This window comes from Scyliorhinus canicula, chromosome 13 (genome assembly GCF_902713615.1).
Source record: "Scyliorhinus canicula chromosome 13, sScyCan1.1, whole genome shotgun sequence".
Taxonomy (NCBI): Eukaryota; Metazoa; Chordata; class Chondrichthyes; order Carcharhiniformes; family Scyliorhinidae; genus Scyliorhinus; species Scyliorhinus canicula.
This window is the reverse complement of record NC_052158.1, coordinates 38607396-38669733: the sequence shown is the minus strand read 5'-3', so window position 1 is coordinate 38669733 and position 62338 is coordinate 38607396. Positions and strand designations below refer to the sequence as shown.

The 62338-nt window shown below is 50.0% G+C and overlaps 2 protein-coding genes across 2 annotated transcripts in view; both read right to left on the bottom strand.

Annotated features, from left to right (window-relative positions):
- Window positions 1–10125: 10125 nt before the first annotated feature.
- Window positions 10126–29920, bottom strand: LOC119976774 (zinc-binding protein A33-like). Its single transcript, XM_038817531.1, has 6 exons — window positions 29396–29920; window positions 23916–24011; window positions 23602–23835; window positions 21080–21102; window positions 20610–20764; window positions 10126–11096 (listed from the first exon to the last, which is right to left on the bottom strand). The coding sequence occupies exons 1-6, from the start codon at window positions 29807–29809 to the stop codon at window positions 10561–10563; spliced, it is 1458 nt and encodes a 485-aa protein (XP_038673459.1). The 5' UTR covers window positions 29810–29920; the 3' UTR covers window positions 10126–10560.
- A 20098-nt stretch (window positions 29921–50018) lies between these two features.
- LOC119975419 (zinc-binding protein A33-like) overlaps window positions 50019–62338 on the bottom strand; it is a 36127-nt gene continuing 23807 nt past the window's right edge. The window contains exon 6 of the mRNA XM_038815050.1: window positions 50019–50675. Within this exon, the coding sequence (XP_038670978.1) occupies window positions 50131–50675 (545 nt within the window). The 3' untranslated portion in view covers window positions 50019–50130. The remainder of the gene's footprint in view (window positions 50676–62338) is intronic.

Sequence of the window (62338 nt, the reverse complement as noted above, 5' to 3'; positions counted from 1 at the left end):
GGGTCCTCAGTGCCGTTTGTCCACTGCCTGAGTAACCTGGAAAGAAACGGGTACGAATGTGTTGACCATGACTTGCAGCCTCTATTTCGCCGAATAGAGGGGCACCTAAAAAAGAAACCAAGGGAGCCAAGATGCTCCAACTGAGGACATGAGCTGGTCTTCAGATATTCTAGACGATACGGTGAGCTGCTCACCAGGCTGTCACAAGTGTTACAACTTTGGAAAAGATCTCCAATCAAACCGAAGTTCTCAAAAGTATCTGCGGACAAACTAACGTGCATGTGAGGTGGTCACAATCTTTTCAGCTGAAAAGAAGATGTCCATCCTCCAGCTGAACAATGTACAATCCTGAGACAAACAAACATAAAACGAAGACAAACATACGTGCAGGTTCCATCAGAAAGGACATCGTTTCCCTTAAACGATTCCTATCTTACATCATCTGGACACCTCACTTTGATTCTGCCTCTGTGAACAGGGTCACAAAGGGGTTGCCGTGTCGGGAGTCAGACACCGTGTCGTCCTGCTCTCCCGGATCCCACACCCTTGTGTGGATCAGGCATGCTATTTTGGAGTTGTGTGACCGGGGGTCACTCTCGTCATTGCGGACAAGTCTGTAGGAATTGTCCCTGTGCCATTGTGTAGTGTCGAGTGTGTTGTCGGGGTAGTCGGGGTCGGGTGGTGGTTCTGGATATTTGAGGTAGGTGACTTCCATGGGGTCACTGGAGTCGGGGTCGTAGTTGGTGCAGTGTGGGCTGTATGGCTGTGTGCTGTCGCTGTCTTCAGAGTCAGTGTCTGTCCTACTGTCTCTGCTGTGGCAGCTTGTGGGCGTGTCGGGGCGTGGTCTGTAGTGGTCTGTGGGCGGAGTCGTGGGCGAGTCCGTTGATGAACTGGTCTGTGAGGGGGATGGTGGAAAAGTGTCTCTGGTGGGCGGGGTGAAGTGTTCTGCCGCGTCTAGCAGGACATGGTGAGCATGGTTGGCCTGTGTTCCATAAGCCTTTAACTGGTTTATATGGAACCACGCGGTCTTCCCATTAGGATACTTTATTCTGTAAACGGAGGGGCTAATTTTGTCCGAAATTGAGTAGGGACCGGAATATTTTGGAGCCAAAAAACTGCTGGGGTTATAAACAGATAACATTACCTGTTGCCCAACCTGGAATTCTGTGGTGTGGACGGTCTTATTGAAACAGGCAGTCCGTTGCTGTCGGCGTTTCCCTAGCTGGACTGCGGCTGCGAGCTGTGCAGACCTCACAGTCTCAACTAGATCTTTAACTGCCTTTTCATGTGTGAGGGCCGTCACTTCGGGGCTTGTCATGTCCAGTCCTAAAAGGAATTCTGTACCTTTCATAGGGCGTCCGGTCATGAGTGTGTGTGGTGTGTATCCTGTCGATGTGGAGACAGTGTTCCTTATGAACATAAGTGCAAATGGGAGCACTGAATCCCATGTTGAATTATTCTCTTGGACCATTTTCCTGAGGGTAGTTTTTAGGGTCCGATTCATGCGCTCCACAATCCCGCTGGACTGTGGATGATACGCAATGTGGAAGTTCTGTTTGATTCCGAATATTGTCAGGACGTTCCTCATGACCCGTCCTGTAAAGTGAGATCCCTGGTCCGAATCGATACTTCGGGGTAAACCCCATCTCGTGAAGATGTGGTGGGTCAGGATCTTTGCAGCTGTCTTAGCTGTGTTTGTTCGCGAGGGAAATGCCTCTACCCATTTGGTAAATGTATCTATCACCACCAGAACGTATTTATAGCCATTCCTGCAAGGGGGCAATGGACCTATAAAGTCGATCTGGAGGTTTGTCCAAGGGCCGTTAACTGGGCGAGTATGCCGAAGTTGTGCTTTCTTAGAATACCGCTCCGGGTTATTCTGAGCACAAATCAGGCAATTCTCTATGTAGTGCGTTACATCATTCCTGAGATTAGGCCACCAACAGAGTTGCCTGAGGTGCCTCGTTGTTGCATCAATTCCCTGATGCCCGTGTCCGTCATGGAACAAGGCAATCATCTGATTCCTGTCCTGCTGTGGGACCACATAAAGTTGGTCCTTAATGATCACACCCTCATGTGTGGTCAGTGTGTGTTTAAAGTGCTCGTACGCAGGCACAAAGTTTCCCTTGAAAACCTCCCTGAGGTCTCCGTCCTGTTTCTGTGCTGCCACGAGATCTTTAATATCAGTCTGTGAGACTTGGACTGCGCTCACAGGGGCGCTAGCTGGTGCGCTAGCTGGGGGGGTCCATAAGTGTCCTCTCCTGGAACCTGCCTTAGCCAACGCGTCGGCTTTTACATTCCCAGGGGGTGATGACCTATGGTGGCTGCGAACTTTTATAATGCCGAAGGTCCTGTCCTTCGCTTTCTCTAGGATATGCTGGAGTAAGGGGGCTGATGGAAGGGGTTTTCCGTCTGCGGAGACAAAACCTCGTGTCCTCCACAGGGGCAGAAAATCTGTTAGGCTATTGCAGACATATAAGCTGTCTGAATATATGTCTGCTGGGCTGGGGAAAGAATCGGGGTGGTCCACTATGTACGCTATGGCTGCTAGCTCTGCTGCCTGCGCGCCTAAGTGACCTGGTAACTTAAGAGCTATCTCTTCGAGAGCGCGCCCCTGCGCGTCCTCTACATAGATACCGCATCCTGTGATACGCTCACCATTTAAAACTGTGGAGGAACCGTCTACATAAATCCTCAAGGGTCCACACGTGTCTGTGGGCTGGGGGCTTTGTTTCGGGTTCCCTATCTTCCTGGGGGGTGTTTTGGCTAAAAAGGGTCCTGTGTTATGCAGGGGAGCTACAATTTCACAGTCATGGGGCTGTCCGGGGTATTGGAGGTTGTCTGCTAAGTATGTGTGTGTGCGTGTCCGTTTTACTGTAATGTCCCGTCCTTGTAAAAGTAGGGTCCACCTAGCTGCCCTAATCTGGCTAACTGAACCGTCCTTCAGTCGACCGTCTAGTAGTAGCTGTGTGGGTGTATGTTCGGTCAGAATAGTAATGGGGTTGAGTCCGGTGATGTATGAGAAATACTGCACTGCCCAGAAGACAGCAAGGAGGTGCCTCTCACAGGCTGAAAATCCTTGTTCTACCGGGTCTAACAGTCGGGAGGCATAAGCCACTGGTCTTAGCTGCTCGTGCCGTTCTTGAAGCAACACGGCCGAGAGGTTCAGATCGGTGCACGCTACCTCTATTGCGTACGGTGAAAGTTGGTCGGGGACTAGCAGCGCGGGTGCTGCACTAAGGGCTCGTTTCAACTCTTCCACAGCGCCGGTATGCTGCGGAAGCCATTCCCAGGGGGCTCCTTTCTTAAGGAGGTCTGAAAGTGGGGCGGCTTTTGTCGCGAATCCGTCGATGTGGTTCCGACAATAGCCAACCAGTCCTAAAAACGACCGGAGGGCTGAAACATTCTGGGGAAGGGGCAATTTGACGATCGAATCAATTCTTTTGAATTCGATCTCGCGTTTGCCGTGCGTGATGACTGTTCCCAAATACATCACTTTACTTTCCAATATTTGGGCCTTTTTCGGGTTAACTTTACAGCCAATTTCAGTTAAGAGTTCCAGGAGTTCGGCCAGAAGCGAAATGTGCTCTGCCTTTGTGTCTGTCTGCAGTAGTAGGTCGTCTACATACTGTACCAGACAATCGGGTCGGGAAAATTTTTCTAATCCACTTGCCAGCTGTCGGTGGAAAATGGAGGGTGAATTGTGGAATCCTTGTGGGAGGCATGTCCACGTGTACTGCTGCGTTTTAAAAGTGAATGCGAATTTGTATTGGCACGCTTTTGCCAATGGTATTGACCAGAATCCATTACTGATGTCCAATACCGTGAAGTACTTGGCGTTGAGACCCTGCTTGAGCATGGTCTCGGGACTAGTAGCTACCGTTGGGGCTACTGCGGGGGTTACTTTGTTGAGTTCCCGATAATCGATGGTCAGCCGCCATGATCCATCGGGCTTCCTCACTGGCCAAATAGGGGCATTGTTGGTGGAGGCTACCGTTCTCAGTACACCTTGGTCCAACAAGCTGCCTATAACTTTTTCTATTTCCACCTCTGCTTCAAGGGGAAATCTATACTGCTTTTGCGGTCGGGGGTCCTGTCCGGTAACATGAACTTGTCCAGTCATTCTGCCACAGTCATGACGGTGACTTGCAAATGCTGTCCTGTGTTTGTTTAGTAGGGCCTTAATTTGTCTGTCGGTGTGGAGTGTAGTCAGGTCGAATGAGTACTCTCCCACTGCGCTAATCCGATTAGCGTAGTCTCCTACTGTGAGGGTGGCTGGGGCTCTGTCTGATCTCGCCATTCGCCAGACACACTGGTTCACTGGGTCGAACGACAAGCTATGAGCGTTCATAAAATCTATCCCCAGGATGTGTTCTGCTGTCCGGGGAAGATTTACTAAAACTACGGGGTGCCTTGTGCTAATGGTCCCTAGCTGAATTGCTATGGGTGCTGTAATGTGTCCCTGCTGCGAGTGTCCGGTGAACCCGCTAAGTGTGATGGTGGAGGTGGTCGGCCACGTGTCTATGTGTGCCGTGGTTGTGGAGTTAATGGTGGTGCGGGATCCTCCTGTGTCCCACAGTAACTCTATGGGCTTCCCTTTGACTTTTGCTGTGACTACGGGCCTCCCTGATGAGTCCCATAGTGTGTCACAGACCCAAGTGGGGGAGCCCGAACACCGTCAGTTCGTCTCGTCCACATTGGTGGGTCCTGACTGTACTGCTACATTGTGGATGGGTTTTGCTTTGTTGCGGTTCAGAGTGCCTGTCTGCTGGCCTCTCTGAGATCGCTGGGGTGCATTACACTCTTTTGCCCAATGCCCTAACTGTCCACAGTTATAGCATTCCTGTCCTTTCTGTTGAGGGCTGCTCTTGCCTTCATTTACCCATGCGGGCTTCTGGTGCTCTCTGACTGCTTGGATATCTGCAGCAGCCTGAGCCTCTTCTGGGAATGTAACTTTTCCTTTTGCCTGAAGCGATTGCTCCCAAGCGCGGGACAATCTTTTCAGGACCCATTTTTCGTTATGGGCCTCTTCTGAGGGGTCGTAACTATTGCAAGCGCTCTGTCCTGCTTCTGTTGCGTGTGAGATAATTGTGCGCGTCCACTTAACCATGTTTTCGCGGGTTAAATGCGCTCTATCTAGCTGTCCGAAAACTGCGCTGAAATGAATCCACAGCCTCCCTGCGAATGCTGTGGGGTGTTCGGATCTCTTCTGCCTGCACTTATTCAATCCTTCTACGGGGTCACCTCTATTGTACCCGATGGCATCTAAAATGGCAGTGTGCATCTCCTCTAGGCTGCCTCCTGCCACGTTTTGTGGGTCGGGGAGGGCTGCCACTACACTCTGGTCTAAGCTCAGCACGGTGAGCTTAACCTGCTCTCTCTCATCCAGGCCGTACATGGTAGCCTGCTGTTTTACTTTAGCGAAAAACTGGTGGGGGTCTGCGGTGGGGAGGAACGGAGTGATCTTTTCACAAGCGTCCCTTAGCTGGGTTACTGTTAAAGGGGTGGTGTAGGTTATGTCTGGGGCGCCTTCTGATTCGGCTTTCCTCTGTGTGGTTACGGGATTCATGGGTGCGGTTATGATCTGAGCTGTGGGGGGTTGGGGTGCCTGTCGTTTCTGCTGAGCTGCTGGCGCACATGTTCCCTGAACATAACGCTGCGCTGTCTCGCTTAATTCCTGCCAATCTGGGGCGTTTTCCCCATCTAACTGTGCTCCAAAGGTGCTTTGGAAGCCATTCTGCACCGAAAGCAGAGATTGCAGTTCCGCAATCTGTTTCCTGCATTTCGCGTGGTCAACTGTGCTTTGTCTTTGTTCGGTCGTTGCAGCATGGAGTGCTCTCAAAGCTGCTTTGAGATCGGAACATTGCCTCTGCAATGCCTCCACCTGCTTTTCCGATTCCTGTCTTATCAGAACGGCACGTTGCACGTCCTGATAGGCTTTCTCATACTGGGTCTGGGAACTGCTCAGATGAGCTAGACAAGACTGGTGAGCCCTCTTGGCATCATCCACCTCTCTATCCTTCTCTGCCAACTTCCCTTTTAATTCCAGGTTTTCTTTCTCGACGTCCCTGACATCGACCTTACTCATTCGGTTCCTTTCCTCTAAATCTGCCCGGAGCGTCCTGATGACCTCCTCTGCGCCTCGCAACTGTGCCAAGCAGGACACAATCGCCATCGGCTTGCGTGCTTTACCTAAACTCTTTTTGTGTATTTGAGAGAGGTTCTCCCACCAAGTATGACCTATACTTCCGGGACCTGTCTCCTCATTTGCACAAAACTCTTTCCAAAGGGGCCATCCCTTTCCCTGCAGATATTTGCGGAGTTCCAGCTCCCACGTGGGACACTGGCCTACTCTGCTACTGCTGCTGGTCGCTGCGACCACAAACTTTGCTGGATCCATCAGACGTTCCATTGCCTGCATGGCCATTTCCTCTGACTCTCTTTTTATAATTTGGAACAGGGGGTTGTTGGGGTTGTGTTTCGTAAAAAGGGTACGGCTTACGCTATTTTCCGATCACAAAACTACCGAAAGTTTGTCGCAACAAAAAGCTTCCAGTTTTACCTTACAGCCCTGTTAGTACGCATGCACTAAAACACACTTCCGAATTTCGCTTATTATTTTGAACACCTTGAATACTTGTGATCTCTTTCTTTCTCTGCAATTTGGAGTTCTAATTCAAATTTCAGGGTCCTGGACACTGTGGTGTTTCCACTTACAACAGGGTCCCGGCGGAGTCGCCACTAAATGTTGCATGTTTTACTATGGGCGTAAAACGCGTTTATTGGAGTGTATTAACACGCCTCCGAGTTCGACGTGTGCTTAACACTGCTAGGCTCTGTTCTATGTAATTATTTAGCTCTGGAGTCGCCAGTTGCCGTATAGGCAACGTCACAAGTATTCCAAGGTCAAGTTCAAAGTAATAAAGACGATACACCGATTAGTAAAGTTCAAACGATCAATATTTATTATACAGTTATAATAAATACTCATGCACACTAAGAGACTAAGCTATAACTAAACTTAAGCAAACAGAATACTTATCTAACAGGAACAGGCAAGGTCAGAGAACGAGGCCTTCGTCCTGGTTTTGTCTGCAGCCTTCAGCAAGCGTTCTGGTACTTGGGAGTCTAGTGGGCTTGGATCGCGTAGCGAGCGTTGAACTTACGGTTTCGGCGGCTGGTGCTCAACGGCTGGAGTCAGGATGCGAGATGTCAGTCAGAGCCGGAGCACGGGTTTAACAGACCGGACAACACGAGGTCCCTATCTTTTATAGGGGTTCCATTGTCCTTCCCTCTTCTCGGGCGGGCTCTACCTATTGGATCAATTTCTTATCGATACTGGATTAATTCCCCAATGCGAGGGGGTCTCCGTGATGGAGGGGGCGTTTCTTATGTCCTTTTGTTTGGAGGTTTCTGGTGCCTCGATGTCTGGGTCTTGATTAGAATGTGTCCATTCAGAACCAAATGTATCTATTGTGTGGGTGTTCAAGTCTGATGGCCTCATTAGCATGCAAAGCGTTTTGCCATTTGCACCTAGCTAAGGTCTTTTCACCTGAGCCCAAACTGGTTTCTGCTGCTGCAGAATGCAAACTGCTCTTTGCAGACTGCTGTTCTGGCTAAACTGTCTGTTTCCCAGCAGTCTTCCATTTTAGTTTGGCTCAGTGTCCATTTTGCGTGGCCAGCATGGCTACACTGCGTACTAGCTTTCGTCCATAAGTACTGACAAGTCCCTTTGTTTTGCAGCTTTCTGCAGGTTTTCTCCATTTAAATAATACTCTGTTTCTGTTCTCCCTTCCAAAATGAACAACTTCACATGAGCAAGATCTACTCTCCACTATGAATGTGTTTAGCTGAACCGGACCTGACTGCTGATATGGCAGTCATAAACGTTAAAAATGTCGAATTAGAGTGATCTAAATATTGATCTCAGAGATTACAAAAGATGGAGCTGTGATTATTTGTTTGGGCGTTTATTCTGCTGTTGGATTGTTTTTGGAAGGAAGAATTTTTGATACACTGTCATGGAAACAAATGGGGGACTGCAGGCAGCATTCTCACGCCGAGGATTCCAGATGTTCTGCCATGCAGTTTTGGTGAGGGCCGGGGGGGGGGGGGGGGGGGGGGGGCATTCAAATGATCAATGGAAGAGTTAAAGAGCAGGTGACCTTTGGCGTAATCACTCGAAATAGCCCAGGAGCCCACAAGGGCTGTTCCTTGCCTTGCCCAACACCAGCTCATGCAATTGGAGCTTGGCATGGCCACCACCCTGTCCAGGGTATAATACAAACAATGGTGGGATGAGACCCTTAAGTGACATACAGTTGGTCTCTCAGGACCTCAGCAGCCTCCTGCCACCTCCCCGTGCTAATTTCAAACAGGGTCTCACGGTAGCATGGTGGTTAGCATCAATGCTTCACAGCTCCAGGGTCCCAGGTTCGATTCCCGGCTGGGTCACTGTCTGTGTGGAGTCTGCACGTCCTCCCCGTGTGTGCGTGGGTTTCCTCCGGGTGCTCCGGTTTCCTCCCACAGTCCAAAGATGTGCGGGTTAGGTGGATTGGCCATGCTAAATTGCCCGTAGTGTAAGGTTAATGGGGGGATTGTTGGGTTACGGGTATACGGGTTACGTGGGTTTAAGTAGGGTGATCATTCCTCGGCACAACATCGAGGGCCAAAGGGCCTGTTCTGTGCTGTACTGTTCTATGTTCTATGTTCTATGTTCTAGGGTGGGGTCACAAAATAGGTCACTCAGTGGATTTTATATATTGCCCACCCCCACCTTCAAATCCAAAGACAGGAAAGTGTAAACTTGAGCCCATTAACCCTGCGTCTCGCTCTCTCCACTGGTGCTGTCAGGCCTGCTGAATGTTTGCCACATTTTCTGATTCTATTTTTGCTTTGATAAGGCAGAGTTTCCAAGAGGTCAGGAAATCCCAGCCTCTGAGATGTGAGCCCAGGTTGTGTCCAAGTGTTATTCCATGTGGAATGTCAGAGTCGTGACATTATCCCATCAACTCAATTACCCTGTCCATTATCCTGCAGTCTCCCAAACCCCTACCCTCCACCTGGACCGAAGCATGACGTGCACTCAGACACTGCTGCACCATGCAGCCTTAAACTGCCAGATAGTGCCACATTCCTCAAGCAACCTCCGGAGGGAAACATGCAATAACCTGATAGCTCCTCTCTACTTAGAGCTGGAAAACATGTTCATGTACGAGTTGAGATGTGAAAAAAAGCTTCTTTTCACAGCGAGTGGTTGGAGTCTGGAAAGGACTGCCCGGAAGTGTGGTGGAGGCAGGTTCAATCGAGGCATTCAAGACGGAAGGAGAATGGGAAAATTGTGCGGTGGCACATGGAAAATGCAGGGGAATGGCATCAAGTCATAATACTCATTTGGAGAGCTGGTGCAGATATGATGGGCCAAATAGTCTCCTTCTACACCATGACAATTCTGTGAAAACTGCCTATGACCAATGGCGAACTACGGATATCTCAGGAGAAAGCTTAAAGAAGCAGAGACACAATTGCCTTAAAGGCCTACAAATACCTCCAGGTCAAAAATGCTGAAGAACTGTACACCCTTTGTACACATTTGGAGGTTCACCTGGCACCTCTCTGAATGATTGACCATGACCTAGCCCTATGTCATAACCTCTGACACCAGACATCTCACCCTCTGGTTGGGCATACTCCTCACTGCCTCTGGGACTCAATCCAACATCTGCTCCCTAATTGCTGTTTTATTCAGCATATTTGGGTTGAAACTTTCCATTTAACTTGATGATCCTTTTGACGAAAAAGAAACTCCAGACATAGAATTTGGCTTTGTAAACATTGAATATTTATTATATAGCAGAAACATGCCACATGAGGATTAAACAATAACTACAAATTGATGAATGATTTTGAATTATTTTGAAGAAAATAAGAAAAGCGGTGGACTTCTAAAATCCGTTCCCTTACCTGAAAATTCTGGGCCATCCCTGAATATTCCCTATATAAAGGATTTTACTCTGTTCATGGTTTGCTCAGACTTGCTGAAGCCTCCTAACTATCTCAATGTCCCAGACTGTGATGTTATTGATCCTCAGCTCACACTTATTTGATATATTTTTACCATTACTATCCCCCGCCTGTGTGTGAACAGTGTGATGTTGCTCTGGGATCCTGTTCCTCCAGTTTCCTGATAGCGAGTGTCACTGCTAGGATCTAAAACATGGGCCCTGGATTCAGAGCAACAGGGCCTCTCTCCCAGGGGAAATATCAAAGAGCTCCAGATCGGACAGTTGATGCATGGGCACGGAATTCCACATTGGAATATCTTCATCGTGTATGGCAGTGTACATTATGTCCATGATCTCAAGCCAAGAGCAAGAGGGAAATTACAATTAAGCAGCCCAAAATTCTTCTTCCCTTCTCCCACAGGCACCTCTCACCATCCCCTGCCCCCGCCAAGCCCACTCACCTATTGCCAAGCCCCTTCGCCAGTACTGCCTCCAGGTGTCTCTCACAATTACTGTGTGAGAGGTGAAATATTCTCTCCGTACTTTGAAGCAGCAGTTAATGCCACACCATCAGAGCAGCCCTGTTTTCATGCTTAACAAACTTTCCAGGTGAGAAGAAAGGGAAGAGTTTCTCAGTGAAGGTGTCAGTGAAAGTGTGGAGAATGGACATGTCATCGCCATTGTAAAAGATCACCTGTCCTCCCTCATAGTCCAGGTAAACTCCAATGGTCCTGGGCTCAACACTGAGAGTCAGGGAGACTGATGGGCTTTCAGTGACGACATAGCCGCAATCAACCCTCAGACACAAAGCCCAGTAACCATTTACAGACCCCAGTTCTATCTTTCCCTTCCGATTGGCTGACTCATTGGTCACGCCCACAACCCATGCAGTCTTGTCCCTGACCTCCACCTCCCAAAAGTGTTTCCCTGATGTGAATCCCTGCGACGCAAGTACAAATGGAGCCTTGTCAAACCCCTTTGTGTTATTACCAGACATTTTAATTTTGCTAGTGGCGCACACAGTGGTCTGCTCTTTGTTGATCCTGAGGCTATAATGTGCTGAGTTTGGATCCAGTGTAAGGCAGGCTGGAACTGTGGGAAAGAAAAAATGCATCATAAATATTTTACACAGGGGAAGGTGAACCTTTACAACTGAATTCACCCCATAATTTCTACATCAACAAATAGTGCAGACTAGGTATAAGAACGTAAGATATAGGAGCAGAATTAGGCTATTTGGCCTGTAATGTTTGTTTCGCTATTCAATCATGAGATGTTTCTTATCCCCATTCTCCTACCTTCTTTCCATAACCACTGATTCCCTTATGGTATGGTATATAATTGTTATATTCCCAGACTCCAGTGTGTACAGCGAACAGATATTACAGACTGGGTACGGTGTACAGTTAGATATATTCCCAGGCCCCAGTGTGTACAGTGAACAGATATTACAGACTGGGTACGGTGTACAGTTAGATATATTCCCAGACCCCAGTGTGTACAGTGAACAGATATTACAGACTGGGTACAGTGTACAGTTAGATATATTCCCAGACCCCAGTGTGTACAGTGAACAGATATTACAGACTGGGTACGGTGTACAGTTAGATATATTCCCAGGCTCCAGTGTGTACAGTGAACAGATATTACAGACTGGGTACGGTGTACAGTTAGATATATTCCCAGACTCCAGTGTGTACAGTGAACAGATATTACAGACTGGGTACGGTGTACAGTTAGATATATTCCCAGACTCCAGTGTGTACAGTGAACAGATATTACAGACTGGTGTATGGACAGATATACTCAGTATCACAGAATCACACAACAATACATCTGAAGTCTTCCCCAAGGCAGCAGTTGCTGAAAGTTCAGTGTGAGGCCTGTGAAGATTTGTGAGTGTATTAGTGAGGTTGGGTCTTCTGATCTAACACTGTGGAGGTGTCCATCCAGGACATGAGTACTGTGATCACCCACTCTTCAGAGTGCCAAGCTTCCTCCATGGACAGATTGACGACTGTCGGAGCCCTTATCACCTCATAGTCCTCACAAGGAATCTGGGCCAGTGAAGAGGTGTGGAATCTGAGTTCCTGAGGATGTGTGAGCTGTGACTGTCCAGGATACCTGGTACAATGCTGCCCGAGCCACTGATTAGGGTTGCACACGCCAGCACATTGATCGAATGGAAGCCCTTTTCCTTTATAACAGTGAATGGCTGTACAGCAACATTCTGAATAGCTACGCGTTCAGTCAATGGTTCCCTGCACCCAGGGAAAGCTACAATTGCTGCAAATCCTCGGGTTCTATCCATTTGACTTTGGCTATCCTGTGTTAAGGAGATGTAATTTCCAGCCCTTCGAAAGCATTACATCTATACACACCTTAGTGGAACGATGTACAACGGGCTGTGTCATCCCACTGAAATCTACACAGGCTGCCTGAAATAAGCCTATTGTGAAGAGGTTCAGTGTGACAGTGACCTCCAATACAACAGACATTGAGCAGTCCGCAACGCAGTTGGATGAGATGCCCCACCCCCGCTGCGAGCGTCTCACAGCGTGTTGTCACAGAGGATGTTGAAAGCTTGAGTCTTCCTCTGCTATGCATAAGAACATACTGGTTTATGATACTAACATGTGGCTGGTTTAACACAGTGAGCTAAACAGCTGGCTTGTAATGCAGAACAAGGCAGCAGCGCAGGTTCAATTCCTGTGCTGGCCTCCCTGAACAGGCGCCGGAATGTGGCGACTAGGGGCCTTTCACAGTAACTTCATTGAAGCCTATTTGTGACATTAAGCAATTATTATTATTATACATCTGCTGTGGGTGTCTGAGTGCTGCTTGACCCTTGGGCTCTGGCGCTGCTCTGTCCCCTTCACACAGTAGCGCTGCACTCTGAGTCTCTTTTGCTGCCTTCCTTTGTCTCCCCTTCCTCCTCCTCATCCCCTTCGCCTACTGAGAGCAGAATGTCTGCTTGTTTCAGAGACTGCAGACCCCTGGATATGACGAGGACCAGAACGCTCTGCATCATAGGAAAGGCCTCCGGTGCAAATAACATCAAAATGGATGGATTTCCCTTACGCGGGAGCACACCCAGTGGTCACTAATGTATTAACAGCAAAGCTGAAACTTTCAAACCTGCCCAAACATGTTTTACCACAGAAGAGACAAATTCTCCGCATGGCGCAGTTCTCACACTGAAGGCAAGTAGTTGCTGTCAATTAAGTAGCTAACAGCTGAATTACATGTTAAATTCACGTTTAAATTTATCATTCATAGAATTTAAAGTGCAGAAGGAGGCCATTCGGCCCATAGTGTCTGCACCAGCTCTTGGAAAGAGCACCCTACCCAAGGTCAACACCTCCACCCTATCTCCATAACCCAGTAACCTCACCCAACACTATCGGCAATTTTGGACACTAAGGGCAATTTATCATGGCCAATCCACCTAACCTGCACATCTTTGGACTGTGGGAGGAAACCGGAGCACCCGGACGAAACCCACGCAGACACGGGAGAACGTGCAGACTCCGCACAGACAGTGACCCAAGCCTAAATCGAACCTGGGACCCTGGAACTGTGAAGCAATTGTGCTATCCACAATGCTACCATGCTGCCCACGCAATAATGCAGGTGTGTTTCCGACTGGTAGCCCTGCAATATAACGTTTTATTGCAAACTAGCATGGGGGGCATGGTGACACTGGTGTCTCACAGTGCCGGGGACCCGGGTTCAATTCTGACATTCGCTGAATGTATTTGTGGAGTTTGCATGTTCTCCCCTTGTCTGCGTGGATTTCTTCCGAGGGCTCCGATTTCCTCCCACAGTCCAAAAATGTGCAGGTTAGGTGGATTGGCTATGATAAATTCTCTTAGTGTCTATGATTCTGTAGCATTGGAAGCTCAGCCCGTCCAAACACGTGGTGCATTACATTCAGCCCTGCGGGAATCAGTGTTCCTTATGAACGCATTATTCTTCCTGATGTCCTTTAACCCTCTTGCTTGACACATGCACGCCTGAGCGGCATTGCAAATCAGTGGGGTGGGCAAGAAGTCACCGACACCGCCTTTCCCGCTGAAGGTCGAGGTGCCACTCGCTCAGTGGATGCCAAGAGCATCAGTCTGGCTTTCCTTCCAGGCAGGGAGATCTATGCTGATAACGAAATAGCGCAGAGCTGAAAATGTGTGGCCCCAGAGTTCAGCAAAACCTCCCTGCAGGTTCACCTGCAAGCTGACCAGGGAAGGCAGTGATCTTGTTTTCCAGAACTGGAAAGCAACAATGTGCTAACATCCATGCTACCAGGACAGATTGAATATCTATCTACGTACCAGGACAGATGAACAGAGGTCACAGCAGAATTTAGAGGCCGTCTGCACTATGATTTTGTAATTCATATTGCACTATGATTTTGTAATTGATATTTGCACACTAATGTATATTGTTACTGTTTACAATGCCAAAAAATACCTCAATAAAATTGTTTGTTAAAAAAAGAATTTAGAGGCCGTGGTGCCCATTACTCCTCTGCATGCAGTGCAGGAAATCTGACTCTGAATGCACGAGCTTCTCTCTAGCAGGGAATATGTAACTCTCAGAGTTGATGAGGGGGAGCCAAGATGTGGTTTATTTGGACTTTCAGAAGGCTTTCAACTAAGTCCCGCATAAGAGATTAGCATGTATAATTTAAGCATGTGGGATCAGGGGGAGTCTATTGAGATGGAGAGAAAACTGGCTGGTGTGAAACAAAGAGTCGGAATAAATGGGTCTTTTTCCAAGTGGCAGGCGGTGACTAGTGGGGTACTGCAGGGATCGGTATAAGGACCCCAGCTATTCACAATATATGGTAATGATTTAGATGAGGGAACAAAATATGGACCGGAGAATCCCATCCTGTATATTTTCAAGACGCAGTTAGATATCGCTCTTGGAGTGAAGGCGATCAAAGGATATGAGGAGGAGACGGGATCAGGGGTGTTGAACTTGATGATCAGCGATGATCATAATGAATGGCAGAGCAGGCTCGAAGGGCCGAATGGTCTCCTCCTGCTCTTATTTTCTATGTTTTCTGTTTCATTTGGAGGGTGCACTTAATCCTGGTGTTTGGCACCGGGTCGGAGAATCCCTGGGGAGGCGCGTTGGCAGTGGCCCCCCACCCCCGGCGATTTCCCGGGCCCTGATGGGCCGAGTGGCCGACGAGTTTGGCCGAGTCCCGCCGGCTTGGATTACTCACCTCCCACATGGCGGGACCTGGCAGGTGAGTGTGCGGGGATCGTCCTGGACGGGGGTGGGGGGATCTCACCCCGGGTGGGAGGGGTCCCCATGGTGGCCTGGCCCGCGATCGGGTGGGCTGGTTCCGTGCGGCCTACTTTACTTAGCGCCGGGCCCCTGTTAGGCTCCGCCATATTGCTCGGGGGCCGGTGCGCATCTGTGGAATTACGCCGGCTGTTCCGCGCATGTGTGAACTCACACGGGCCGTTCCGCGCCGGCTGGAGCTGCGGGGACCACTGCGGCGCCAACCTAGCCCCTTAGGAAGGGGAGAATTCCTCACCTTTGGGGGGCCATTGACACCGGAGTGGTTGGCGCCGGTTTTCACACCGGCGTGGGGACATAGCCGCATTATTAGAGAATCCCACCCATGATCTTTTAAAGGGTGTGCAATTCATTTAAATGTGTACAAACGAGCTCCCCGTCTCCGTGCGGGATGCTGGGCCTGCCATTAAAGTTCCAAAAACTTCATCCTGCGATCGGCAAATTGATTTTTTTTTTCTCCTCCTGCTTCATTTTGCTCTCTCCCTGCCCCCTTCCCCACATGTTAAATTTCACCGCCCACGGTAGGCGTGGAAGATTTCACTCAAAGTATTGCCCTGACTGCAATTGCTGAGGTTACTGGAGGAAGCGAATATAGTGGGGTTTCCCAGAACTTGGCAGCAGTCCCACTGCTCGTTCTGATGGACTCTAATGGCCAAGACTCGGATGTACAGGACACAGTTTCAAAATGTGGATGACACAAACTTGGAAGCTTTGTGCACTGTCAGGAGGATAGTGATAGATTTAGGTATAGGACTGGGTGAATAATTCGCTGCTGAAATTTAGTGCACATATGAACATGGGAACAAGGAGGAGGAGCAGAGCATTTAGCCACTCGAGCCTGCTCTGCCACCTAATGCAATCATGGTTTTTTTTTAATTTAGAGTACCGAATTTGTTTTGCCAATTAAGGGGCATATTAGCCTGGCCAATCCACCTGCACTGCACATCTTTGGGTTGTGGGGATGAAACCCACACAGACACGAGGAGAATGTGCAAATTTCACATGGACAGTGACCTAGGGCCGGAATTGAACCTGGGACCTCGGCGCCATAGGCAGCAGTGCTAACCACTGTGCGACAGTGCCGCCGTTAATGAGATCACGGTTGATCTGATAGTCACCTCAAATTTGCATCGACCTTATCACCTGAGACCCTATCACCCCCTTGCTTCCCAAGAATCTTTCTAGCTCTGCCCTAAAAATATTCACAGGCTCTGCTTCAAACACCTTGGACAGGATTCTCCTGCCGCCGCTGGCTGCTGAGTTTTCCGGCGCCAGGGATTTGGCGGGGGCGGGAATCGCGCACACCGGTCGGCAGCCGCTTGTAGTGGCCCTCCTGGCGATTCTCTGGCCCGTGTTGGGCCGAGTAGCCACCCGTTTCCAGCGTATGTTACGACAGGTACTTACCGGGAAGGACCTTGCTCCACGGGCGGCCTCTGGGGTCCTTGGGGGGGGGCGCGGGGGAATCTGGCCCCGGGGGTGCCCCCATGATGGCCTGGCCCACGATCGGAGCCCACCAATCCGCGGGCGGACCTGTGCTGTGGGGGCACTCTAACCCTCCACGCCGGCTGGTGTAATGGTCCGCGATGGCCGGCGTGGAGATTAACCCCCCTGAGCATGCGCTGGAATGACGCCAGTACAAGCTGGCGCTCCCGCGCATGTGTCAACTCGCGCTTGCCGGCGGAGGCTCTCCGGCGCTGGTTGGCGTGGCGCCAAGCCCCTTCCGCACCGGTCGGCACGGCACAAACCACTCCGGTGCCGGCCTTGCCCCTGAAGGTGCGGAGGATTCCGACACCTTCGGGGCAGCCCAACGCCAGAGTGGTTCACGCCACTCCTTCGCGCCGGAGTTGCCCGCCCCACCGCTTCCCAAAGAATCCCGCCCCTTATCTGAGTGACAACAATTTGCCTCATATCTATTTTAAATGGCGATCCCTTCATTTCTAGTGACTACCAACCCCCCCCCCCCCCCCACCCCCACCCCCCGCCACCCCCGGTTGCAGTTCTGGGAAGAAGAATTAAGAGAGGCAAGAAAACCTAAGGATACAATTCTGAAGGGTATGCCAAAACGAAGAGACCGAGGGATTTATTACACAAATCACTCAAGCTGCCATGTGATTGCACTAGAGAGGGTGCAAAGGAGATTCACCAGTGTGTTGCCTGGGATGGAGCTTTTCAGCCATGAAGAGAGGCTGCTTAGGCTGGAGAAGGCCGAGGGGGACCTGGCTGAGGTGCACATAATTATGAGGGGCATAGATCGGGTAGCTAGCAAGAAACATTTCCCTGCATCAAGAACCAAGGAGAATAGTAACAGGCAGATGATTCAAAGGGGGTTTGAGGAAAAACATTTGCACCCAAAGGGTGGTAGAGGCGGCAATCCTCACAGCATTTAAGAAGTATTTAGATGAACATTTGAAATACTACGGACCAAGTGCTGGAAAATGGGATTAGAATAGGTCAGTATTTGATGGCCGGCAGAGACATGATGGGCTGAAGGGTCTCTTTCTATGTTGTAAAACTCTATGACTCTATGGTAGAGCAGGTTGAGAATATAATTACTAAAGTATTTTGGATCCTGAGCTGTATAAATAGAGACATAGGGCTATCAAGGTGGATAGCTCGAGTTGGGAAGCTGCCTCAATTTAAAGGGCACCGTCACGTGCAATCTTTGCTCTGGGGTGACCGGTTCGAGCCAGGCACCCAAGGATGTGACAGCCATTGGGTTGGGTGAGTGCCAGGCTAGTTAGAAGATCTGCCACCATTTTCCTGGATCTCATCCCAGTTGTGCTAAATGCTGGTAGGCACTCTATCCCTTACCCCTCACGTGCTTCATCCTCTCTCACCCTTACTGAATTCCCCACTGCCATGTCCACGTGCTTTTATCCATGCTCATGATACCCCTTTGATGATCCTTCACATCCCCCTTCTGTGCCTCTTCCATGCCCACTCACTCAGTAATGCACTATGTTTTAAACTCACTGAATTGCAGAGGGGGTCAAAGTGGGGGGTGGCTAGGAGATAACTATTGCCGCTACTCCCCTTCTGAATTGGACCCTGCCAACTTAAGAGTGCATGGTGTACTCTTGCTATCTGCACCTACCTATGGCAGTGAAAATTGCCAATGCCTGCAATGGGCCTGGGAATCCTGAACTTGAGTCATAGCCTCCATTTTGAAAGGTGTCTCTGAAACTGGAGCGATTCTGGCGGGGTTTTCTGATGTGATGCCTGAGGTGTTCAGGGTGAAGGTTGTCCCGAGTCCAGAAGTGTCGACTTTTGGAGTGTCGGACGACCCGGGAGCCCCGGGAGCGAGAGAGGCCGAAGTTTTGGCCTTTGCCTCTCTGGTAGCCCGGAGACGGATTCTGTTGGAATGGAGGGACCCAGGGCTGCCGAAACCAAGGGTGTGGTTGAGCGAGCTCACAGAATTTCTCAGGCTCAAAAAAAAATCAAGTTTGCCTTGATAGGGACTGTGGAGGGGTTTGCTCTGAGATGGAAATCGTTTATTGTCTACTTCAAGGATAGTTAAGACGTCAGCAGGGGAAGGGGGGAGGGTGGAATTCTGTGGTTAAAAAAGGAAGCAGGGTAGGTGGAGGGTAACTGCAGAGAGGATAGGGTGGTGGAGTGTTAGTTATTTATTTGTTATGTGAATTCCTGTTTGTTCTCTATTTGGTTGGGGTTGTGTTTGATGTATATATATATAAGTTCCTTAATAAAAACATAAAAAGGAAAGAAAGGTGACTGAAGTAGGCCCTACTCCACAAAGAAAACCTGGGAAGTAGAATTCAAAGACGAGGAAGGTACAATAAATCCTTCCGGAACACAATTCCAAAAGCATACAAAACATTTGCACGACATACAGGCTCAATTGGAGTATTGTGTCCACAATCGGACATCAGGAAGAACCACTTTAGGAAGGACACGATCGTTTTAGGGCTGGGTGCGTGAGAAGGTTTCTGAGAGTGAGCTGAGGGACGGACGATTTTGATTACTTGGATAGACTGGAGAGGCCGGGGTGGAGTTCCTCAGGGAAGAGGAAACCAAAGAGGAGTTTTAATAGAGATTGTTAAATCATAAATGAATTGAGACTAGAGTAATCAAAGAGAAACGGTTCCGTTGCTGTTAGAGTCGAAAATCAGTGATCACTGATCCAAACTGATCCAAAGAGTCATCAGTGGTATGAGGAACACCAGGCGGGATTCTCTCAGGCCTCGCCGGGTCAGAGAATCGGCAGGCCGGACGCGAATCGTGCAACACTGGTCCGCCGATTCTCCAGTGAGTGGAGAATCGGCGCCATTGGCGTCAGCACGGTCGGTGCGGTGCCGTTTGTGGGGCCGCTCTACGTGGTCTCCCCCCCTCCCCCCCCCCCCCCCCCCCCCCCCCCGGCGATTCTCCGCCCGGGATGGGCCAAGTGCCCGCAAAAACAATCCGAGTCTTGCAGGCGGCGTCTACATATGGTCTTACCCGGCGGGACCTCGGCGTGCATCCTTTCGGGGGCGGCCTGGGGGGGGCCGAACCGGGCGGGGGGGGCCTCCGCTATGGCCTGGCCCACGACCGGGGCCTACTGATCGGCGGGCCGGCCTCTCGGGTTGGAGGCTTCTTTTGCTCCGACCTGGCCCCTGTAGCCCTATGCCATGTTGCGTCGGGGCCAGGAGGCTACCGTGCATGCACGCATTCGCAGCACGCATGCGCAGACCCGCGGCGCCCATTTGACGCCGGTACCAGCAGCTGGAGCGGCATGGGTTGCCCCAGAGCCGTGCTGGCCCCCTGTAGGGCTCAGAATCGCTTCTCCTTGGAGCCTGTTGACGCCATTGTAAAACGCGACAGCATTTACGAAGGTATCAACACTTAGTCTCAGGATCAGAGAATCACGCCCACCATTTTTTAATGCAGTAAGTGGTTAGGGTCAGGAATGTACTGCCTGAGAGTTTGTTGGATTCCTTTGTGGTTTCAGAAGAGAATTGGATAAATATTTGAAGAGAAGAAAATATTGCAGGGTGACTTGCTAGACATGGAGGAATAGATGGAGGGCGGGGGGTGGAGAAGGAGGGGGGTTCGACGGGTATTTGTGGGATGGTGTGGGCGTGGTGTTGGGTTGGGGGTGGTGGTGCTGGCAGTGGAAGGGTTGTTCTTTCAGAGAGCTGGCACAGACATGCTGGGCTGAATGGCCTCACTGTGCAGAACCCATTCTTTGATTCCCTCTGGGATTCTAGAACTTGGACACAGCTACAGGCAGCAGCTTCAGGAGAGGGGTAAGAGAGCAAGATACTGTGCAGAAAATGTCTACAAAGCTGTTGGGTTTCTTACCTGGAGAGACAATCTGCTTCATTCCCTTCCACACTGTGTAGAGAAAAGGACCTTGAAATCCTGTGTATTTCTGTCTGGCAACCATTTGTATCATCTCATCTTCAGCTTTCTCCGCATCTTTCGCTTCATCCCCATCCTTCGCTTCATCCGCGTTCCTGTTTGAATGGGATTGGTGTTACCACTCTCTGCTCGATACAGACTGTGAACACAATATAAAACAGGCAGCACAGCGGTGCAGTGGTTAGCACTGCTGCTTCACGGTGCTGAGGAGTCGGTTTGAATCCCGGTCCTGGGTCACTGTCCGTTTGCACATTCTCCCCATGTCTGTATGGGTCCACCCCCACAGCCCAAAAAGATGTGCAGGGTAGGTGATTTTGCCACTCTAACTTGCCCTTTAATTGCAAAAAACTATTGGGGACTCGAAATTTATTTTTTTGCAAACCATGTGAGAGTTTAGATCAGACACTCACCTTTCTCTCAATCTTTTCAGTTCCTGCAGGATAGAGAATCAGAAACATTTTAATAAATATAAACAATGTGCTATTTTGATTCTAATTTTCAAAGATGTAGGGCGAAATTCTCCCAAAACGGGAGAAATCGTAAAACTGCCGTAAAACCCGCCCGGTTCTGGTCTCCCGTCGGGGCTAGCAGCCCGACGTCGGAGGCTCCGACAAGTCGGGCTTAACGAAAATCATTAAGCCCGCTTGCCGGAGTTAGCGCCGGCTGACGCGTCATATGACGTCAGCCGCGCATGCGCAGGTGGGAAGACTCCACACGCGCATGCGCGGGTGACGTCATCGCGTTTTTGCGCGAAACCCGCGCATGCGCGGGCCGGGTTGCCCCTCAGCCGCCCCGCGTATTGATACTGCGGGGCGGCGGAAGGATAAATAGTGCGCGGGCATCGGGCCCGCTGCCCGCGATCGGTGCCCACCGATCGCGGGCCCATGGCACCCTTGGCACGGCCGTGGTACTGCCGTGCCATGGTTATTTTTTGCGAGTTTGTCACGACGTTTTTACGAACGGCAGGACCAGGTGTGTTTGCCGTTCGTAAAAAGGTCGTAAAGGGCTGGGACTTCGGCCCTTCTAACAGCTGAGAATCGCTGCCGGCCGTAAAAAAACGGCGGCAGCGATTCGGGTCGGGATTTCGGCGGGGGGGGGGGGGGGAGAATAGCGGGAGGGCGTCAAAAAAGTCGGGAAGGCCCTCCCCCTATTCTCCCACCCGTCGTGGGGGGGGGGAGAATTTTGCCCGTTAAGTCAGTGATTCTGGTAAAATGTGAAGGAATCCAGGCGGCATGGTCGCACAGTGGTTAGCACTGCTGCCTCACAGCACCAGGGACCCAATCCCCATTCTGACCTTGGGTGACTGTCTGTGTGGAGTTTGCACATTCTCCCCATGTCTACCTGGGTTTCCTCTGGGCGCTCCGGTTTCCTCACACAGTCCAAAGATGAGGGGTGGGATTCCTCGACGCTCTGCGATGGAATCGCACCCGGCGCGGAGGCGGTGAATAGCCGTTCGCGCCAGAAATCCAGCGCGACAGCCCTTACGCAATTCTCCGTGGACCCGGCAGTCCCGCGTGCGCGGCGATTCTCCGCGGTCGACCGGCTGAACCCCCCGCCAGTGTGGTTTACATGTGGTACCACCCGGCGGGAGCTGGGACCCGCTGGCCGTGGTGGCGGTCCTGGTGGAGGGCGGGAGGTATCTGACTCTTAGGGGGGGGCCTCAGCAGTGTCTAGGCCCACGATCGGGGGCCACTGATTGGCGGGCCATCGCGATCTGGGAGGGACCTACCTTCCTCCACCCGCGCCGAGATGGGCCGCCGTGCGCATGTGCTGACCTGCATGCGGCCGCACGGTCTGGCTAACAGGGCCCCGTCCGCAGCCAGAACTGCCGGACACACGCCGGGGCTCTGCTAGGGCCCTGGAAAACAGAGAATCACCCCGCACCTACAAGGAAAAAGTCTGGAGTGATTGTCGCTCATTTTCCAGTGGGGGAATCCCGCCCATGCAGTATTCGTGGATTGGCCATGCTAAACTACCCCTTACTGTACAAAGATGTGCAGGTTGGTTGGGGTGAAGAGGATAGGCGGAGGGCGTGAGCTTTGGTAGGGTGCTCTTTCAGAAAGTCAGTGCAGATCTGATGGGCCGACTGGCATCCTGCTGCACTGGAGGAATTCTGTGGGTTCCACTGATGCGATAGCACATAAATTACCACCCCCCTCCCCCACCAAAATCATGGATATTGCTGCAAAACACTTTGAAGGTTCACTGATCAGTTCTTCTTATTTCTTATCTTTATTTTGCTATTAACATCAATCTTTCTCAACATTGACATCTTGTCCCCGCCTCCACATTTCCTGACCTTATTCATTAATTTATTGTGTGGTACCTTTTATTCTAGTTCCAGTCATACTGCAGCCAGTGTGAGAACATAAGGACATATGAACTAGGAGCAGGAGTAGGCCATCTGGCCCCTCGAGCCTGCTCCGCCATTCAATGAGATCATGGCTGATCTTTTGTGGACTCAACTCCACTTTCCGGCCCGAACACCATAACCCTTAATCCCTTTATTCTTCAAAAAAAAACACTATCTTTATCTTAAAAACATTTAATGAAGGAGTCTCAACTGCTTCACTGGGCAAGGAATTCCATAGATTCACAACCCTTTGGGTGAAGAAGTTCCTCCTAAACTCAGTCCTAAATCTACTTCCCCTTATTTTGAGGCTATGCCCCTAGTTCTGCTTTCACCCGCCAGTGGAAACAACCTGCCCGCCTCTATCCTATCTATTCCCGTCATAATTTTATGTTTCTATAAGGCCCCCCCGCATGAGGTGCTGACAGTGCAGGTGTCTCCTCAAACACACTGAGTTCAATCCTGACTGCTCCTTATTAATGCTGCACATTGTGCATTGTTGTGACAGGCTTTGAGCCCGATATTATAAAATGCTGTCTGCGATGACACCAACAGCTTTGGGATCTGGTTGTAAAAGGTCACCTTGAGAAAAGTGATGCTGTCTTGCTCCTTGAAGTCTGAATGAAGGTTGGATGTGTTCTCCTTCAGTGACGTCTGACCCCCTTCTATTTTGTTAATGTTCTCCTTCATCAGCTGCAGATCTTCCTCCTTCTGTTTGTTCAGCTCTTCGATTAAACATTTCTCTGCTTTCTCAAGGTGTTGATGGCATTTGGCAAATTCTGCGGAGATGTCTTTTCCCAGGGATCCAGTGAGTTCCTGTGACAGTGAGAGAGATCATTTAAACAGCGGGTTGTTAAAGGGTTTCAGTGTTTAAAGGGAACTGAAGTAATCCTCACCTCCAGCTCTGAAATCTCCCGTTCCTGCTGCTGTTTTAATTCACTTTTGCTTTGGTTTTTATTCTCCATGGAATCCAAGGATGATTTCAGTTGATCCTAAAAATGGAATGAGATCACAGCAAGGTTCATTGTAATGTCTGCTGTTATATCAAAAACTGTGGGGATAGGTCTGTTAACCAGATGCTGGTTTTATGGGGGAGGCAGTATTGCCACTGGACTAGTAATCCAGGGGCCCAGGGTTATTTTTTGTGTACCTGAGTTCAACTCGCACCACAGATGGTGCCATTTGAATTCTATACAAATCTGGGATTAAAAGTCTAATGAATATCCGACCCCCCCCCCCCCCCCCCCCCCGCCCCGCCGGACCGGAGAATCGCTGGGCGGCAGGGTGAATCCCGCCCCCATCGGCTGCCAAATTCTCCAGAGCCGGGATTTAGACGGGGGTTGGGAATCGCGCCCCGCTGGTCTGCGGCTGCTGGTGACCAGGTGTGGTTGTCGCTGTTGTGAAAAACGGCGGCCCGCGTTTCTCCGAGCGGCGTGTTGCAAAACCGGACATGCCATTTTCGGAGGGGGGGGGGGGGGGGGAATAGCGGTAGGTGCGGGAGCGGACCTCCCGCTATTCTCCCACCCATCGTGGTTGCGGAGAATCGCGCCCTATGGGTCTGACTGAATGGTCTTGCCGCACCACCGTGTCAGGTGCGATGAAGCTGTTAAATCTCGTGGGATTTGCGATGCTCGGTCGCTTTGAGAGATCTAACGAGACCTCATGAGATGTCACAATCTGGATCTCGCCCTCACTGGGTGTCATCCTGATTTGCATATTTAAGTGAACAGTTAGCTTCACTTAAATATGTCTGCACCGCATTATCCCATTGCCTGGGATCAAACTGCCGCACCTGGGAGACCTTGGCTTGGTACTGTTTAACACTGGTCCATGCACACATTGACAAGCGAGATCCCATACCTGGTGTTGGAGCCCCCCTGGGTAGTTAGGATCTAGACAGGGTAGTGCCCTGGATCCTTCAATGCCACCCAAGCACTGTGGCTATTCCAGGCTGGCACCATGACAGTGCCAGCCATGCATCCTGGAAGCACTACCCTGGCAGACTGGCAGTGCCACCCTGGAATCTGCCAGGGTGCCCAGGTACCACTGCCAGGATATTAGGGGAACGTCCAAAGGTCTGGGCCGGCAGTGCCAAGGTGCCGAGTTGCCATGTTGCCAATGCTGGGGATTTGGCCAGGGAGTGCCCTGCCCTTGTGAGGTGAAGAGCTGCTTAAGGGCACTCTAATCAGTAGGTTGGGGTTTTGGAGAGTCTGGAGGGCGTGGTGGCCGAGAGATCAGGGCGGCATTTAAAATTACACTCGATCTCTCCCAACAGTGACAAAGTGACGTAAGTGCGGCCTCAGTGAGGTGTTCCCCGCAGAAGCTACAAAAGAAACAAAGTTCCATTGGAGGCTCCAAGTAACACCCCGCTTTGTGCACAAAATGGGACTTTTTTTTCCTATTAAATAGCACACTATGGCTCTTCGACAAAAAGCAGGAATCAGGGCAGCACGGTGGAGCAGTGGGTTAGCACTGCTGCCTCACAGCGCCGAGGTCACACGTACGACCCCGGCTCTGGGTCACTGTGTGGAGTTTGCACATTCTCCCCGTGTTGGGGCAGCACGGTAGCATGGTGGTTAGCATAAATGCTTCACAGCTCCAGGATCCCAGGTTCGATTCCTGGCTGGGTCACTGTCTGTGCGGAGTCTGCACGTCCTCCCCGTGTCTGTGTGGGTTTCCTCCGGGTGCTCCGGTTTCCTCCCACAGTCCAAAGATGTGCGGATTAGGTGGATTGGCCATGCTAAATTGCCCGTAGTGTCCTAAATAAGAGTGAGGGGGGGATACGTGGGTTTGAGTAGGGTGATCATGGCTCGGCACAACATCGAGGGCCGAAGGGCCTGTTCTGTGCTGTACTGTTCTATGTCCTATGTTCTATGTTCTATGTCTGCATGTGTTTCACCCCCACAACGCAAAGGTTTGCAGGGTAGGTAGATTGGCCACGCTAAATTGCCCCTTAATTGGAAAAAATGAATTGGGTACTCTTAAATTTATTTTAAAAAAATGAGGAAACAAGGCCAGTATTCCCAATATCTATGGTAGGGAAAATGTTAGGTATTATTAAAAATGTTATTTGAGTTCTTTGAAGAAATAATATGTGCTGTGGGAAAGGGGATGTACTGTACTTAGATTTCCAGAAGGCCTTTGATAAAGTGACACATCAAAGGTTATGATGGAAAATAAAAGCTCATGGTCTGGGGTAATATAATTGTTTGGATAGAAGATTGGACAGCTAACAGGAAGTGTAGAGTAGGTATAAATGGGTCTTCTTCAGGGAGGCATGATGTAATGAGTGGTGCCACAGGGATCAGTCCTGGGGCCTCAACTGTTTTCAATTTATATATGAGTTGGATGAAGGGATCAAATGTAAGAATGATACATTTTCTGATGACACAAAGATTGGTAGTAAAGTAAATTGTGAAGAGGATATCAAAGGAGGCTACAAAGATTCATAGGTAGGTTAAATAAGTGGGCAAACATTTGGCAACATGGAAAGCATGAAATTGTCCAGTTAGGCATGAAGAATTAAAAAATATATTGTCTACTGGTGAGAGGTTGCAAACCTTTGAGAATCAGAGATCTGTATATCCTCGCGCATGAATCACAAGAGGTTACTGTACAGGTAATTAGGAAAGCTATCAGAATGTTCTAATTTATTGTGAGGGTTTAATAAGGACATGGGGAGCGCACACTGAGTAATATATGAATAAAGTTTTATTTACACAAACGATATATACATTACGATAGATCTCTAGCAGGTTCCTCTCTCTCATCAGTGTCTTACTGCCCGACCTTATATACATTGGGTAATTGAGATAGCCTGCCCCTAGTGGGTGAGCTTATACTCTGCAAGAAGCACTGGGATGACAAGTATCCGGGCGGGATATTACAGAGGGAAATTGAATACAAGAACAGGAAGGTTATGCTTCAGTTATACAAGGCACTAGTGAGGCCACATCTGGAGTACTGTGTACAGCACTGGCCACCTTATTTAAGGAAGGATGTTAATGCATTGGAAGCAGTTTATAGAAGGTTTACCAGAATAATACATTGAATGGACTGGGTACCTTATGAGGACAGTTTGGACAGGCTACGTTTGTTTGTAGGAATCAGAGTCAGCTTTTTTGAAAAGTTTAAGATCCTGAGGGGTATTGACAGGGTGAAAGTGGACAGGATTTTTCCTCTTGTTGGAGAAACTAGAACGAAGGGTCACTGTTTAAAAATAAAAGGTCGCCCGTTTAAGACCGGGGTGAGGAAAACAAAACTTCTGTCAGAGGTTTGTGAGGTTTTGGAACTCTCTCCCTGGAAACACAATAAACAATCCGTCTGCACCTCAGGGCTCTGCAATCTCTCGCCATTTAACACTGCAATTGTTTCTCTTCAAACACATACCCAATGTTATTTGTAAGCTCAATGGAATCTGTTTCCACCAAACCCTCAGGTAGTGCATTCCTGATCCTAACCACTCACTGCATCAAAACATTTTCCTTACACCACTGTTGTTTCTTAGAATATTTGAAAGCGGAGGTTGATAGATTCTTGATAAGCAAGGGGATCATAGGCTTTCTGGGACAAGCAGGAATATGGGGTGATGTTAAAATTAGATCAGGCATGAACGGTAGAGTGGGATCGAAGGGCCGAGTGGCCTACTCCTGCTCCTAATTCGATATACAGATATTCGTGTTGTGATGCAACTAATTTTCAAACAGTTATTTATGTAAATATTGCAGCAAAACAGATTTCCTATAGTTATTTAATGTAATAAAACTGATTTTCATTTGTTAGCAAATGTAAATATTTTAATGAAACTAGTTTCTTACAGTTATTTAATGTAAGTATAGTAATGAAACTTGTTTCTTATAGTTATTTAATATGAATATTGTAACAAAACTGATTTTCATAGTTCGTAAATTGATGGCAGCACGGTAGTGCAAGTGGCTAGCACTGTGGCTTCACAGTGCCAGGGTCCTAGGTTCAATTCCACACTGGGTCACAGTCTGTGTGGAGTCTGCATGTTCTCCCCGTGTCTGCGTGGGTTTCCTCCGGGTGCTCCGGTTTCCTCCCTTAGTCCAAAGACATGCGAGTTAGGTGGATCGGCCATGATAAATTGCCCTTAAGTGACTAAAAAGGTGAGGAGGGGTTATTGGGTTACGGGGATAGGGTGGAAGTGAGGGCTTAAGTGGTTCGGTGCAGACTCGATGGGCCCAATGGCCTCCTTCTGCACTGTATGTTCTATGTTCTATGAAATATTGTAATGAAGCTGATTTTCAGTTATCCACTCCCTCCTTCTTGTGATCTGCGTCCCCTTACCTGGTACTTTGGAACTGCCTTTCTGCATTGGTGGGGCTCAGTGTGGGGAGAATCTAGTCAATTGACACAAATCAGAATCTCATCCTCCTCACAGAATAGGATCAGCTTCTCCTGATGTTCCTCACACAGTGACTGCTCCCTCTCTGTCTCCTCACTGAGCTGCATTGAGGTAGAGAGGGATCTGGGTCTCCTGATGCATGAATCTCAAAAGGCAAGTATGCAAGTACAGCAATTAATTAAGAAAGCAAACAGAACATTGTAATTTATTGTGAGGGGAACTGATCACAAAAGTAGGGAGGTTATGCTTCAGTTGTACAGAGCATTGGTGAGACCACATCTGGAATACAGTGAGCAATATTGGTCTCCAGTATTGCTCTCTTTATTTAAGGAAATACGTTGCATTAGAAAAAGTTCACAGAAGGTTTACTAGACTCATATCATGAATAGGCAGGTTGTCTTAGGAGGAAAGGTTGGAGAGATTAGGTTTGTATCCACTTGAGTTTAGAAGAGGAAGCGGTAACTTGAGGGAAACCTTTAAGATTCTGAGGCACATTGACAGGGTAAATGTGGAGAGGATGTTTCCTCTTGTGGGAGAATCTAAACTTAGGGGTCACTGTTTAAAAATAAGGGGTCGCTTAGTTAAGACAGTGATGGGTAAAAATTTTATCTCTCAGAGATCCCTGGAACCCTCTTCCCCAAAAGGTAGGGGAGCAGATTCTTTGAATATATTTAAGGCAGAGCTCAATAGATTCTTGTTTAACACAGGGTGAAAGGTTATCGGGGTCGGCAGGAATGTGGAGTTGAGGTTACAATCAGAGCAGCCATGATCTTATTGAATAGTGGAGCCGAGAGGCCGAGTGGCCTACTCCTGATTCTAATTTGGATGTTCATTTGTGCTCCCCGTGTTCCTCACAGTCATCTGGTTCCGACAGGGAAGCAGTGAAACGGTAGCATGGGAAGGCATTTCTTACCCTGCGAGATGGCAACCCAACCATTTTGTTATCCATTTCCATTAACACGCATCTCCACACCACAAGAACTAGCATGTTAGCTGCTGAGTGACCCTTACCTTATATTTCTGTTCAGCTCTCTGGAGCGACAGGAGCTCGTGGCCTGAATGCGTGTCCGATTCTTTGCAATCGGCACAGAGGAGGGTCTGATCCTCGTCACAGAATAGCACCAGCTTCTTCCCATGTTCCTCACACTGAGACTGTTCCTTTGCGTGCTTCAGGTTCTTCTCCAGTTGTCGAGCTTCCTCACAGAGATTGGACAACACCTTGTTCGGGGTAAAACCTCTCTGGGGGAGAACCTGCTGACATCCGGGGCAGGACACATCCTCATCCTGGTTCTCCCACCACTTCTGGATGCAGGATTTACAGAAGTTGTGTTCACAGTCCAGCCGCACCGGCTCCACAAACACAGACTGACAGACGGAGCAGGTTAACTCCTCACTCAGGTTTAAGATGTCTTTACTGACGGCCATCTTCAGATGTAGTTCCTTGTTTGACCACTCAGATTCAGGACCGTTTCAATCCTCCCGGTTTATTGTGACACTCGCTTCGCAATCTCTCCTTTTTTATAGGGATGTTGGTCAGCTGGCAGAATTGACTGACAACTCATCATTTGATTAATGTCGAGCTGCAAATCACAATCACGCCCAAAGGATTCGAAACTGGGCGGCGGCAACTGTGCAGATGCACGTCAGGTAGTCAGTCTGGAATTTGGGCTTGAAGGGGAATGGAATGCCAACCGCTCCTCCATCAACTGAAATTCCTTTCGCTCCACACTTACTGCAGCCTGGAGCCAAGTGTACCTGCGGGAAGCGGATGGCTCCTGGATAGTTAAGGGTTTATAAATCAACTTTTTATTGTGCTGCAACCGACTTGTACATTTTTCTTTCATCTCCTTCTGTGGGGTGTGGGCGTCGCTGGCTGGGCCAACATTTATTTCCCATCCCTAATTGCCCCTTGAGAAGGTGGTGGTGCGCTGCCTTCTTGAACCCCTGCAGTCCATGTGTTGTAGGTACACCCACAGTGCTGTTAGGGAGGGAGGAATTCATAGCACAAAGCGAATTGACAGTTCATGAAACCCAGAAAGTTAGGATATCGGTGCAGAAGGTAATAGGGAATGTCAAGGAATGCTGGCTTTTATTTCAAGGGGACTGGAGTTTAAAAGGAAAGAGGTGTTGCTGCAACTGTACACGGTACTATTGAGGCCACATTTGGTATACTGGGTGCAGTTTTGGTCCCCTTATTGCAGGACAGATATATCATTGGAGGCAGTACGGAGGATGTTTATTGGGATGACCCCAGGTGTGGAGGGACTGCCATAGGAGGAAAGATTGAACAGATTGGGTTTGTACTGCTTGGAGTTCAGAAGAATGAGAGGTGATATGATTGAAATATATAAGGGGTGGGATTCTCCGCACCCCCGCCAGGTCGGAGAAACCCTGGGGGGCAGCGCGAATTTCGCCCCGATGCCCCGACGCTGGCTGCCGTATTCTCTGGCGCCGTTTTTCGGGCAGGGGTGGGATTCCCGCCATGCCGGTCGGGGGCTGTTGACGGGGGCTGTTGACAGCGGCTCCCCCCCCCCCAGCGATTCTCCGGGCCCCAAGGGGCTGAGCGGCCTTCAATTTTTGGCCAGACCCGTCGGCATGAATCACTCAACTCATGTATCGGTGGGACCTGGCAGGTGAGTATGCGTGGGCGGTCCTCAGGGGGGCGCTGGTGGATCCGATAACACGAGTGTGCCCCGCGGTGGCCTGGCCTGCCATCTGGGCCCACTGATCTGCGAGTGGGCTTGTTCCGTGGCGGCACTTCTTTTTTCCGCGCCGGCCCCCTATGGGGAAGAGAACCCCCCGCGCATGTGTCAAAATACGCTGGCTGGTCTACGGATATGCGGAATCACGCCCGTCGTTCGGCGCACGCGCGAGATCACGCCAGCCCTTCAGCACACGTACGAACTCGCGCCATCATTTCGGCGCCAGCTTAGTCCCCAGAAGGGAGAATCCCAGCCAAGATTATTGGGGGTTAGACAGGGTAAATGTTGGGAGGATTTTTCCACTCATGGGAGAAAGTAGGACCAGAGGACATCGTCGCAGAATAAGGGATTGCTCATTTAAGATGGATTTCATGGAATCTCTACAGTGCAGAAGGAGGCCATTTGGCCCATCGAGTCTGCACTGACTCTTTGAAAGAACACTCTACCTAGGCCCAATCCCTGCTCTGGCCCTGCATTCCCCACCCAACCTATGGACACGAAAGGACAATAGGCTTATCCACCCATCTGCAAATCTTTGGACTGTGGGAGGAAACCGGGGCACCTGGAGGAAACCCAAGTGGACACAGGGAGAAAGCACAACTCCACACAGTGACCCGAGGTTGGAATTGAACCTAGTTCCCTGGCGCAGTGAGGCAACAGTGCTAACCACTGTGCCATCATAGCCCCTCCCCACTCCCCGGCTATTTGAGTAATAATTAATTCTCTCAAAGACTGGTGAACCTTTGGAATTCTTTGTCCGAGGAAGCTGTGGAGCCTAGATCCTGATACATTTTCAAGGCTGAGACCGATCGGTTTTTAGTTGGGAAACTTTTTATTTTTATTTTAGAGTACCCAATTATTTTTTCCAATTAAGGGGCAATTTAGTGTGGCCAATCCACCTACTCTGCACATTTTTGGGTTGTGAGGGCGAAAGCCACGCAAACATGGGGAGAATGTGCAAACTCCACACGGACAGTGACCCAGAGCCGGGATCGAACCTGGGACCTCAGCGCCGTGAGGCAGCTGTGCTAACCACCAGGCCACCGTGCTGCCCTTTAGTTGGGAAACTAAGGATCAGGGAGATAAGGCAGGAAAGTGGACTTAGTGACTGTTAGACCAGCCATGATTTTATTAAATGGTGGAGCAGGCTCGAAGGGCTGAATGGCCTATTCCTGTTGCTATTTCCTCCGGTCTATGGCGTTATGCCCCCTATATATTGACCCCGTGTCAGTGAAGGATATGTGATATATTTCCAAGTCAGGATGGTGAGTGGACCAGAGAGGAACCTCGCGAAGGTGCCGTTCCCAGGTATCTGCTGCCCTTGTCTTTCAAGATGGCAGTGATCATACCCAGGATTCTCCAATCCCGCGGCCAAGTTCTGATGCGGGCGTGAAAAGTGGCGTCAACCACTCTAGCGTCAATGGTCCCCGATAATGAGTAATGATCCCCTTTCTAGGGGGCTAGGTCGGTGTTGGAGTGGTCCCCGTAGCTCCAGCTGGCGCGGAATGGCTGGCGTGAGTTTGCGCATGCCGCTATGGGCGGCGTGATTCCGAGCATGCTTGGAATGGTTGGCGTGTTTCCGTGCATGCGCGTTGGCTCCTGGCTCCACGCCGGCCCCCAGCAATATGGCGGAACCCTACAGGGGCTCAGTGAGGAGGAACATAGGCCCCCACAGCCTTCCCGCTGATCGGTAGGCCCTGATCGCTGGCCAGGTCACCGTGGAGGACCCCCCCCACCCCGGGGTCAGATCCCCCTCCCTCCCACCCCTCCAGAATGGCCCCCGCAGACACACATTCCAGGTCCCACTGTGTGGGCCCTGAGTAACCCACGCCGACTCAGCCAAGCTCGGCGGCCACTCGGCCCATGGGGCCCGGTAAGCCGGCTTTGGAGTGGCGGGGCCCGATTCTTGCGCCCCCCTGGGGATTCTCCGACCTGGCGCGGGGGTCGGAGAATCCTGGCCCATGTGTCTGGCAGATGCTGTGTAAGGAGCAATAGAGAGTTCCTGCAGTGCATTTTGTACATGGCACACACTGCTGCCACTGTTCTTTGGTGGTGGAGGGAGTGAGTGTTTGTGGATCTGCATGAAGAACATATAACATAGAACTGTACAGCACAGTACAGGCCCTTCGACCCACGATGTTGTGCCAAACTAGTCTAAAACTAAGGTCAAATCAACCTACTCCCAATCATTCTAGTGCACTCCGTATGCCTATCCAATAACCACTTGAATGTTCCTAAAGTGTCCAATTCCACTACCATAGCTGGGGGTGCGTTCCACGCCCCAACCACTCTGAGTAATGAACCTACCTCTGACATCCCTCCAATATCTTCCACCATGAACCTTATAGTTATGCCCCCTTGTAACAGATACATCCACCCGAGGAAAAAGTCACTGAACGTCCACTCTATCTATCCCTCTCATCATCTTATACACCTCAATTAAGTCACCTCTCATCCTCCTTCACACCAATGAGAAAAGCCCTAGCTCCCTCAACCTTTCCTCATAAGACCTACCCTCCAACCCAGGCATCCTGGTAAATCTCCTTTTCACCTTTTCCAAAGCTTCCACATCCTTCCTCTAATGAGGTGACCAGAACTGCATGCAATACTCCAAATGTGGTCGAAACAAGGTCCTGTACAGTTGCAGCATAACCTCATGGCTCTGAACTCAACCCCCCTGTTAATAAATGCTAACACACTATAGGCTTTCTTCATAGCTCTATCCACTTGGGTGGCAACTTTCAGAGATCTATGGACATGAACTCCGAGATCTCTGCTCCTCCACAATCACAGAACCCTGCCGTTAACCCTGTAATCCGCATTCAAATTTGTCCTACCAAAATGAATCACCTCACACTTATCAGGGTTAAACTCCACTGTCCTTCATTGGCCTTAACTTCACCTTGGTCATTCTTTTATTCGTCACATAGGTATAAAAAGCCTTGGGGTTTTCCTTGATCCTACCCGCCAAGGACTTCTCATGCCCCCTCCTAGCTCTCCTAAGCCCTTTCTTGAGCTCCTTCCTAGCTATCTTGTATCCCTCAAGTGCCCTAACTGAACTTTGTTTTCTCATCCTTACATAAGCCCCCTACTTCCTCTTGACAAGACATTCAACCTCTTTTGTAAACCATGGTTCCCTCACTCGACCATTTCCCCCCTGCCTGACAGGGACATGCATATCAAGGACACGCAGTATTTGCTCATTGAACAAGCTCCATATCTCAATTGTGCCTATCCCTGTCAGTTCCTGTTTCCATCTTATGCTCCCCAATTCTTGCCTGATCGCATCGTAATTACCCTTACCCCAGTTATAAACCTTGCCCTGCTCCTCTCCCTCTCCATTGCTAGAGTGAAGGTCACCGAATTGTGGTCACTATCTCCAAAGTGCTCTCCCACAACCAAATCTAACACTTGGCCCAGTTCATTACCCAGTACCAAATCCAATGTGGCCCTGCCTCTTGTCGGTCTATCCACATATTGTGTGAGGAAACCCTCCTGCACACACTAGATAAAAACAGCCCCATCCAAACTATTTGAATTATAGTGGTTCCAATCAATATTTGGAAAGTTAAAGTCACCCATGACAACTACCCTGTGACTACCGCACCTATCCAAAATCTGCATTGCAATCTTTTCCTCCACATCTCTGTACTGTTTGGGGGCCTATAGAAAACTCCTAACAAATTGACCGCTCCTTTCCTAGTTCTAACTTCAGCCCACACTACCTCAGTGGACAGATCTCCTCAAACTGCCTTTCTGCAGCCATTATACTATCCTGGATTAGCAATGCTACTCCTCCATCTCTTTTACCACCTTCCCTAATCTTACTGAAACATCTAAACCCCAGAACCTACAGCAGCCATTCCTGCCCCTGTTCTATCCATGTCTCCGTAATGGCCACAACATTGTAGTCCCAGGTACCAATACATGCTTCAAGCTCACCAACCTTGGCCGGGATTCTCCCCTACCCGGCGGGGCGGGGGATCCCGGCATATTGGAGTGGCGTCAACCACTCCGGTGTCGGGTCTCCCCAAAGGTGCGGAATTCTCTGCACCTTTAGGGGCCAAGCCCTTACATTGAGGGGGTAGGCCTCACGGAAGTCTTCGCATGTGCCGGTGCGTCAGTGCAGGGGAGGGGGTCTCTTCCGGTGAAGACCATGGCGGGGCGGAAGAAATAGTGCCCCCACGACACAGGCCCGCCCGCCGATCGGTGGGCCCCGATCGCGGGCCATGCCACCATGCGGGCACCTCCTGGGGTCAGATCGCCCCGCGCCCCCCCCAGGACTCCGGAGCCCGCCCGCACCGCTAATCCCGCCGGCACCAGAGGTGTTTTAATTCCCGCCATGGGAAAGGCCTGTCAACGGCAGGACTTCGGCCCAATCACGGGCTGGAGAATCGCCGCGTGGGGCCCGCCGACCAGCGCGCCGCGATTCCCGCCCCCGCCGAATCTCGGGGGCGGAGAATTCGGGACATGGCGGGAGCAGGATTGACGCTGGCCCCGGGGGGGTCGGAGAATTCCGCCCCTTATTCCTGATGCTCCTCGCATTGAAGTAGACACACTTCAAAACACCTTCATGCCTGCAGGTCCACTCTTGTGACCTTGGTACCTTCTTCAGTACTGCACTACCCTCAACTACCTGAACTCCAGCAATGCTATCTCCTGGATTACAAATCAGTTTCCCATCCCCCTGCCAAATTAGTTTAAAACCCCCCGAAGAGCTGTAGCAAATTTCCCTCCCAGGATATTGGTGCCCCTCTGGTTCAGGTGTAACCCGTCCTGTTTGTACAGGTCCCACCTTCCCCAGAATCTGCTCCAATTATCCAAGTAACTGGTAGCCACAGTATTTATAATGGCTTGTCCAGATCAGTTTCTGGTCAATGGTAGCCTCCAGGGTTGTTGCTGGTGGAGGAGCCAATGATGTTAATGCCATGAATGCCTCAAGGCAATCATTAGATTCTGTTTTTTTGGAGATGGTCATTGCCTAGCACTTGTCTAGCATGTATGTTACTTGCCACTTAACAGTACAACCATGGATATTGTCCAGGTCTTGCTGTATTTGGACATGGACTGCTTCAGTCTCTGAGGAGTTATGAATGAATATGAAATGAATATGAAATGAAAATCGCTTATTGTCACGATTAGGCTTCAATGAAGTTACTGTGAAAAGCCCCTAGTCGCCACATTCCGGCGCCTGTTCAGGGAGGCTGTTACGGGAATCGAACCGTGCTGCTGGTCTGCCTTGGTCTGCTTTAAAAGCCAGCGATTTAGCCCAGTGTGCTAAACAGCCCCATGAAAAGCCCCTAGTCGCCACATTCCGGCGCCTGTTCGGGGAGGCTGTTACGGGAATCGAACCATGCTGCTGGCCTGCCTTGGTCTGCTTTCAAAGCCAGCGATTAGCCCTAAACATTGTGCAATCCTCCGCAAACATCCCCACCTCTGATCTTATGATGGAAGGAATGTCATTGATGGAGCAGCTGAAATGGTTGGGCCTAGGACACTGTCCTGAATAACACCTGCAGTGATATCCTGGAGCTGATATGATTGACCTCCAACCACCACCACCATCTTCCTTTGTGCCAGGTCTGACGCAAACAATCAGGGAATTTCTCTCCTGATTCTCATTGAACCCATTTTTGCTCAGGCTCCTGATACCACACTGGGTCCAATGCTACCTTAATATCAAGGGCAGTCACTCTCATCTCATCTCTGGAGTTCAGCTCTTTTGTCCATATTTGAACCAATGCTGTAATGAGGTCAGGCACTGAGTGACCTTCTTGGAATTCAAACTGAGTATCAGTGAGCAGGCAATTGCTATGCAAGTGATGTTTGATTACACTACAGATGGCCCCTTTGGGTTGTATGATCTACTCGGCACTTCTGGCTGAAGATTATCGTGAATGCTTCAGCTTATCTTTTGCACTGATGTGCTGGGCTCCTCCATCATTGAGGATGGGGCTATTTGTGGTGACTCCTCCCTCAGTGAGTTGTTCAATTTTCCATAACCATTCATATCTGGAAGTGGCAGGACTGCAGAGCTTATATCTGATATATTGATTGTAGCATCACTTCGTTCTGTCTGGAGGAGGTTGCTTATGACTTCCGGTGGCGGCGATGTGCTGAGCAGATGCACATCAGGTGGCTCTCCTCCCAATCAGACCCAAAACAGCAGAATTTCTAAGATTTGTGGCTCAAAAAACCACCCAAAACTCCTCGAAACACAGAAGGTATTAACAGCGAAGACATAGAAGGGAAGATGCCGGCAAATGGTAGCTCAAAGGGCCGGTGAGAAGGCGGAAGCGGCAGATAGGGGCAGGAGCAACAAGCGGGCAGTCCAGCGGACCCACGAGGTGAGGCAGAGGCCCCGCGACTACCAAGAGAGCGGGCGACCGGCGACTCGAACGGCAGAACAAGAACAGGCAGTGTCGCCACTGCCCCCCCCCCCCCCACCCCCAACCATACCGGGGGATGGATAGAAGACATTTCTAAAGAAGGAGCTGACTGCCATGAGCGAGTCAACTAAAATAGAGTTTCAGGTGGTGGTGCAAGGGAATGACCCTCGGGCTTTAGCCACGGCAGCACTCCCATCCCCCTCGATGAATCACACATCGAGCTCAGTGGTAGCGGCCACACAGAAAACCTGGGACCAAGTAAGACGACCAGTTCAGGCTGACCAAACTGGCCCCAAATGGCCCCCAACTGTGGGAACAACAGATACCCACCAGCCCTGCTGGATGCAAGTTTAAAAAAATGGAGACAAGACGGGGGAACGGTGACAGCTAGGAACTTCTACATAGGGCACAGACTAGCGACGCTGAACAAATTTACAGAAGATTGTGAACTGCCGATGAGACAGGAAATGAGACACTTACAAATAAAACACTTCCTCCGCAAATAGACAGTAGAATATCCCTAGACCCCGGATATCACACTATTAGAGGACTTGCTGAGCATGGACAATAAGGAAGACGGACTCACAGGAAAATATACGGACAGCTACTGGACAGAGCCCGAACACCACTGAACAAGACCAGGCGGAAATGGGAGGATGAACTGGGGACAGAGGTGGGATGGGGACTCTGGAGCGAAGTACTGAGCAGGGCCAATTCCACCTCCTCCTGCACAAGGCTCAGTCTCATGGTGCACAGAGAGAACCTGACCAGACCCCATGAGCAGCTTCTTCCCAGAGGTGGAGAACAAATGTGAGCGGTGCCAGAGGGACCCGGCCAACCACACCCACATGTTCTGGGCTTGTCCCACGCTTGCTGGGTTCTGTACAGCCTTTTCTGAGGCAATGTCCAAGGTTGTGAGGGTGAAGCCATGTCTGAATGTGGCAATCTTTGGGGTATCGGAGCAGCCAAAGCTACACATGGGGAAGGGGGCCGACGCCCTAGCTTTCGCTTCCCTAATCGCACGCCGGAGAATCCTGTTCGGCTGGTGACCAGCAGCACCACCCAAGGCTGCAGACCGCCTCGCTGACCTTTGGGAATTTCTCCACCTGGAGAAGATTAAATACACCATTCGAGTGTCGGGAGAAGCCTTCCTTACTGCGTGGGGCAATTTGTCTGCTAGTTCCAAAACCTGTTTGAAACCAGCAACAGCCAGTAGAAAGGGAAACGCGAAGGATCAAAAAGGGAAAAGAAAAGGACAAGGGGGAATGTCAGGGATACACAACCTGAGGGGGTTGAGGGCGGGGGGGGGGGGGGGGGGGGCGGAGAGCCTGTTAGGGACAAAGTGAGACAACACAAGACAAGGGGGGGATGGGGGACTACCACCACCCCCCCACTCCCCCCCTCTCCCCGCCATCCCCAAAAGAACAAAGCGGAAGCCGACGGAGAAAGGAAAAGGGGGAGGAAACAAGGAGAAAGGGGAGCACTCCCCCGAATCCAGCGGGGGGAACAGAAGGGGAATGGGGGAGAGGGGGAGGGGTTAGGGAAAGGGAGGCTTGGGTGGAGGTGGCTAGTTGGGGGGGGGGGGGGGGAAGACATGCCGAACTAGGCAGCAACAATATGTAAATAAAGAGAAGTAAGACAAAGCCTTTTTACTTTGTACAATAAATAAAAATGAACGGCAATTGTACATGTGGTGAATGTGAGTCACACCGGATTATAATCTGTATATACATGTGCCTATATTGTAAGTGCAGTTGCACTACCTGACCACCAGGGGGAGTAGCTCTGGGAATGCTCGAGAATTGTACTAGGCTTCTCCCTTGGCTCCGCCCAGGACTCCTCCCCCGGGAGCTGCTGTATAAAGATCAGTGCTACATGGTCAGCCGGCCAGTTCACCGAAAGTTCAATGGCTAACTGGCTGGCTCTGTTGTGAGTATATTAAAACCACTATTCTAATCCTACAAGCACGTGTCCGTAGAATTGTTGGTTCCAACAGTACATAATTTTGAAAATGCCAATCTAAAGATGTTTTAAAAAAGAGAATGCTGTTTGGCACTCAAGTAGCTTCACCAGACTGACACCTGCACTTTTCATTGAACCAGGATTGATCCCCTGGCTTGGTGGCAATTGTAGAGTGGCAGATATGCCGGGCAATGTGGTTGCAGGTTGTGGTTGAGCACACTTCTGCTATTGCTGATGGCCCACAGTGTCTCCTGGATGCTCAGTCTTGAGTTGCTCAATCTGTTTGAAATCTATCCCATTTAACGCAGTGATAATGCCACACAACATGATGGAGGGCTTCCTCAAGTGAAGTAGGGATGTATCTGATGAGGTTGATGAGGATGAGGTACAGTATGTTTTTCCCTCTTGTTGGTTACCTCACTACTTGTCGGAGATGCAGTCTAGCAGCTGTGTCCTTTAGGACTCATCCAGCTCGGTCTGTGGTGGTACTACCGAGCCACTCTCGATGACTGACATTGAATTCCCCCATCCAGAGTACACTCTGCACCCTTACCACCCTCAGTGCTTCCCCAAAGTGGTGTTCAACGTGAAGGACTACTGATTCATCAACTGAGAGAGTGGAACGGTACATAGTAATCAACATGAGGTGAGTTTGCTGATAATTGACCTTGCGCCATGATAATTCATGGGGTCCAGAGTTGATGTTGGCAAATTCCCAGGGTAACACCCTCCCGACTGAATGCCACTGTGCTACCACCTCTGCTGGGTCTGTCCTGCCGATGGGACAGGACGTACCCAGGGTTGGTGGTAGCGGCTTCTGGGACATTGTCTGTCAGAGTGACCACAATACAGTCCTTATGGAGACAAAATCCCTTCTTCATATTGAGGACACCTTCCATCGTGCTGTGTGGCATTATCTGTAAGGTATGATTCCATGAGTATGACTAAGCCTGGCTGTTGTTTGACTAGTCTGTGAGACAGTTCTCCAAATTTTGGCAAAGCCCCCAGATGTTAGTTAGATAGATAGATAGAACAGTACAGCACAGAACAGGCCCTTCGGCCCTCGATGTTGTGCCGAGCAATGATCACCCTACTTAAACCCACGTAACCCGTATACCCGTAACCCAACAATCCCCCCCATTAACCTTACACTAAGGGCAATTTAGCATGGCCAATCCACCTAACCCGCACATCTTTGGACTGTGGGAGGAAACCGGAGCACCCGGAGGAAACCCACGCACACACGGGGAGGACGTGCAGACTCCACACAGACAGTGACCCAGCCGGGAATCGAACCTGGGACCCTGGAGCTGTGAAGCATTGATGCTAACCACCATGCTACCGTGAGGCCCCGATGTTAGCAAGGTCAACACGGTTGAGGTTCCCATTTTTGGTTCCAGTGCCTAGGTCGATGCCGGAGGTCCGTCTAGCTTCTTGCTTATAAACCTTTTGGCGATTGTGATTGACTTGCTATGCTATTTCAGAATGCATTTGAGTTAAGCACATAGCTGTGGGTCTGAAGTGGAGCAGACAAGATAAGAATGGCAGATTCGTAAACCGTATGAGTTTTCATGGTTATCAAAATTTTATTTCCAACACTTTTTGAATTCTAATTCCACCATCTTCCCCAGAGCATTGCCCTGGATCTCGGATCACCTGTACAGTGACAACACCACTAGGCCACCACCTCCCCATAAATGAGATAGACAAGATGAAAGACTGGTTTATCTCGTGATTTTACAGTCTGAGTGTTATCCGCAAGGACTGCTTCGGTGAGGCGGCACGGTGGCACAGTGGTTAGCATTGCTGCCTCACCCCACCGAGGTCCCAGGTTCGATCCTGGCTTTGGTTCGCTGTCCGTGTGGAGTTTGCGCACTCTCCCTGTGCCCGTGTGGGTCTCACCCATCTCAACCCAAAGATGTGCAGGGTAGGTGGATTGGCCACGTTAAATTGCCCCTTAATTGGGGAAAAAAAAGAATTGTGTACTCTAAATTTATAAGTTAAAAAAATAACTCCTTCGGAAATTAATTCCGTGACATTAATAATTTTTTTGTCAGAAAACATTTTATTGAGGCATTTAGGATTTTAACATTTTAACATTTGAAACAACAGAGCGGTCCGACACACACAAAACCCCACAGTATCATACCCAGACATTAATAATATTAACCATTTATGATGAAAGAGTAATTCAGGCCGTTACTCTGATAAATGGAGTCAGTGGAATCCATAAATTGCACGATGGAAAGATAAGCAGTGAATAAAACTGCTCAAAGGATTTGTGTGTCGGGAAGAAGTGCTTGAATATGAATATGATTGAATTAAAGAACTATGGATCAAATTGAATGTTCTGCTCCTCACCTACCTGTAGTGATCCAGCAGGCTGGTGGATGTAAAATTAGGCAGCGGAACCAACTGAGGTATGTTTATGACATTCAGAGTGAATAAGAATCCAGGTAATGGTGGAAGGGTAGCATTGTTGATCAAGGATGACATTGATGCAATACTTAGAGATGACGTTGGTTCAGGAGATCAAGATGCAGAATTAGTTTGGGTTGACATGAGGAATAGCAGGGGAAAGAAGTCAATTGTGGGAGTGGCCCACAGGCCCCCTAACAGTAACCACAATGTATTGCAAAGTTTACAAGTAGAAATAATGGGTGCTTGAGATGGAGGAACTGCAATAATCATGGGTGAGTTTAATTTGCAGATAAACTGGGAAAATCGATTTGGCAGTAGTCGCTTGGATGAGGAGTTCTAAGAAAATTTTCAGGATCATTTCTTAGAACAGCACATCCTGGAACCAAACAGAGATCAGTTTATTTTAGGCTGAGGATGGGATTTTCCAGGCCCTGCCTGTCGGTGGGATCTTCTGGTCCCACCGATCATGACCCCTGACCCCTATCTGTGGCGGGTTCCCTAGTGAAGGGGCGGGCAAGACATGCAAAGTGGCGTGGACATTGGCAGGACTGGAAGGTCCCTTTGGCGGCCATGGCAAGCCACCTCTTCCACCGGAAAACACGGTGAGGGGTGGTGGGGCGGGGGTGGAATATCCCGCCCTCAGTATTGTGTTATGTGAGGGCTAATGAATAAGCTCTGGTGGCACGATGGTGCAGTAATTAGCACTGCCTCATGGCGCCAGGGACCTGGGTTCAATCCTGACTCTGAGTCACTGTCCGTGGCATTTGTACACTCTCCCCGTGTCTGCATGGGTCTCACCTCCAAACCAAAAGATGTGCAGGGGAGGTGGTTTGGCGACGCTAAATTGTCCCTTAATTGGAATTTCTTTTAAAAAATGAACAAACTCAGTGTAAAAATACCCCTTTGGTAGCAGAAACCTCAATATGATTGCATTTTACATCCAGTTTAAAAGGGAGAAGAGTGGGTCTAAGCCCAGTAATTTTAAAAAATTCCACTTAAGAGGCAATTTAGCGTGGCCAATCCACCTACCCTTCAATTTTGGGTTGTGGGGTGCAAGTCCAGTATTTTAAACTTAAATAAGGGCAAATATGTGGGCATAAAGGCTGAAATAGTTGAAGTGAACTGGGATACTCAGCATCGGGACGGGTAAATAGAGGAGTGGCAGACATTTCAGGGAATATTTCACAATACAAGTATTCCTGCTGTAAAGAAAAATTCTAATGGGAGGAAGCACCATCCATGGAGTTAAGGAAAGCATCAAACTGAAGGGAAAAACTGGAAAGTGAGACTGGGGAGTTAATAGCAGAAAATAAGGAAATGGCAAAAAAAATGAACAAATATTTTGATTCTGTCATCACGATAGAGGAGACAAGGAATATTCCAGGTGTAATGAACTCCAATTGGCTTTATTGGTTGGCCAATTGGAGTATGAGCTCCCTCAATGATAGCTCATTGAGGGGGCCCATATAATCACCTGTGTAGGCTTTGTGAGCCAGTCTTAAGTTGACTGGACTGCTAGCAGCACTGTTTGGAGCTGCTGCTGTAATATCGTTATTGTAAATAAATATTGGTGTGGTGACGGAACTCCTGCCTCCCGTGGATTACTACAGTGGCGACGAGGATGGGATTGAACCAACGTGGGCCAAAGGCACGGTAGAGTCCCAAACAGGGCCCATATCCTATGAGGTTTCAATAGGTGGTAAGGTGCTGAAGAAACACCTAGACCAAATAAGGGCAGCGGAACCACACCTGGAGGCAGGCAAAGCAGGACCACCTCAAGCTGGGATAGCCCAGACGGAAAGGATACCCACACCCCAGCCCCGAGCAATTTCTCCAGACCCCGTCATCCAGTCGTCAGAGTCGGAGATGGACAAGGTCGACGAGGCCACCGCGACACCCCTCCCCGAGGAGGAGGAACAACTTCCAAGGAGGTCGTCAAGGAAAAGACAGGCACCTATAAGGTACACCCCGCCCACTTCGGAGAACGACCCGGCGGACGACACAGAGGTGACAGACCCAGACATGAGGAGCAGGAAGAAGCTCAGAGGAATGCCAGCTGGCAGGAATTCCTCAGACCTTGGGGGGAGGGGTGTAATGAACTCCAATTGGCTTTATTGGTTGGCCAATTGGAGTATGAGCTCCCTCAATGATAGCTCATTGAGGGGGCCCATATAATCACCTGTGTAGGCTTTGTGAGCAGTCTTAAGTTGACTGGAATGCTAGCAGCACTGTTTGTAGCTGCTCCTGTAATATTGCTATTGTAAATAAATATTGGTGTGGTGACGGAACTCCTGCCTCCTGTGGATTACTACACCAGTAATAGCTGTAAATCGGGAGATGGAAAGGAGAGAGGAACTTGGTGAAATTACAATCACTATGGAAGCAGTACTGAGCAAACTGATGGAGCTGTAGGCTGTCAGGTCTCTGGGTCCTGATGGACTTCATCCTTTGGTCTTAAAAGATGTGGCTAACGAGGTAGTTGATGTGTTGGTGTTAATTTTCCAAAATTCGTCAGACTCTGAAAAGGTTCCATCAGACTGGAAAGTAGCAAATGTAATCCCTCTATTCAGGAAGGGAGGGAGGCAGAAAAAAAGCAATTATAGGCCAAATGATTTGGCATCTGCTGTGAGGAAGATGTTAGGATCTATTATAAAAGTGGTTATAGCTGGGCACTTAGACAAGCTCAATGTAATTGGGAAGAGTCAGTATGTTTTGGTGATCACGACTAACCAATTTATTAGAGTCCTTTGAAGGAGTAACATGTGCTGTGGATAGAGAGGAACCTGTAGATGTATTGGATTTCCAGAAAGCATTTGGTGAGGTGCCACATCAAACGTTATTGCACAAAAAAGTTCATGGTTTAGTGGGTAATATATCAGATTGGTTTGAAGATTGGCTAGCTCGCAGAAAACAGAGAATGTAAAAATGGCTCTTTGTCTGTTTATTAGGATGTGGCCAGTGGAGTCCCGCAGGTATCCGTGCTGGGGCTTCAACTTTCTGCAATTTACATCAGTTACTTAGAAGAGGGGATCGAAGGCTTGGTAGCTAAATTTGCAGAATACACAAAGATAGGTAGGAAAGTATGTTGTGAAGAAGACATATGAGTTTACAGATGGATATTGATAGGTTGAGTAAGTGGGTACAAATCTGGCAGATAGAGTATAATGTGGGAAAATGTGAAATTGCTCACTTTGGCAGCAGTAATAAAAAAAATGATTCTTTGAATGGAGATTGATTGCAGAATACCGAGGTGCAGATTGATTGATGTGTTCTCATGCATGAGTCACAAATAGTTAGTATGCAGGTACAGCACATAATTAAGAATGCTAATGGAATGCCTTTATTATGAAATGAATTGAACATCAAAGTGAGGATGTCATGCTTCAGTTGAACAGGCATTGTGAGACCGCAGCTTGAATACTTTGTGCAGTTTTAATCTTCTTAATTAAGGAAGAATGTAAATACGTTGGAGGTGGTTCAGAGGAGGTTTACCAGATTGATACCTGGAATGAGCAAAGAACAAAGAACAGAGAACACTACAGCATGGGAACAGGCTTTTCAGCCCTCCAAGCCTGTGTCAATCACAATGCCTAACTAAACTAAAACCTTCTGCACTTCCGGGGTCCATATCCCTCTATTCCCATGACATTCATGTGTTTGTCAAGATGCCTCTTAAAAGTTGCCATTGTATCTACTTCCACCACCTCCCCCGGCAGCGGGTTCCAGGTGCTCACCATCTTCTGCGTAAAAAACGTGCCTCTCACATTTCCTCTAAGCTTTCCCCCTTGCACCATAAATCTGTCCCCTAGAAATTGACTTTTCCACCTTGGGAAAAAGCAGCTGACTATTCACTCTGTCCATTCCACTCATAATTTTGTAAACCTCTATCAGGTCACTTCTCAACCTCTGTAGTTCCAGTAAAAACAATCCGAGTTTATCCAGCCTCTCCTCCAGACCAGGCAACATCCTGGTAAACCTCTTCAGCATCCTCATCCTTCTAGTAGTATGGCGACCAGAATTGTATGCAACATTCCAAATGTGGCCTGAACAAGGTTCTGTACAGCTGTGTACAGCTCCATAGACATAGAACATACAGTGCAGAAGGAGGCCATTCAGCCCATCGAGACCGCACCGACCCACTTAAGCCCTTACTTCCACCCTATTCCCGTAACCCCTAACCTTTTTTTGTGGTCACTAGGGGCAATTTATCATGGCCAATCCACCTAACCTGCCCGTCTTTGGACTGTGGGAGGAAACCGGAGCACCCGGAGGAAACCCACGCAGACACGGGGAGAACTTGCCAACTCAGCACAGACAGTGACCCAGCAGAGAATTGAACCTGGGACCCTGGCGCTGTGACGCCACAGTGCTATCCACTTGTGCTACCGTGCTGCCCTAGAGTATCTTGCCTTATCAGGATAGGTTGGATTGCACTTGTTTCGCGAGGAGTACAGAAGGGTGAGGGGTGCCTTGATTGAAGTGTATCCTGAATGGTACTGACAAGGAGGACATTGAAAGAATGTTTCCCCTTGCGGGTGAGATCAGAATTGGGGCCACTGTTTTAAAATGAGGGGCTACCTGTGATAGGGTAGAGATGAGAAGATTTTCTTTTTCTCTGAGAGGATTGTGTGACTTTGGAACTTAATGCCTCAGAAGGTGGTGGAGGTGGGATCTCTGAATATTTTTAAGGTGGAGGTTGATAGATTCTTGTCAGGCAAGGAAATCAAAGATTATGGGAGGTAGATGGGAATACGGAACTCAACACAAACAGATCTTATTGAATGGTGAACAGGCCCGAGGGCCGAATGGTCTACTTCTCCTAAAATATACTAATTGATCAGCACTTCTTCACTGTGAAAACATGCCTATCTGAATAATTGCCTTGTTGAAATCCAATCATTTGTCTTGTCTGAATGCAAGTTGGTAAGCATTTTGATGGGAGGTGAGCAAACATGGAACTCAGGACTCCCTAAAAGAGGCAATGTAGGATCTCCAGCCATTGTCACCCACGTTAAATACCGCCTGTTAACTGTTTCCCCCGTCATGGTTGCTGTGCCTGACCCGCATCTTCTAATTTAAAAAAATAAACTTGTGCACATGTAGGCAAAAATGTTCATCATTATATGAAAATGCAAATAGCAACATGAACTTCATGTGGCGCTTCACGGGGTGGGGTGAAGAAGAAAGGTAATATGGCTGCCAGGAACATACAGAAAACAGCATCTGTAAATCGCCTTGAACAAAAAAAAAACCTCAGAATCAGAAAACACGTAAGTCTGCAGAGTATGTGTGTGCGTGTGCAGGTTCATACTCGTTGTTTCTGGTTGTGTGCTTTTATTCTCTCTCATTCCCTAACCATGTCAGAGCTTTCTGGGTTATTGTTAAATTGTGTACATGGATTCCACTTCACATCAGCGTTTTATCCATGTGCAAAACATTTCGATTACAGAAGAGAAGGCGGACTCCTCGAGTGCAAGAACGTGTGTCATGCTGCAGCTGTGTAATGGTATCTATGTCTCAGCTAATAAAGTATATCATATGCCTTCTTAACCAGTCTATCAACCTGCCACACAACCTTAAGGTACATGCACACCAAGGTCAGTCTGATCATAAGTGTTTCCCAAGGTCCTGTGATTCATCTTGTAGTCCCTTGCCTTGTTTCTCCTGATTAAGTGCATCCCCTCACACTATCTAGATTATATTCCATTTGCCACTAACCAGCCCATCTTACCAGCCGTCTATATCCTCCTATCATCCAAGGCTATCCTCACTATCCACCACCCCACCAATTTACGTATCATCCGTGAACTTACTGTTCACCCTTCCCACATTTATATCTAAATCATTTATAATTACCACATACAGCAGGGCCCCGACATTGGTCACTGGAAACAGGCTTCAAGTCAGAAAAATACTCTCGACCATCTCACTGCTTCCTGCCACTCAGCCAATTCTGGATCCAATTTGCCAAATTTCCTTGGATCCCATGGGCTCTTGCCTATGCTATCAGTCTCCCATGTGGGACCTTACAAAAAGCCTTGCTGAAGTCCAAGGCTTCAAATACATTCACCTCATCTGCACACCTGGTCACCTCGTCAAAAAATTCAATCAAGTTGGTCAAACGTGACCTCCCCTGAACAAAACCATGCTGGGAAGAACAGTGGCACAGTGGTTAACATTGCTGCTTCACAGTGCTGAGGTCCCAGGTACGATCCTGGCTCTGGGTCACTGTCTGTGTGGAGTTTGCATATTCTCCCTGTGTTTGCATGGGTTTCACCCCCACAACCCAAAGATGTGCAGGTTAGGTGGATTGGCCACGCTAAATTGCCCCTAATTGAAAAAAAATAATTGGGTACACTAAATTCATTAAAAAAAACATGCTGACTGTTCTCGATTAATTCCTGCCTCTCCAAATGGAGATTCATTCTTCCAGTAGTTTCCCCACCACTGAGGTTAGACTGACTGGCCTGTTGATTCCTAGTTTATCCCTTTATACCTTCTTGAATAAAGGTACCACATTGGATATCCTCTAGTCTTCTGGCACCTCTCCTGTGGCCAGAGAGGAATTGAAAATTATTGCCAGCGCCCCTGCCATTTCCTCCTTTGCCTCACTCAACAGCCCGGGATAGATTTCATTCAGCCCTGGAGATTTGTCTACCTTTAAGCTTGCCACACCACTCTCTGACAATGCTGATCTCTTTAATTTTATTACAGTCTTTCTCCCTGATTTCTAGATACTTCTTCCCAGACCAGTCTGCAGTATATAGCTTCAGCTGTAATGAATCCTTCTGCCTGTGGAACTTTACTTCAAGTGAAACCACTTGCAGTTTGCTGTTTATTTCCTGCTCCGCACTTAAACTTTGCAGCTGTTGAACTTCTATTAATTACGTTCTCAGAGATTTCAACAATCTTACTGGGACCCAATGAATGTTGCCTGGGGCAAGGTGCAATACCAGAATTAAGGCACAGTGTGCATATAATCCCTATAAAACTGCAGAATCTTCATACATGACAATATATTTTTTTTTAAATTGCATACCCAATTCATTTTTTCCAGTTAAGGGACAATTTAGCGTGGCTAATCCACCTTCCTTGCACATCTTTGGGTTGTGGGGGCGAAACCCACTCAAACACGGTGAGAATGTGCAAACTCCAGACAGACAGTGACCCAGGGATGGGATCGAATCTGGGACCTTGGTGCCGTGAGGCAGCAGTGCTAACCACTGCACCACCGTGCTGCTCTGCATGGCGATACTTGTTCCAGGTTTGTGATTTACTCACTGAAACCTGCAAAGCCATACTGTCACTAACTGCCACCATGTGAACACACTAATCATACTCAATGAAACAGTAATATGCATTCTTTATTTGAAGACAGGATTATAGATGGAGATTACATAGGTATAGATTGCAGATTGATATTTTAGAGTGCTGAATATAGAATCATAAAATTCCTACAGTGCATCATCGCGTCTTCACCTATCCTCTGAAAGAGTACCCCTCCTGGGCCCATTACCCTGCCCTATCCCTATAACCCCATCTAACCTTTAGACACTAAGGGATAATTTAGCATGGCCAATCCAACTAACTGCACATCTTTAGAGTATTCGAGGAAACCAGAGAACCCGGAGGGAAGACCGTACAAACTCCACACAGACAGTAGCCCGAAGGTCAGAATCGAACCTAGGTCCCACTGTGTCTCTGTGGTACATTTGATCTCTACCTTGCTGCTTGCTGACCGATTCACAAATAAAGGGCCTAATACATCACATCATGTTGAGGTATGTAATGATTGGCATATGTACCCTTAAAGATATATGCATGTCATGTCACAATCACAACCCATGATCTCAGAGCATGGAACACTTACAACCTACTCGTCCAACACTCGCATCTCTACCTTTTACGCCAAGGCCCTTACCCAGTTCTGTTTCCTGTTATATATATATTTTTTTCTTTTTATAAATTTAGATTACCCAATTATTTTTTCCAATTAAGGGGCAATTTAGTGTGGCCAATCCACCTACCCTGCACAATTTTTTGGGTTGTGGGGGCTAAACCCACGCAGACACGGGGAGAATGTGCAAACTTCACACGGACAGTGACCCAGAGCCGGGATCGAACCTGGGACCTCAGCGCCGTGAGGCGGTTGTGCTAACCACTAGGCCACCGTGCTGCCCTGTTTCCTGTTATATATTAATGTGCGGGGTGTGCAATACTTACTCAGTAGTGGGCGCATTCTCTCCATATTTTGACACAATAATTTAGGAATCTACACTTCAAAATGACGTAGTTTCAGAGGAGCAACGTTTTTACCCTTATCGCATGATCCAGGATAGAAAAAAGGGAAGAGTTTCTCAGTGAAGGTGTCAGTGAAAGTGTGGAGAACGGACATGTCATCAGCATTGTAAAAGGTCACCTGTCCTCCCTCATAGTCCAGGAAAACTCCGACGATCCTGGGGTTTAGATTCAGGGTCAATCGGACCAATTGGTTTTCCATAACTCCATAATCGTTCCCATTGCTATGCCATACGGTCCAACAGCCATGCATAGGACTCATTTTTATCATTCCTTTCCTGTTCACTGACTCTTTGGTGACACCCACAACCCACTTAGTTTTGTCCCCGACCTCTACCTCCCAATACTGTTTCCCTGATATGAATCCCTGTGACCCCAGGACAGCAACAGTTGTATCGAATCTCTCTGCATTATCGGGAAGCAGTAATTCTGTGTCACTGCATCTCACACTGGTCAGGTCTTCAGACAGGATGATCTTGCAATGCGCTGTGTTTGGGTCCAGAGTCAGCGGGGCTGGGGCTGGAGAAATAAAAATGAGATCAAGTTTAATATTTTAGACAGAGAAAGATGAACAGAGAGAAGTTAATTTCAGATGTCTGTCTCAACATGCAGCTCATAATTTATGTTAATTTTTTCAAGGGAGGTCGGGCATTGATTGCTACAATTTCCTAATTGCCCATGAGAAGATTTGTTTTTTTTAAATTTACTTTATGAGTCGTGAGTGTCACTGGCTTGGCCAGAATTTATAGCCTGTCCCTAATTGCCTTCAAGAGGGCATTTGAGAGTCAATCACGTTGCCGTGGATCTGGAATCACACGGCAAGTTTCCTTCCCTAAAGGACCTTCATGAACCAGTGGCTGGATTCTCCGGTTTTCAGGCTATGTCCTGATGCCGGCATGGGAACGGTAGCATTTTATGAATGAAAATTCGGCGCAAAACTGCCACCGATCTTCTGTTTGGTGGGGGGGCTAGTAGGCAGGCAGTGTAGAGCAACCGGCTCTAACTGCCCATACGGCCCGGAGAATTGCTGGGTCTGTGGCCGTGCATGCCCACGGTGGCGGCCGTACCGTGCAACATGGCGGCGACCGCGCACGGACCTGGTCTGCAAAATAGTGACCCCCCCTTTGGCCGGCTCGTGACCCCCGGACCACCCCAACATAGTGCCCCCAGCCCCTGCCAAAGTCTGGGAGTCCCCTTGCCTGCGGATCCGGCCCTCCCCCGACTGTGGCGGCGCTGGACTGAGTCTACAGTTGTCACGTCGAGCCCACGCAACTGATGCCCACGGGAACTCAGCTGGTCGGCAGCGCCGGCCCTAGGGTTGCTGGCACCCCGGGCAAGCTGAACTTCGGCGCCCTTGGAGGGGGGCGGGGCTGAGAGGGGGGGGGTCCGAGAGAGGGGGGCGGGGCCGAGAGTGGGGGGCGGGGCCGAGGGGTGGCCCGAGGGGGGGGGGGGTCGGACCCGGGGGTGGCCCGAGGGGGGGGGGTGGCCCGAGAGGGGGGGGGTGGCCCGAGAGGGGGGGGGGGTGGCCCGAGAGGGGGGGGGGTGGCCCGAGAGGGGGGGGGGTGGCCCGAGAGGGGGGGGGTGGCCCGAGAGGGAGGGGGGCGAGGGGGGGGGGAACGAGGGGGGGAGGGGGGGAGCGGACCCGAGGGGGGAGCGGACCCGAGGGGAGGGGGGACCCGAGGGGAGGGGGGGCGGACCCGAGGGGAGGGGGGGCGGACCTGAGGGGGGGGAGGGGGGGCGGACCCGAGGGGGGGGGAGGGGCGCGGGGGGGGCGGACCCGAGGCGGGGGGCGGGGGGACGGACCCGAGGCGGGGGGGGGGACGGACCCGAGGCGGGGGGGGGGGAGCGGACCGAGCGGGGGGGCGGACCGGGGGTGGGGGCGCCCTGGGGGAGTGCGGCCACCCTGGGGGAGTGCGGCCACCGCGCATGCGCTGGTTGGCACCGGCCCAACTGCGCATGCGCGGGACCCGAGCCTCTGGCGCCCCCTAGCACATGGCGCCCCGGGCGACTGCCCGAGTTGCCGGTGCCTTGAGCCGGCCCTGCTGGTCGGGGGCGGAACATCAGGGAGCGGGCCTCAGGCAATGTCCTGAGGCTGTCCATATGGTGTGCGACGTAATCGCAGAGTTCTCCGCTTTGGAGGGGGCGGAGCATCGCGAAAGCGCTGCCGCCCCCGGTTTTGTCGGAAAAGTTGATTCTCCGGCCAATCGCCAAAAGCGATTTCACCGTCGGTGATCGGAGAATTCCGCGCAGAGAGTTTTTTTTTTAAATTTAAAGTACCCAATTCATTTTTTCCAATTAAGGGGCAATTTAGTGTGGACAATCCACCTAGCCTGCACACCTTTGGGTTGTGGAGGTGAAACCCATGCAAACACAGGGAGAATGTGCAAACTCCACATGGACAGTAACCTAGAGCCGGGATGGAACCTGGGACCTCGGCGCTGTGAGGCAGCAGTGCTAACCACTGCGCCACCGTGCTCACCTTACAGATAGGTTTTAATGATAATAGTTTCATGGTCGACTTTTAGAATTCAAATTTCACCATCTCCCATGGCATCATTTGAACCTGGATTCCCAGATCCTGCTCTCAGTCTCTGGATTACTAATCCACTGACAATACTACTGAGCGACTGCCGCCCTCGGCCTTCCTGAACCTACTGTCTGGTAGATCTGACTTCAGTCGTTATGAAGTGCTGCGAGAGGTTGGTCATGATGCGCATCACCTCCATACTCCCAGAATGCCTTTATCCACTGCAATTCGCATACTGCCGCAACCAGTCATGAACACTGCCCAGCCCATCACACAAACCTACCTCCCATCCATTGACTCCATCTACACCTCCCGCTGCCTGGGGAAAGTGGGCAGCCAGCTTACTCACTCTTCCAACTTCTTCCATCGGGCAGGATATACAGAAGTCTGAGAATACGCACGAACCGACTCAAAAACAGCTTCTTCCCCACTGTTACTGGACTCCGAAACGACCCTCTTATGGACTGACCTAATTAACACTACACCCCTGTATGCTTTATCCGATGCCAGATAACCTTGTGTTGCCCTGTTATGTAATTTATTTTATTCCCTTTTCTTTCCATGTACTTACTAGTCTGTTGAGCTGCTCGCAGAAAAATACTTTTCACTGTACCTCGGTACACATGGCAACAAACAAATCCAATCCAATTCAATCCAAGCCAATCTTTGGCTTGCTAACCCATTTCAGAGGGTAATTATGAGGCAACAAGATTGATTTTGGGTGTCACATGTAGGCCAGGCCAGGTAAGGAGAGTAGATTTCCTTCTTGGTGAACAAGATTAGCTTTTGTGACTTAGTGAATGAGATTAACTTTTACTACAATCGGTGATAGCTTTGTGGTCACCATTCCTGAGGCTAGTTTAAAATTGCCATCTTTTTGCAGTTTAACTCTAGGGTATCTCACAGTTCACCCCCCCACGGCCGCCCCACGACACGAATCGCTGCTCGTCGTTTTTTACGGCGAACAGCGATTCTCCCCAGGCCGATGGGCCGAGTTCCCAGGCCTTTACGGCCGTTTTTACGGCAGCAGGCACACGTGCTTGCTGCCGTCATAAAAACGGCCGCAACTTGCCCGTTCTGGGCATCCAGGGCCCCGATTGGCACGGCCGTACCACGGGCGTACCACGGGCGTGCCAAGGGGGGCATGGGCCCGCGATCGGTGGGCAGTGCGTCCGTAACGGACGCACTCTTTCTCCCTCCGCCCCCCCGCAGGATCAGTCTGCGGTGCAGCCGAGGGAGATGACGGCCCCGCGCATGCGCGGGTTGGAGCTGGCGTGACGCTTGGCGCGCGGACTTAGCGACGATCGCTAAGGCCGCGATGCCGTCTTCATGGGGCCCCACTGCTAGCCCCGCTCAAGGGGGAGAATCGGGTCCCAGGAGGGGACGCGGAGGCTGCCGTGAAACACGGCCAGTTTCACGGCAGCCTTTACGATTCGCCGCATTTGCGGAGAATCGCGCCCGTGCTTTTAGGTGAATTGGACATTCTGTATTTTCCCTCAGTGTACCCCAACAGGTGCAGGAATGTGGCAACGAGGTGATTTTAATAATAAAAATCTTTATTGTCACAAGCAGGCTTACATTAACACTGCAATGATGTTATTGTGAAAAAACCCTAGTCGCCACATTCTGGTGCCTGTTCGGGTTCACAGTGGGAGAATTCAGAATGTCCAAATTACCTAATAGCACGTCTTTTGGGACTTGTGGGAGGAAACTGGAGCACCCGGAGGAAACCCATGCAGACACAGTGAGAACGTGCTGACTCCGCACAGACAGTGACCCAAGCCGGGAATCGACCTGGGACCCTGGCGCTGCAAAGCCATAGTGCTAACCACTAAGCTACCGATTTTCACAGTAACTTCACTGCAGTGTTAATGTAAGCCTACTTGTGACACTAATAAAGATTATTATTATACGGGCTTACCTCTTAACGTGAGACTGTTTCCCCTGGTTTTTTGACACACCCCTCCCTCCAAATCAGGGAAACATCCTTCCGACATCTACCTTCTTGAGCCCTGTAAGAACTTTGTATGTTTCAGTTAGATTACCTCTCCTTCTTCTAAACTCTGGAGAATATAAACCCTGTCTCCTCAACCTCAATCCCGCCAACTCACAAAACTATCTGATGAACTTTCGTTGAACTCTATGGTGAGTATATCCTTCCTTAGGTAAGGAGGCCAAAATTGTATGCAATACTCCAGATGGGGTTTCACCAAGGATCTATACAGCTCTTCATCATTCATGAAGGCCCACCTTCTCAACCTATCCGCTTGCCTGAGGTGTGGTGATCCTCACATTTAATCACCACCAGTCAGCTCTCTCCTCAATGGGGAAATCAGCCGATGATCATCTGGGCCTACGGCGACTTTACCTTTATACAACTGCAATTACTCCGGTGCTCAAATCCTCTTGCAATGAAGGCCAACATAGCATTTCCTTTCCTAATTGCTTGCTGCACTACTATTCTAGCTTTCAGTGACTTATGACCAACAACACTCAGCCCCTTTGACATCAATCTCTCACCATTAAAAAAATTACTCTGCGTTTTTCTTTTTCCTATCAAAGTGAACAACTTCACATTTTTTCACATTATATTTCATCCACCATGCTTCTGTCCACTCACTTTGCTTAAGGTAAATCCCCTTGAAGCTTATTTGCATCCTCCGCATAATTCGCATTCCTACCATATATTCCTGATTGCTCCATTACCATTCCTGTTTGGTGGCGTATAAATAACTCAAACAATTGTTTTCTTCCTCTTGCTGTTTCTGAGCTCCACCCAAATCGATTCTACATCTTGATTTTCCGATCTAAGATCTTCTCTCATTAATGTACTGGCCTCATGCTTTATAAACAGTGCTACCCCACCTCTTTTCTTTTATGGGTATCCTTCCGAAATGTTGAATACTCTTGAAAATTCAGTTCCCAGTCTTGCTCATTCTGCAGTCACAATGACAGTTCGTGAATAGTTAGAACATAGAACATAGAACAGGACAGCACAGAACAGGCCCTTCGGCCCTCGATGTTGTGCCGAGCAATGATCACCCTACTCAAGCCAACGTATCCACCCTATACCAGTAACCCCCCCCCAATTAACCTTACTTTTTAGGACACTAAGGGCAATTTAGCATGGCCAATCCACCTAACCCGCACATCTTTGGACTGTGGGAGGAAACGGGAGCACCCGGAGGAAACCCACGCACACACGGGGAGGACGTGCAGACTCCACACAGACAGTGACCCAGCCGAGAATTGAACCTGGGACCCTGGAGCTGTGAAGCATTTATGCTAACCACCATGCTACCGTGCCAATTGTGCCAATACTGTGGCCAATTGGGCGGCACAATTGCACAGTAGTTAGTGCTGCTGCTTCACAGTGCCAGGGACCTGGGTTCGATTCCAGGCTTGGGTCACTGCCTGCACGTTCTCCCTGTGCCTGCGTGGGTTTCCTCCGGGTGCTCTGGTTTCCTCCCACAAGTCCTGAGAGACGTGCTTTTTAGGTTAATTCTCCCTCTGTGTACCCTACCGTAGTGTGGCAAGGGGACTTTCACAGTAACTTCATTGCAGTGCAATGTAAGCCTACTTGTGACACTAATAAAGATTAGAAATCTTATAAACCTTCATCAAACTTGTTGCGAATGTTGCATGCATCCAGATAGAGTGCCTTTAATTTTGCCTTTTTATAATTTTAATCAATTTTTATGCTTGCCCTTATTTCCACTGTCTTCCAATTTCAACAATTTTCTTTGCAGCTTTACCAGCTTTGCTTCTCTACTATCTGAATTCCCTCTCTGGTTCCCATTCCCCTGCCAAGCTTGTTTAAACACTCCCCAAAAGCACAAGCAAATCTGCAGGCAAGGATATTGGTCCAAGACCTGCTAAGGTGTGAACAATCTGCCTTTAAAACTGAGGTGAGGAGGGGTTTTGTCAGCAAATGGTGGTGATTCTGTGGAACTCATTGCTGAAGACTGTGGAGGACAAGTCACTGAGTGTCTTTAAGACAGAGAAAGATAGTTTCTTGATAAGGTTACAGGGATAAGGTTACAGGGAGAAAGAGGAGATTGGTAATGAGAAACATTCCCCCCGTGTTTGCATGGGTCTCACCCCCACAACCCAAAGAGATGTAGGGGAAGTAGAAATTTATCATAGAATTTACAGTGCAGAAGGAGGCCATTCGGCCCATCGAGTCTGCACCGGCTGTTGGAAAGAGCACCCTACCCAAGGTCAACACCACCACCCTATCCCCATAACCCAATAACCCCACCCAACACTAAGGGCAATTTTGGACACTAAGGGCAGTTTATCATGGCCAGTCCACCTAACCTGCACAACTTTGGACTGTGGGAGGAAACCGGAGCACCCGGAGGAAACCCACGCACACACGGGGAGAACGTGCAGAATCCACACAGACAGTGACCCAAGCCGCAAATCGAACCTGGGACCCTGGAGCTGTGAAGCAATTGTGCTATCCACAATGCTACCGTGCTGCCCCAAGTCGATTGGCTATGCTAAATTGTCCCATAATTGGAAAGAAAAGAATTGGGTACTCTTAAAAAGAAGAAAAGGAAAGAAACATACCAGCCATGATCGAATGGCAGAGCAGACTCAATGGGCCGAATGGCTGAATTCTGCTCCTGCATCTCATGGTCTTGTGGTCTTACACAGGTTTTACTTACCCATGAACTGGCTCCCATGCTTCAGAAATCTAAAGTGTTTACTCTTGTGCCACCTCTGCAGCCATTTGCTCTATTTTCCTGTTTCTGTACTCACTGGCAGGTGGCACATGGAGTCGTTTTTTAAAAGTTATTTCATGGGATGTGCGCATTGCTGGCTGGGCCAGCCTTTATTACCAATCCCTAATTGCCCTTGAACTGAGTGGCTTGCTGGATTATTTCAGACGGCTGTTGAGAGTCAGCCACATTGCTGTGGATCTGATGTGACATGGTGACCAGACCAAGTAAGGATGACAGATTTGATAAAGAGAGAAGCAGATGGATTTTGTTTTATGACAGTCACCAATAACGTCATGGTCATTTGACTTTTAATTCTAGTTTATGGCTTGAGTTCACCGTCTACTCAAACCCAGATTCCCAGATTATGACCCTGGCTCTCTGGGTTACTAGTTCAGTGCCAACACCAGCACTTCCTCAATTATTGCCTTTGAAGTCCTGCTTTTTCATCTTTCTTCTCTCTCTTTCTACCTTTGTCATTGCTATCGATGTGGACCACAATCTGTGGCTGTTCACCCTCCCCGATAAGAATGCCCTGGAGCCTCTCAGTGACACCCTTGACCCTGGCACCAAGGAGGCAACATGCCATCATGACAACGGCTGTGGAAACACTTGGCAGTTCTGCTAGCTATTAATTCCCTGAGCACTATTGCTCTTTCACTCCTCTTCCTTTGGCCCTGTCCAGCTGAAATACCTGTGGTGCCACAGACTTGGCTCTGGCTGCACTCAGTGCCAGTATCTAAAATGGAAAACACATTAGTGAACAAGATGGACTCAGGGGGCACTTACACTACCGCCTTAATTGTACCAGACAGCCTAGTAGTCATCCATTCCCTCTCTGCCTGTATTCTCATAACGTATGGTGTGACCACCTTCCTAAACATGCTACGCCTGTAGTCTTCAGCATTGTGGACTCAGCTGTCGCTTAAGTTCAAAAATCCCAGAGATCTGGGGCGGGATTCTCCGTTGCCCATCATACGGGTTTCCGGCGAGAAAAATCGGTGTTAATCACTCCGGCGTCGGGGCCTTCTTTTAAGCTGGCAATCTCCGTTCCCGGAGGGGCCAGCAGCTGACTGACGCGATACGCGTCAGTTTCACCAGCTGCGGAGGTGGTGAGACCCGGCGTTTTTTGGAGGAGGAGGAGAGAGACAGACCCGGCTTTGGGGGGGGGAGACCCGGCATTTGGGGGGGGGGGGGAGACCCGGCATTTGGGGGGGGGGGGGAGCCGGCATTTGGGGGGGGGGGGGGAAGACCCGGCATTTGGGGGGGGGGAGACCCGGCATTTGGTGGGGGGGGGGGAGACCCGGCATTTGGTGGGGGGCGGGAGACCCGGCATTTGGGGAGGGGGGAGACCCGGCATTTGGGGGGGGGGAGACCCGGCATTTGGGGGGGGGGGGAGACCCGGCATTTGGGGGGGGGGGGGAGACCCGGCATTTGGGAGGGGAGGGGGAGACCCGGCATTTGGGGGGGGGGAGACCCGGCATTTGGGGGGGGAGACCCGGCATTTGGGGGGGGGGAGAGACCCGGCATTTGGGGGGGGGGAGACCCAGCATTTGGGGGAGAGGGGGGAGACCCGGCATTTGGGGGGGGGGAGGGGGAGACCCGGCATTTGGGGGAGAGGGGGGAGACCCGGCATTTGGGGGGGAGGGGGAGACCCGGCATTTGGTGGGGGGGGGAGACCCGGCATTTGGGGGGGGGGGGAGACCCGGCCTTTGGGGGGGGGGGAGAACCGGCATTTGGGGGGGGGGGGGGACCCGGCATTTGGGGGGGGGGAGACCCGGCATTTGGGGGGGGGTGAGACCCGGCATTTGGGGGGGGGGAGACCCGGCATTTGGAGGGGGGGGGGGTTGCGGCGATGAGGGGGGGTTGCGGCGTTGCGAGAGATGGGGGGCGGCGTTGGAGGGGGGTAGGGGTGGTGAGGGGGGGTGGTTGGGGTAGGGGGCAGCGGCGTACAGAGGGGGGGGCGACGGTGAGTTGGCCCAGGGCATCCGTAGCCCCCCCTCTCTGCACGCCGCTGCCCCCAAACCCCCCCCCCCCCCCGATGCCCCCCCCCATGTCGCAACCCCCCGGATGCCGCAACCCACCCCCTGATGCCGCAACCCCCCGGATGCCGCAACCCACCCCCCCCCCGGTGCCGCAACCCACCCCCCCCGATGCCGCAACCCACCCCCCCCCCGATGCCGCAACCCACCCCCCCCATGCCGCAACCCACCCCCCCGATGCCGCAACCCACCCCCCCGATGCCGCAACCCACCCCCCCATGCCGCAACCCACCCCCCCGATGCCGCAACCCACCCCCCTCCGATGCCGCAACCCACCCCCCCCCCGATGCCGCAACCCACCCCCCCCATGCCGCAACCCCCCGGATGCCGCAACCCACCCCCCCCCCGATGCCGCAACCCACCCCCCGATGCCGCAACCCACCCCCCCCCGGTGCCGCAACCCACCCCCCCCGATGCCGCAACCCACCCCCCCCGATGCCGCAAACCCACCCCCCGATGCCGCAACCCCCCCCCCCCCGGTGCCGCAACCCACCCCCCCCGATGCCGCAACCCACCCCCCGATGCCGCAACCCACCCCCCCCATGCCGCAACCCACCCCCACCGTTGCCGCAACCCACCCCCCCCATGCCGCAACCCACCCTCCCCGATGCCGCAACCCCCCCCCCCCCGATGCCGCAACCCACCCCCCGACACTGAACGGCGTCAACCATCATCAATGGTTGACGCCGTTTTAAAGCAACTTTGACCCACGGGTCACGTCGGCGGGACTTCGGCCCATCCGGGCCGGAGATTTGAGGTAAGTGAAAAAAAATTGAAATCCCGCCGGCGCCAGCTGTTTTCAGAGGCTGCCGGCGGGATTTGCACAAATCCGGTTTTTGGCCGGTGGGAGATTTCAAAACCCTGCGGGAGCGGAAATAACGCCGCTGCCCGCCGATTCTCCGACCCTGCGTGGGGTCGGAGAATCCCGCCCCAGGTTTCCACAGCTGATCACATTTCCTGCACATGTGGTTATCTGAGCCACACGATCCACCCACAACTTCCCACATGTTACAGGATGGACATTGCACGCATCCAAGATGGCCCACCATGTCTTGACTTTACTTTACCTACTATTTATCATAACCCTGGAGACTAGAAAATGACCCGATTGCTCCCAATAAGCTTTGTTACTGCTGGTAAACCTCACTTTTACGAATAAAACTTTAGTTACTACTAATTACCCAAGTTGTGAAACATTAATGTGCATTATTTCTGCTATCACTACTTTAAAAGTTGATTGACAATTTTGTAGGGCCATGCTAAATTGCCCCTCAATGTACAAAAATGTGTAGGTTAGATGGAGTTAGGGGATAAGGTGGGGGAGTGGGTTTAGGTAGGGTGCTCTTTCAAAGGGTCAGTGCAAACTCAAGGGGCCAAATGGCCTCCTTTGGCACTGTAGAAATCCTTTTCTATTGCTGGGCAAGGGCAGTACAAGGGGCTGTGGGAGGGGGTAGAGGTGCATAGCTTGACATGGAGTGTTATGAGAGACCACAAGATGGTGGAAGCAAGGCAGACAATGGCATGAGGGTCTGCAGGCTATTTTCATCCTTGGCCACACCCTAAAGTTATTGGTAGAATGCAATTAGGGACCAATATCTTTTTCCTGAACTGGACAAAGTTTGAGATTTTTAAGATACTCAGTGAATAATGTCACAAGATTCCACAGGGCTTTGAATAAACAAAAATAAACTACCAATAGATGGTCGTCAAGATAAAACAATTTAGAATATTTATCTTATCCTCTAACATTCAAGGTATGAGGTGCATGTGAATTTAAAAGAAACCTGTGATCAAACATATCTGCACAATAGATGACACGTGTGACCAAAACAGATTCCATTAATTTCTTAACAATGCACAAGGACATTAGTCAGACTGTTTGTCAACCAATCTCACTGAAACTTTACCTCTCTCACGAGAGTTTTCAATCATCAACTTAAAAGATCTCGCCTTGGAATTCTCTCCAAAGGTTGCTCCAACATGGATGGCTTCAATGATGGCCCACCTCTCAGGATTTCAATCTCTCCTTCCAGGATTCCATTCCTCTGGATTCCCAAGTATGCTAAAACACCAACTAACAAGCACAATTTCAGATCTTTGGCCATGACAAGCAGAGCACGAATGATCCAAAGAGGTGCCTTTTCCCCAAAGGCTCGCAAGATGGAGTCACCAACCCTTTCTTGCCTTTTGGGTTTTCAGGGCTTCTCTTAAGCCCTCTTCAGCACACGAGGATGTCATCGACCTACCTCAGCTGGCTTCGATCTTACCTTCGGAGATCCCATTCCCCTGGATTCTCGAATATATACTCAAGCACCAAATTACAGGTGCAACTTCAGGCCATGCCAAGCAGAACATTACTGCTCCAAACGTGTACCTTTTCCTTACCTGCCCTCTTTACTTGGTGTACCCCTTTCTCTGACTTAGAGTCTGTTTCTCTGCTCCTCTCTTTTAACTGATCAGAACTGGGACATGTTTCTGTCTTTGTCTCTTACCTGGGACTTCTTTTTAGGACCTCTTCTGTCCCCTCCTTGTCACCTGCCTGGGACATATTTTGGAGCTCTACCTGTCCCCTTTCCATTGTCCCCTGCCTGTGACATGTCTTTAGACCCTTCCCAAGGCCACTCACTGGCGATGACACTGGCACCCAGTCACCAGGCCATTTTTCTTCTGCACACGTGCACTGGACGGCCCTCTGCACAAACAATGTGAAAGCTCACTCCCAGTCTGTACACATGTGCGAGGTCTGTGCTTTGGCAGGGCTTGGACCTCTCACCTCTGAGCTCAAGACTAAGGTAAGTTTGGGTTTCTTAACAGGGGTTTTGGGGGGAGTGGGTTGCAAGAGCAGTGGAGGAAAATAGCTTGTCATGGTGGGGATGCATAAGACCT

Bases quoted from the DNA above. Each gene is read 5' to 3' on its own strand.
- LOC119976774 (XM_038817531.1), bottom strand. From the start codon at position 29,809: ATGGCCGTCAGTAAAGACATCTTAAACCTGAGTGAGGAGTTAACCTGC. The intron at 20,765-21,079 runs GTGAGTGTCTGA...CCATTCAAACAG, and splicing joins CTGAAAAGATTGAGAGAAAG to GAACGCGGATGAAGCGAAGG. The intron at 11,097-20,609 runs GTAAGAAACCCA...TCTTTCCCACAG, and splicing joins GAAGCAGATTGTCTCTCCAG to TTCCAGCCTGCCTTACACTG.